The sequence below is a fragment of the Chenopodium quinoa genome, unplaced genomic scaffold (assembly GCF_001683475.1).
Source record: "Chenopodium quinoa cultivar QQ74 unplaced genomic scaffold, ASM168347v1, whole genome shotgun sequence".
NCBI classification, from domain to species: domain Eukaryota; kingdom Viridiplantae; phylum Streptophyta; class Magnoliopsida; order Caryophyllales; family Amaranthaceae; genus Chenopodium; species Chenopodium quinoa.
Genome location: NW_018742390.1, coordinates 2,206,410 through 2,278,498, shown reverse-complemented (window position 1 = coordinate 2,278,498; position 72,089 = coordinate 2,206,410). Strand labels below are relative to the sequence as shown.

The window sequence follows — 72,089 nt, the reverse complement described above, 5'->3', positions numbered from 1 at the left end:
TGAGCACATTCCACATCAAAAATCATTTTTACTTGTCAAAGTCATGTTTGTAATACAAAAAGGGAAAATACAAAACAAAAGAAAGAGGAAGAAAAAAAAAGGTTCACACATGAGGCATATAATCCAATTAAATCCCAATCGTCATACAAGTGATCGTTCGATAGCAACATCAACGATCCCAGGTTTCATAGAACCAAAAGCAAACATCCTCGAACCATTCAGCTTCTTCCTAAGCTAACCTAGACTAAACACTCAAAGAAAGAGCAAATAAAAGAGAGGAAAGGTCTCACCAAATGCCGCTTGAAATGGAAGACTAGATAATTCATACAATCTCACCAAGGGAGCTTGTGTTGCTCCTTAACTTCCTTCGTTTCCGCTTTCAAGCTTCAAGAAAGGTGAGCCAAAACAAAAGAAACTATGACAAAACAAGAAAAATAAAAAAAAGTTAGAAACCAAAGAAAAAGACTAAAGTTATAGATAAAAAGAAAAATAAATAAAAAGTTATCTACAAAGTTTGGATTAAGAGAATTTGGATTGTCGGGAATTTTGGATTTTTCCTTGGGAGCATCTTCGCCTACACAAAGCTCAAAAATCATCAAAAATCAGCAAAAATCATCATAAAAACATCATCAAAACATCACCATCATCACCATCACATCATCATCGTCATCATCATCGTCACATCACCATCACAACATCATCAACTAAAACAAGGCCACAATCCTCAATAGTCCTCCTCATGTACAAGCCACTACCCTACCACACTACCCTCCTATGTAAATTTATTCAACTAACCCAAAAGGAACATCCTCCCCCACACTAGTCTTTTGCACGTCCCGAGAAAAAGTTAAAGGTTAGACGCTCCGGGGGGAAGGAAGGGAACCCTCATCATGGGGCCCTTTCTCCTTGCCCTCTAGGTCGAGGGGGGTTCTCAAAATTGAACCCGAGAGTGTCCATAAATGGGTGAAAGGGTTGGTTAAAATGCTCATAGGGCCACCCCTGGTCACCCCAACCACCATCAAAAGGGTTTGGGGTGGATGTACGAGCCGAATCATAAGCTGGATCACACCCACCCGTGCGATAAGGATCATAAGGTGGGGTGCCAATGCATTAAGAAGGGTCGATGGGACCTTCCCAATAGGGGTAGACATTGGGGGTAGGGTTGTTGGAGTCATAGGGGTCCCAATGAGGAACCGAACCCTCTTGAGGAGGGTGGTAGGGGTAGTTAACATAGGGCGCTTGGATGCCCGCTTGTACAAGGTTATCATAATTCATCCTCTTGTATTACCCCCATTGTTAAATGGATGCTTGGTTATCCCGACGGATATCCTCGAGGGTAGTACGGAGGGCATTCATATCAAAAGGAGGAAAGGAGGAAGAGGAAGATGCCTCACCTCCCTCGCTAAGAGGGGAACGGTTTGCTCCTGGCGGTGGACTGGTGGAGGATGAGGAACTGCACCCCGGGCTCTTGTTCTTCTTAATTCATCGGGGATGTGCTGCCGGGGGATCTTCCATTTGAGAGGAGAGGAGTGGTCCACCGTAGTGAGGGATGGGTCCAGAAGGACACACCATTCAACCTCTTTGTCCACTAAGAGGATAAATTTGTGCTTGCTTGTGGAGTAGTTGATGAAGCGGTTGTGACAGAGAGCACTAAGGGAGAGAGAATAGGGAGGAAACTCGTCGGTGACTTCCTCTCGGATTTGGTGCACAAAGGGGAGCATTTCTAATTGCTCCTTGTAAGCTCCATCTTTCAAGGAAAGGGCAATGATAGTGATCATGCCCCCCATAAAAATGTCATCACCAAGACGGTTGTCCCGAGTATCCAAAAGCCTTTGGATGAAGGTGGAAGAGAATTAGAACTTGAGGTCCTGAGGGTTGTCGGCCAAAAATAGACAAGCTACCTCATCTCTTGGCTATGTGGATGATGTTGTTGACCTTAGATGTGTTAGTTTGAAAACTATCCCTTGTGGATATGCTCCTCCACCATTCTTGCTTGTTGTAGGGGATGCGATGAGTGGAAGTCATCTCGCAAGGATGATCTAGCCCGGTCGCATGCCAATGGAAAATGTCGTTTAGATCACTCTTGGTGAGGGAGTGATCCTCATTGAACATGCGAAAATGTATCACAAGTTGAGGTTCCTCATCGTTAAACTCCGGCTCTATGACTTCCTTGCGGAGAGAGGCAATGAATTCCAAAGTCACTCGCTCATAGGTGTGAGCGTGAAGGTAGATGAATTCACCCCATCCAAAATTTTGTGCTAACCGGACTACCTCATCCAATATACCGAGCTTTTGCAACGTTGTAGGAAAAAAGAACCTTGTTGAACGGATGTGACGATTGATGAGGGCTTTGTAGATGTCCCAAAAGTGCTCATTTGGAGCAATTATGCTATGATCATTTATGCCGGGAGGAGGCGGGAAACTCGTTGAAGAAGATTCACTCACTCTCTTCCTCTTTGACTTGCTCTTGCCGAAAACCATGATTCTACAAAATTACCAAGAGTTATTATTAGGAAAATTTGACAAGAGATGTCATAAGAAGCTAGCCACGGTAAAAGTGTATGCCTGAAAGTAGTTGCCTTGAGTTATGAAATAGATATAGAGGACGACAACAATACAATTCAAGGCATAAATGGACACATTTAAACCAAGGCATGGGCAAGAAACCCTATGACATTCATATATAAGTCCTAACAAAGTCTAGGTGAATTTTGGCATGATGTCTCCTAATTACGTGTTAATCATTCACCAAACCATCAAAATCAAACCAAAAACAACAAGAAACATTCTCCAACAACAACCAATTCATGAATTCCTCAATCATCAAATAGTAGCATGAACACCCTAGCATGAAATCAACATTTTTAAGCAAAGACATTGAGATCAAATAAAACCAAGGTATACATGTATAATCATGATAACAACATGTTCTACTATCAATTACCAATCAATTGCAACATGTAAATCCAAAGAACCACAAGAATTAAGCAAGTTATTACTAACAATTTCAAGAACACCACAATTCATATTTAAACATGCAAAACATGGTATAACTATGAGAAATTGAATAAATGAACTTGAAAAAGTTAAGAAAACCATACCACAATTGATTGTAAGTAAGTAGAAACCCAAAAACACCAAAACTCTCAAACCCCAGAAATTGGGGGAAATGAAAAGATGGGATTTTTGTGAGGAATTTTTGATGGAGATTGTAGAAATGGAGTAGAGGATGGAAAATAAGTGAGAAAAAGAGAAGATTGGAGTGATTTTGATGGAGGTTTGAGGTTGTAGGAGGGGATTGCAATGGAGGCTAGAGTGAGAAGGAGGAGAATAGAGAGATAGAGGGTCGAATGAAATGAATTCGAAAAGAAGAGAAGCCCCCTTTTTTTTTGAAAATTCGACAAAGGTTCGGCCGAACCATGGGTAAGTTCAGTCGAACTCTTGAAATGGTTCGGCCGAACTTGCTCAAGGTTCGGTCGAACCTTCTCTCTAACTTGAAATTCACAAAAATGGCAGAAAGTTTTCAAGTTTTAATTCTAGAGCAGGTGCGACCGAACACATCAATGTTTGGGCGAACTATGGTTCGGTCGAACCTACTCTAGATTATTAATTTTTGCAATTATGGCAAAAAGTTTTCAACTTGAGGTTCCGGAGGAGGTGCGACCGAACTCAAGAAGGTTCGGGAAAACCTTTCAAAAGGTTCGACCGCACCTTCAGGGAGTTCGATCGAACCACCTGGATTTTAAAAAAAAATGCCCATTTTGCAACACAATATGCACAAACACCCCTCTTCAAAATACACTAAACACCATACCATCGTGCTAAGGCATAGCATACCAAAAATTCCAACACAATCAAAAATCAAAAGTCCAACAATCCAACATTGTAGATAGGAAAATAACAAAGCATCAAGAAAGGAGGAAAGAGAAAAGGGTTAGAGACTCGGGTTGCCTCCCGAGAAGCGCTTCTTTATGGGGAGGTCACTAGCTTGACCATGAGAAAAATTCTTCAAGTGGGAGGCTTGGGATCCAAAGGATCAAGCATTATACATTCGATGATACCAACTTCTTCCTTGCAAAAGTAATGCTTTAAACGATGACATTAACCATAAACTTGTTACCATCCGCATCTAACTCAAAGGAGCCATAAGGAGTAGTCTTTGATATCACAAAAGGACCCGACCACTTTGATTTGAGTTTACCCGGAAACAAACGAAGCCTTGAGTTGAAAAGAAAAACCTTGTCTCCAACCTTAAAGTTCTTGTTTCGAATATGTTGGTCTTGCCACTTTTTGGTCTTCTCCTTATATAACCTTGAGCTCTCATAAGCATCATCTCTAAGCTCTTCAAGTTCATTGAGCTTAAGCAATCTCTTCTCACCGGCCAACGATAAATCCATATTGAGCTCTTTGATGGCCCACCAAGCCTTGTATTCTAACTCAACCGGCAAGTGACAAGCCTTTCCATAGACCAACCAATAGGGAGTCGTGCTGGTTGGAGTCTTGTACGCCGTCCTAAGAGCCCATAGTGTGTCATCAAGTTTGAGAGACCAATCTTTCCTTGATTTGTTCACCATCCTTTCAAGATGATTTTTGATTTCACAATTCGAGACCTCCACTTGTCCTAGAGTTTGAGGGTGGTAAGGTAATCTAACCTTGTGATGAACCCTACCTCTTGAGAAGAGCTTCAAATTTCTTTTTGGCGAAATGGGAGCCTCCATCACTAATTAGCACCCTTGGAACTCCAAACCTAGGAAAAATGATCTTCTTTAGAAGCTTAAGCACAACCTTGTGGTCATTGGTAGGTGAGGGTATGGCTTCAATCCATTTTGTCACATAATCGACCGATACCAAGATATATAGATTCACACAAGAAGAAACGAAAGGCCCCATAAAATCCACCCCCCAAACATCGAAGGGTTCAACTTCAAAAACACTTTGTTGGGGCATTTCGTCCCTCTTGGTAATGCCTCCGCTCCTTTGACATCTATCACATTGCACAACGAATTGGTGGGCGTCTATATGCATTGTCGGCCACCACAATAAAGATTGAGAGATTTTTTCCACTGTTTTGTCAACACCACCATGCCCTCCACATGGTAGTGAGTGGAAATGCTCAAGAACTCCTTGAATTTCATGATCTGGAACACACTTCCAATAAAGGCCATCTCCACATTGCTTGAATAGGTATGGGTCATTCCAAAAGTACCTTCTCACTTCCTTGAAAAACTTCTTCTTTTGTTGAGAAGAGTACTCCGAGGGAACGACTCCACACGCAAGATAGTTGGTTATATCCGCGTACATCCTCCTTGTTCTCAAAAGGTAGCCTAGATAAATGATCCGCTACATAGTTCTTCGCTCCCTTTTTGTCCCTTATTTCCATGTGAAAGTCTTGGACAGAGAGAACCCAACGGATCAAGCGAGGCTTTGCTTCTTTCTTGGTCATGAGATACTGCACCGCGATGCGATCCGTGTACACAATAACTTTTGAGCATATAAGATAGGACCAAAACTTATCGAATGCAAACACTACCGCTAACATCTCTTTCTCCGTTGTTGTGTAATTCTTTTGAGCCTCATCTAGAGTCCTACTTGCATAGTAGATGACACATGATTTTCATTGTTTCTTTTGACCAAGAACGACACCTACTGTAAAGTCACTAGCATCGCACATTAGCTCAAAAGGCAAGCTCCAATTCGGAGCTTGCACAACGGGAGAAGAAATGAGTGCTTCCTTGAGCTTACGAAACGCCTCAAGGTAAGCCTCATTGAAGCTAAAAACAACCTCTTTTTTGAATAATTCGGTCAAAGGTTTGGAGATTGAAGAAAAATCTTTGATAAACCTCCGGTAAAAACTGGCATGCCCAAGAAAAGCCCGTACCCCCGTGATGGAAGTAGGAGGGGGCAAATTTTCAATTACTGAAACCTTACCGGACCAACCTCAATGCCATTTTTTTAAACTTATGGCCGAGGACAATGCCCTCCTCGACCATAAAATGGCACTTTTCCCAATTTAAAACCAAACTCGTCTCTTGACATCTTTTCAAAACTTTTTCAAGGTTAAAAAGACAAGTGTCAAAAGACGAGCCACCAACACTAAAAATCATCCATGAAACTTCAATTTCTTTTTCAAGCATCTCAGAGAAAACAGAATTCATGCATCTTTGAAATGTAGAGGGAGCATTGCATAATCCGAATGACATTCTTCGGTATGAAAATTTCCCATATGGACATGTGAAATTAGTTTTCTCTTGATCACTTGGATGGATAGGGATTTGGAAAAATCCGGAATACCCATCCAAGAAACAAAAGAAAGCATGGTTAGAAATCCTTTCAATCATTTGGTCCATGAAAGGGAGAAGAAAATGATCTTTCTTGGCGTTTTTGTTCAATCTCCTATAATCAATGAGCATTCTCCACCTGGTCACCGTCCGGGTGGAGATTTCCTCTCCCTTTTCATCCTTGATTATGGTCATTCCACCCTTATTTGGAACTACATGAATCGGGCTAACCCATTTTCTATCGGAGATAGCATAGATGATGCCCGCCTCACGTAGTTTCAAAATTTCTTTCTTCACAACCTCTTGAAGGTTGGGGTTCAACCTTCTTTGAGGTTCAATGGAGGTGGAATGATCATCTTCAAGATGAATGTGATGCATGCATAAAGAAAGGGCTAATACCTTTGATATCATCAATGCTATACCCTATCACATCCCTATATTTTCTTAAAACATCAAGAAGTTTTTCCAAATTAAGACCATCTAGCGTAGCATTGACAATAATAGGGTATTTTCCCTCCTTATCAAGAAAAGCATATTTCAAAGAAGGGGGAAAGGGCTTGAGTTCTACCTTGGGAGGAGGCTTAGAACTCTCCTCCAATTTCTCCTCCTTGGACTTAAGCTCAATCTCAACTTGTTGTTCAACTTCCTCCTTTGAGGATTCCTCCATTGACATGACAAATTCTTTAGCCTCTTGAGAGTGGAACTCTTCTTTGCATGTAAGGACTTCTATTATTGGATCTTGAGGCCTCATCACGACCCTCCCCAAGCGATCTAGCTCTTCATTCACAACATCAACTCTATAGCATTTTTCAACCATGGGGGTCTTGAGCAACTTAGAAAATTCAAAGACAATCTTTCCATCGTCCACTTAACATGTGATGGTGTTGTTCTTGCAATTGATGACCGCCCCCAAAGTTTTAAGAGCTTCACGTCCCAAAATCAAAGGAGTATTAACATATTCCTCCATATCCATCACTACAAAGTCACAAGTCACGTAGATGTGTCCCACTTGAATTAGAACATCCTCAAGCTCTCCACAAGGTAATTTCACCGATCGATCGGCCAATTGAATTATCTTCCTTGTAGGGATCATCTCTATATTGAGTTTTTGAACAATGGATAGAGGGATTAAACTAACACTTGCTCCAAGATCGGCTAAGGCGCCCCTAGCTTCCATGTTCCCAATTTTCACCGGCAAAGTGAAACTTCCCGGGTCTTTTTCCTTCTTTGGAATCTTATGTTGGACAAGAGCACTCACTTGATGTGGAAGGGTGATAAGCTCATCATTGAGCTTCCTCTTATTAGTGAGAATATCTTTTAGGAACTTAGAGTAAGATGGCATTTGTGTCACAACTTCAAGAAAAGGGAGGTTGATATGCAAATTCTTCATGACACTAAGAAATTTTGTGAACTTGTCATTCAACTTGGTCTTCGCAAGAGGACCGGGAAAAGGAACCGGTCCATCAAGATTCTTAGCCTCACTAGGAATTGAAGTTGTCTTCTCATTGTCAAGCTTCTTGTTCTACGAACCTCCTTCTATCTCATCACCCTTTTCTTTCTTACCTCCCTTGTTTTCATTCACACTCTCCTCTCCTCCCTTCTTTTCCTCACTATCCCCTTCATTTGGCCCTTCATAGGAAGTTTCCGACCTCAATGTGATCACCTTGCATGTATCGGGTTTTGGATTGTGAGATGGGTTAGGTTGTGGTTGTCCGGGTAGAGTGGATAGTGAATTGAAAGGATTTCTCTCGGCCAATTGAGCTAGTTGTGAATCAACCATCTTATTGTGAGCTCTTATCTCTTACATTTGTTGCCCAAAATATTGCATTTGCGCTTGCATGGCTTGGAGGGGTTGAGTTTGAGTTATTTTCGCTTGAGGTGCTTGTTCTTGTTGATTTCTTTGAGGTGCTTGGGTTTGATTGTTGTATTGGTTGTTCCTTGGATAGCTTCCTCTTGGGTTTTGGGGTTGAGATGGAGGTGGATTTTGATATTGAGGATTGGAGTTATAGGAAGGTTGAGCTTTTTGGTTCCATCGTTGAGGTTGAGGTACAAACCCGGGTGGTGGTTGTCTCCAAGCTACTCCACCGCCGCTTCCTCTAAATCCCTCTTGCCTTGTGTTTTATGCCGCTACATGCTCGGGGCTTAAACCTCCACAATAGGATGTATCATGGTTCGTTCCTCCACAATTTTGACAAGAGAAAGAGTTAACTTGAGAAGAGCTTTCTCCACCACTTGAACTTGCATTCACACTCGTGTTCAACTTGGAAAACCCTTTTGTTAGTTGATTAATTTGATGTTGTAATTGATCAACTTTCTCCAACTCGTAAATACCACCTCTCTTTGGAGCGTTTCTTCTTCGGCCCCCCCAAGAGTAATTCTTTGCTACCTCTTCTATTGTTGCTTCAACTTGATTTTGAGGGATCTTGAATAATTGACCACTCGCCCCCGCATCCAAATTGGCTCTTGACATGGGCTCCAATCCGTTGTAGAAAAACCGCATGAGCAACCCTTGATTGTACTCATGGTGGGGACATGCTTGTACCAACTCCTTAAATCTCTCCCATGCTTCACTAAGACTTTCATCGGAATCTTGCTCAAATGATGCAATTTTCCTTCTCATTTCGGCGGTCTTCTCCTCGGAGATAAAGCGCTTCAAGAACGCCTTTACCACCTCCCTCCATGTTGTGAGAGTGTTAGGCTTTACTTGCTTTAGCCATTTCTTTGCTCGTCCGTTGAGAGATTGCCGGAAAAGGTGCATACGAATGTAGTCTTGACTCACTTCATTGGTTTGCATCATTGCGCACAATTCAAGGAATTGGTCCAAATGTTCAATAGGGTCCTCACTTGCACTTTCAGAAAATTGCTCCGATTGGACCATCCGAGTATATTATGGATGGATTGCACAATTCAAGGATTGAGAAAATTGTCTCAAGGTTCGGTTGATTTCGTGGTCAATTTGATGTGAGGGTGCTCCTTGAGACCTCCTAAGCATTCACCAAAGCTAAGAAAACAATTAGCAATGACAAAGATAATAAAAAAAAACAAAAAGAAAATAAAGCAAAATGACTCTAACAAAAGCAATAATAGACGCTAAACAAGCAGCTTCCCCGACAACGGCGCCAAAATTTGATCGCGGGTTAGATAGGTCGTTAAGCTACTACCCTAACCAAATTAATCATATATAATACCTAAACCTACACTAAACTAGTTAGTGGCAAGTAAAGGGTCGAACCACTAGGGAAGCATGCTAATTCGACATCAAATATCACTAATGCAACAGTGAAAAGGAGATTGTTTTTGTTGGTTTTGTTGAGTAAGAACACTAAAACTACAAATAAGCAAGAAAATGATGATTTAAAATCAATAGAAAATGACGCTAGGGATACGGGAGTATCCAATATGATTAGAAAGAGGAGAATAATGGTGATTATCACGAAACATATGCCAAAGAACACAAGATTCTACCTAAACAATTCATTCTCATGCAATAGTCTAGGAAAATCAATGAAAGAGGCCTACACTAATAAGTATCATTCTCATGCATCCTATTAGTTACAATCAAATCAAGAGAATAAAGAAGCAAAATCCATAAAAACTCCACTTTCATAACTCATTCTCATGCAATCATTAAAATAGAGATTACCCTAAGCTAGTTCAAATCACTTTCATGCATTTAAACTAGAAAACATCAAATAGAGTGAAACAATAATCCCAAGCTAATAAAAATCATGTCTTTCATCAATATATGGCATAAGTTCAATCCAACCATCATCATTCATCCAATATCAAATCATATCTTCCACCCCCTTCCCCTAGCTAAAAGTTTAGCCTAGAGAAGGGAGATTAAACATAATATCAAAACTAGAAATAAACTCAAGAAACTCAAAACAAAACATGATTAAAAGCAATGAAATCAATAACAACTAGATAAGCTAATAAGATTGACAAGAATAAGTAACAATAAATAATACTAAAGGAAAGGAGAAGAGATTACTAAAGAAAGGATTAATGAAAGATGAAAACTTGAATTCTTGCTTGATTGATGGAAGATTAAAACTTGAGCAAAGTTGAATACTATAAAGGACGCATGAATAACAATCTATCTTCTCTCCCTCAATTAGGCTAATGTTCTATGGAATTAGTACTAAGTTAATCTAAATTACATCAAAACGTTCTAAAAATGGGACAATTATAGTCCGTACAAAGCTAGCTGAAATAGAGGAGTGATCCGACCGAACACTGGGTAGGTTCGGCCGGACTACAGGGTAGGTTCGGCCGAACCATGGGTAGGTTCGGCCGAACCATGGGTAGGTTCGGTCGAACCTCCCTGATCCTGGTCTATTCGAACTTCTGAGGTTCGACCACTCCTGCAAAATTGCCAAATTGCTTCTTGACCCCGCTTTGACGTTCGGCCGAACCACTAAGCAGGTTCGGCCACACCCTTAGGAGGTTCGGCCGAACCTCTTCTGAATCTTGCTTCCTTCAGCTTCCCTTAAGCTTAGCTTCCTCCTCTTGAAAACCCTGATGGTTGCTACAAAGCACAAGTATGGAAATTAAAGTAAAGAGTAGGAAAAAGGGAAAAATCTAGGAAAGAAGATGCATAAAGGGAAAGGGAACTAAGTGCAAAGAAAAGGATGCAAACAAGCCGCAAATGTGGGAAAATGACCATCAAAATGAACCTTAATTGTGGCATAAATTCTACTCATCAGAGCGGCATTGGCAAAATTTATTTTGACAATTTTTTTGAATTATCGGCTTACCTAATTGGATTAATTAAGTTGGATGCGGAATTTAGTGAGAGCTTCAAATGTTAATTACGCTTATTTACATAACTGGTTAAAACAACTTTGACTAGTTTTAATTAAGCGTGTTAATTGGATTAACCACCTAGATTAGTTAGTAGTTCACGCGTGTTTATGCAATGTTACTTGTTTATTGTTGTAAAATGCATGGGCCATTCACAAATATTGAATGGATGAATGGAATGTATATTCTCTCACAGGTTTTATGAAATGGCAACTAGTGGGGCCTGATTAGGATAGAAAATAGGGACTGCGATCCGTGATGTATTTTTGTAAATCTAAATACGGTTTGCGTACCGTTGAGTAATTTTGTACCTTAATATTTAGATTATTCCTAATCGTAGATACTAGTAGTTGCATTTAATTATGGTCAAGTCTTGAAGATGGAGGTTCTTGGAAGACGTAGCCATGAATGTTGCAATGAAGACCTTTTGAAGATTTGAAGATCTCAAGAGGTCATGCTAGTTGCCAAATGCATCTCTATTTATGTTTTTCGATATATATATATATATATATATATATATATATATATATATATATATATATATATATATATATATATATATATATATATATATATATATATATGTTTATGTATATGAATTATATGTTAGATGAATGTTTAGGACTTCGAAAGTTGTTATGATTAATTAAGTTCACTTAAATCAACCAACATAGAAACCTTAGGTCCCTAAATATTGAGTAAAACTTGCCATTCCAAAACGACACATACCAACTGAACGAGGGTAGTGGTGGGCTACGCCAAAGCGAGGCATCACTACCTCTCCTAGGAGCGTAAGACATACCGGGTATGCAAGTTGGTTTTGGTTCTACTCAAAGATATGAGTTATGGAGTCCTAACATGTCGTGGCAAAGTGAATAAATTGTTGAGAGAGCATTAGATGCGACGATTTATTCAACCAAGAGTGGCTTGGAGCCATTAGCAAAGCGTTGCTTACCTTAGGAGACTGATGTTAAGATAAGCCAAAGCATGCTTAACCACTCTTTGTTTCTTTGGATCTTAGAATCAACTTATTCTAACCAAATGGGGACAATTTTAATGTGTGGATAAGACGTTTAATAAGATTGAAGATTTGCATGAATACCTTTTAATTTTAAAACTTATTATGTTATTTACTTGATAAATGGTTATACTTTGCACTTATATTTGTAGAATTCCAAATCAAACTGTATTGCTTTCCATGATTGGTAAAGGAAATATTTGAGAATGGTTCTTAAAGAAAAGTAAAGCATTTCTAAAATACAATTCTCATAAATGACTTTTATAACAAAGTCTGAAAGGACGGTTGGACATCATGTATTCAAAATACTAGGTAGTTTTGATAAAACATGAATTATTGAGTTACAAACTCAAATTTTCAATATTGACAACCAACATATCTTTTCGCTTAATACATAGATGAGTAGGACTCATTGATATAGTAATTCAAGCGTGAATTAAAGGAAAAGATGGAACTTTGTTTTACGGCGCATTAGATGCTTAATTATGCCTCACAAAGTATAAAATTCAAAAACTCTTAAAGAAATGGTTCTTAAAAGATTATGAGATAAAGTATGATAAGAAATATAGGAAACGAGGAAAAAAGAAAAGGAATGAGATTCCATTTTACTAAAGAATTCATGTTATTGAAGTCAACTTAGCAACTCATTATCTTCACAAGTATCGGATATTGCTTGAGTGTTCCACTTTGAAAGTGACCTCAAACTATTGAAGATAAGATAAGTTATCAACTTACAAGCTAAGAAAGAAGCAAGTGGTGCTACATCAGTTGTAAGGACGTATGCTTTGTTTAAAGACCTTTAAGCTAAGGCTGGAACAAATAAATGCTTATTGTGTTCCATTATCAGCAATTGATCCATTTACACACGGAAAGACTCACATTCAAAGCAATGAGCAATAGTTACAAATTTATTTGAATGGCATGGTTGTCTAAACCATGAGTCAAGAATGCTTGATTATAAACAAACATTATCTTAACATGATAAACTAGCAAAAGCTTAAATTCATGGGCATGATTTTTGTTCTGAACATCTTTAGCAATGTCACATCGACAAGAACGTACTCAAGGCTCTTTTAGATAGGCTCTTGATAGTTGATCGATTCAGAATCGTTCTAAGACAAGCAAGTCTTACTTGTTGAAACTGACAAAGTAAAGAGCTATTGTTCTTGGTATAGATAATTGACTCCGAAATCTAAAGAGGATTCATTTACTTCAACGTCTCACAAAGAATTTGAAAGAATATGGCTATATTCATCAAATGTGAACAAACTTGGCCTTGAATAGTTCAAGAGTTCAGTGAAGTACATAATCGACTTGGCAAGATATCAAAACGTCTAGATTAGATTAAGCGATGTTTGCTTGAGCCAAGCGTAACCATTACAAAGTTATGAAAATTGAAATTTTCATAAATAACTCCACAAAGAACATAGTGCAACTTCACGGAGACCTCGATGCCATTTAAAAATGTCTCGAACAATGATGGATCACATCCCTTCCTATAATGTTCTTAAGATTTTCACGAAGGAATAATGTTACACTAAACAAATGTCGAAGCTAAGAAAGGACGCCATATTCAGTTATGGATAGAATTATATTCTAAATGTTTTTTCAAGTATATGTCTAAAAATCTTAGCCACAGTGAGAGTTCACTGGCTCAGTGAGAGCTAAGTGACTCAGTGAGAGCTCACCGGCTTAGCAAGAGCTATGTGGATGAGTGGGAGCTTAATGGCTCATTAGAGGCTAAGATAGATCAAGTAGGAGCTAACTGTTTGTTTTACAATGAACTTTTACCCAGAGACAATATACGTGTCTCTTTGTAAGCATTCAAGTGAGACCACGAGCATTACCTCCACAACCTAATTGAGAACATAGTGTTTGTTTCTCTAACTGGTATCTTTATGGAAAGTAACACATTTCCAAAACGACAAGTGGGAGGAAAATGAACTCAATGACCATCGAGCTTAGCAACAAACTAGAACTGAGAATCTCATAAGACCTTAAAATGACTTCGTGAGAATGCTTGATCAAGAATACTCAAAAGGACTTTACAAGTGCCTTAAAAGAGAATTCATTACTCACAAAACATCAGAAATGTTGGAGTAAGATCAACATAATAAAAGTGCTTTGGAAGCGCCTTGAAACTTAGTGGTTGATGCAATGCTCCGTATAGGTATAGAATTCACCAAAGGCTTGGCTTGAATCCTATAAATTTTCTATTAAGTTAGATATAAACCTAAGACTTACAAGCATACTATTTACTATTATATAGTAAAGGAATAATGTCTTGTAAGATAGCTACGACAAATCCAAATTCCGAATAATGGTTAGAGGCATAAAAATCCTAGATAGACTCCATGTTTGATAATCATGTTTGAAACTTGATTAATTTGCATAAAGGGTGAAAGACCCATCAATTGCAAATAAGTTTTCAAGGAGAAAACTAAAAAATGTGGAAATGTATATGCATACATAGCTAGATTGGATGAAAAGGATACAATTAAATTCACGAAGTTGATTTTAATAAAAACTCATTCACCAATCAGAATGCTAAAGTCTTTTCGTGATTGTTTTAGCAAAATTGCTCATATAAAATATGGCAAAATAGATACCAAAACCGCCTTCCTAAAATAGGATTTTGGAAGTGACTATGAAAATATTCTAAGGGTTTTTAAAATATAAATAATGCTAGATTTGAAAGCAAGCTAAAGGAATTCGTTTTGGGATTTAAGGAAGCATTGCATATAGGAATTGGAACGTTTTTTCTCATGAAGTTAATATGAGGATTGACTTATGGAGAAACATAGAAATTCTTATGAATAAGAAGTTTAGTGGGAGCAAAAGTAAATTATATAAAGGTCTAATAAGAAGTCTACGAACTCTGTTGTTAAATGACTATCAAATGCTAAATGCTTAGATTTGAATGTATTTTTTACAATGGACCAAACAAAAGACGATACTTAGTACGTATTGGGTATTAAGTTCTATTGTATAGACTTGATAAGATGTTTGAACATGTAAAGGAGTTTACCGTGTTAAACATTAATTGAAGGACTTTGAAAGACTTTCGACCCATATGTATAAAACTAAGTAAATGTTTAAACTAAGTATAAGCTAGGCTAAATACTAAGTAAAACATGAAAGACTCTAATAGAGACTTTCAACCATATCACATAGCAAACAATTTAGCAAAGACTCAGTGAAACTGAATGCGCTAAAATGACAAATTGATGGAATACGATTGAGAATTACTCTGCAATTTAATCCATCATGTACGTTGTGATATGGAATCGTCGTAGGACTTACTTGCTTAGAGAATATGAAGTATGTATGAAGCACCAATCAACCTGAATCTATGTATTAGATCGTTAGATTATGGCCAAGAACATCCAAAGTACGTGGATAAGTAACAGGATGAGTTCTTGACTTGTGGAAACAAATACAATTTGAGAATTGATGTTGCAAGCACAAGCCTTAACAAGGATTAGATCCTTAACAAGGAAGCCGTTTATAAGCACGAGCTAACAATAAGTCGTGGCTTGAGAATGGTAACATGGACGTGGATCCATGTGTAATATGCAGGAATTTAAGGCAAATTTCCATGATCACAAGTGATTAAGGTATCCCAAATCATTGTCAGCCGTTTGGAATGAAACCCAAGCAAAGCATCATCAAGAAGTCTACTAAAATATATGTTGAGAATATTGTTGCCTTAATGGCAAAAATAAAGAAGATGTTCTATGGAAAGTTCGTTGATGAACGTTAATGATTGTAGGCTGTCAAGTTGAAGGTCTCAATCATGAATATGAGTGGGAGCCATCACTTGGACAATAAATCCTAAATCACATATAATCCACGACACTCTCAAATTTTATCATGTTATTATGAAAGTGATCAGTAATGAAGATGTTAATATTAGCAAAGTAGTTATAACTAAACTTATGCAGTAAGTGAACGATAACATTCACAATTGCATGAAAGAAATCAAGCATATTAGATATGGGTGTGATTTCTATAGATGTTTTATAAAGAGTGATACGCTTAAAACATTCGGAAAAATCATTTATCATAAGATGAATCGTTCAGGTTTTAGAGTAATTTAAAATTTCATGCAATTTTATCACTCCGTTTGCTATTTAATTGTGGTTTAGGATTAAATAATGAGTCCATTCGATTCTTGGAATATTCAAAATAGGGTATCAAGACCAGTCTTGGTAAGGAAACACCTATTAAGTGAACGTTGAATATTATAATCGAAAATTATCCCTAATCGAGGTCATTTAAACGATGGACGATTAATGACCAATAGAGATTAGTGTGTAGTATGATTTATAGCACTGTTTCTTGTGGTTTGAGGACATGATTTTCATAAATCATTTGCACTGGTATTGGTTTAGAACCATACTGGATCGACCTATGAGAATAGTTTAAGAGATTAAAAATCGTAATAAGTATACTTCTCATTATGGCTATCGAAACCTATTTCCTTGACCATGAGTATTGTGAGTTCTCTTGTTTGAGTACTAGTCCGCTTTGATGTTGTCCGTCTTCCGTAATAGGGAATTATAATGGCAACACTCGGGCGGCTAGGTCCTCTCAGTGAGAGGAGCTACATTACAAGACTAGGAATGTCCCCCTATTAAAATAGGGAAGATGTCTTTGTTGTATACAAGGCCTCTCGTAGAGCGAGACTATAAAAATGCATGGCCGTGCTCGGATGGATTTTAGAAATCATTTGTTTATTGACAGTTGGACTCGAAATCGAGAAACAATTGTAGACGTAATAAGGATGACGAAATAATCTTACCTTATAGTTCATGAAGAGACATAAGAAAGGGGTTATACTACTAGGAAAATTTGTCAAAAATAAAACCACCTTTGGGCGGTCTTCCCATAATAGCACCACCTTTTGATTATTCCAGAATAACACCAACTTTCATATGTATTTGCCAAAAATGAAACAAAACCTGTTGGTACCCTGTTGTATTGGTTTCCTATGACACGTGTCACAATGTCATTGGTCAATTATTTTTATTTTTATTTTATTTTTATTTTTTTTAAAAAAACCTAAGTAATTAAAATAAAGTTAAAATTAAAATTAAAAAAACCCTCACCCTCGCCAGCGCCCCTCCCCCCGCCCTCACCGTCGATCGACCTCCCTAGCCTTCCCCCTCCCCTGAACGACACCCTTCCACGGCTCCACCCATTCCCCCACCCTTAAACAACCCACCACAGAAACCCTAGTCTATGAAAATTAGGGAGAGGAAGCCGAAATTGAAAAGGGAAGGAGGGAGGGGGTCAAAATCGGAAAAGGGAAAAGGGGAAAGGGTCGGCCGGAAAGGGGTAGGGAAGGGGAGAGGGTGGTGCAAAGGGGTCGAGTAGGGGAGGTGGGTGCCGAAAAGGGGTAGGAAAGGGGAGGGGTGACGGAAAGGGGAGGGGGTGCTGGAAAGGGGGTCGGAAACTAGGACGGGGGTCGGGGATAGGGTTGTTTTAGGTGGATGGTCTTGGTGGGGGTGGTGGATGCCGGCGAATGGTGGTGGACGCCGGTGATAGTCGTGGGAAAGGGGGTTAATTTTTTTATTTTTTAAAGTTTTTTCAAAGTCAAAAATAAAAATAAATAAATTGACCAATCATACTAGGACACGTGTCCCAGGGTAACCTGTAAAATAGGTGACCGGTTTTTGGTTTCATTTTTGGCAGATGTGTGTCAAAGGTGGTATTATTGTGGAATAATCAAAAGCTGGTGTTATTTAGGGAAGACCGGTGAACGATGGTGTTGTTATTTTTAGCAAATTTTCCTACACTAAATGCTCACTTAACCGGAAGGACAAGTCGGAGATTGAAAGGAATGATGTCCTTTGAACATGTGCATTATTCTGATAGCGGGTTCAGAATTATTAGAAAGCTAATATATTCAGTAAGGTCAAGTGATCGGAATGCCTGGGTGGAGGCCGCTTCCAATCAGTAATATTAATGTATCATTAATATTACATCTTAATCTTGACTGAACCCTTCGGGTCACACCCAAGCAAATATACGAACCGACTCGACGAATTAATTCGGAAGAAATTAAGTCGTCGCCCGAGTGGAAAATATTTAGACGTCGGAAATTTGAGCTCAGAGCGTCAAAACCGAGCGTCAAAAATTTAGTCAAAAATAGTAAAAGACGAGATGAAAAAATTAATAATAAATCAACAATGACTAATATACCCCTTGCATCGGAATCCCGAGTGCTAGGGGATTAGGCAAGCTAGCAGCTCGCACCATGTATGAGGCTTGCTAGCAAGCCTCGGCCAGCAGCCCGCAAGCATTGCGTGGCTTGCTAGAGCGCGCTACTGCTAGCAGCCCGCACATGTGTGTGGCTTGCTAGCAGCGCCAATCAGCAGCAGCAGCCCACACATATGAGCGTGGGCGTGCTGGGCCGAGAAGGCTGCAGCTAGCAGCCTGCATGTGCGGGCTAGGCTGGGCCGAGTGCTAGGGCCGAGTTTTTGAGGAAGCATGTGAAGGGAGTGTGTTTGTGCGAGGACAAGTGGCACAAGGAGAGGAAGGAGTAGGGAGCAAGTATGGTCCCCTCTTCTCCAAGTGGTCCTCACTTCTCTTTACATACAACAAAGACACTTGTTGATTTATTACTTGCTTGCCTATTTAATTTATTTTAGCTTTAATTAAATTGTGTAATTTCATGATCCCACATTGATGGGATTGAAATTCTCACTCCCACTTTTCTCTATAAATACCCAAGTTGGGTTTTGGAGAAAAGTGCTTGAATGGGAGTTAGAAATAGCATTGCATATTGCAAAAACTCTTAAACTCAATTAACACTTGGGTTTTGGTCTGACCTTGATAACTCCAAGGTAGTGGACCTAAAAAGTCGGTGTTTGTCCTTTTTGGGTGGATACCGTTGGAGGCTTGGTATTTTCGGAGCTAAAGCTTTCAAGTAAGAGCCTATTTGGTCGGGCGAAGCACGCGTTAAAGGTAAATTCCAATTTTATCCTTTTATGTTTTATTTGTTATGCTTTATGTGTTTATTAATTGCGAGTTGTTCTTTGGGGCGAGGTTGTTTCCGCGGTAAGTTGGACTTACCAAACCCCAACAGGCAGACGCCTGCCTAGAACTTGGAATGTAGATAACTTAGCCGGGCTTGTAGCTATTCCTTGCGCAGCAGCACAGTAGACTTAGCCGGAGTCTTCTCTGGGTCCACCATTTTCAGCGCTTCTTCTACAAGGAGCAAACAAACAGTTAAACAATGCAATTAAAAGAATTAAAGTATATAAGTAGAGACGACAATTTTCAGGATGTGTAGTGGGTCTACCCTTGGTGAACATCGTGCTAAGTCCGCAGGTGGATAGGAATATCTCATCCTTGAATAAATCCGGATGGGGGATCCAGTTCTTTGGCACGAATATGTGAGTCCTATCCCCTAAGGGCTCATTCGTGGTCTCAAAAAATCCTGGCTCCATTTTTTGCTCGTAATCTTTGGAAGAGATGAGGGGGGAGGGTACACTTCCTGCCTAGAATAGTCGTTTCTCTATTATACCGGCGTAGGGTCCGATTATGACTTAGCCTTGGAGAGGAGATCAGATTAAATTTCTCCTTCCAGCTAGTCCATTTGGACACTTTATCCAAAGACATTAAATATTGGGGAATGTGGTAAGAGTATAACACTCCCCATGGCCTCCTAGGTCTTAGCTTATGTGATGCATGTGAGCAACGGCGGAAAAGCTGGGCTCCGAATCCTGAAACTCGCAGGCGGCGATGTAGCTTAGAATATTGACCCACGAGTTTGGGGTGAGATGTCAGACACCTACGTCGTACCCCTTAAGAATTTTTCTAATCCCTCTATAGAGAGGGAAACGGAGGCCGGCTGTAATTACCACCTCGTAGCAGACGAAGTAATTATCTGCATTTTCAATCCCATCGTCCCAAGTCATTACAACATCCTCAGGTAGGACCTCTATTATCCACCCCTTTCCAAAGGGGTTCTTCTCCTTGAAAGACTCAAAGCCGCTTTGTAACAGGGCAATGTCACCCGGCAGCATCCTAGTCTTTTTAGGGTCAGGGAAAGTTGAAGCTTTAGCCGGCTGTTGGTAATCACTTGCAAAATTGTCTTGATCGGAGCTAGAAGCCTCTGCTCCAGATCTTTCGACAGCTTCTTCACCGCCTGATTCCTCTCCTGAACCCTGAGAGGAGGTGGCCTCTTCACCACCTACCTCCCTTAAACTTGAACTACTTAGGGAAGAGGGAGCTCCATCATCGAAACCACTTTGCCCCTCCGACTCCTCCTATTCCCCATCCGGAACAACATCATCTGCTGGCACTTCCCTAGCGCACCGGCTTCTTGGCTTAATAACCATTTTTTTTACTCTTGCCATTGTGTCCTGCACAAACACAGAGAGGGAGGAGCACAGCAGTTATGACAGTCCTAAAAAGGCACCCCCTATTCTAGATTCAGCCGTACCGAGAGTTCGGCTTGAATGTTCTAGGCAGTGCCGAGTGTGTGGATTGAGAGTCCATTTTTATGTTTAAAGAATATGTATACAGATAGAACAAGAATGTATACTGATGAAAAAGAAGAAAAAAGCTAAAAGAGGGTACACGCGGTTACCTTACTTTGGCTCTGAACTTTCTGAAAACTGCAACAGACAGTGACCGGGTGTTATTACTAAGAATAGGCAAATCTTGAAAGATCAAATGTAGGCGGGATTAGAGTATCTCTCACTAAAATCTCATTTTCTCTCTCTAGAAAACTTCTCAAAGATTGTAAATGAGGGGAGAGAAGGGGGGTAAAACCCTATTTATAGAGGGGTAAAACGGGGGCATCCCCGTCACACCCTAGAAGGTTAATAGTCGTTTTTACAGACGCGTGTTACAGGCATCACTTGGCCCGCCACGTCACCCTTGTGAGGGGCAAATGTTTAGGGTAAAATTAACTTAGACATGTGGACCAATCAGAGAGGTCCACGTGTCAAGTCTGGACATGTCATCTAAGTCCACCCACCAGCTGACCTGTGGTAGCCTCAGATAAAGCAGAAGAATTGCGGCCCTTAAGGCCTAATTCCTGAAAAATACCGTAATTGCGGCGCAGCCCACAAAACCTAGCTCAGAGTGACTTAGGGAGGGGCACTTTTCTAGAGTGACCCTATAAAGAGGGAGATATTTCCCCATTTTGGGGACACATTCAACCATTTATTACATCTATTTTCTCTCTCATCAGAAAACACCTGATCTCGAAATCCGAGAAGATCCCGCCTAAATTTATGAACTTTTCCTTTCATTCAAGTTCTAACTTGATCTTCGAAGGCGGAGCTCCTACCACCAGGAGTCTTTGTTGTTTTTGCAGATACAACTCCAGCCGGACCAGTTTTGAAGCCGTAACTCTCCCGAGAGAAAAAAACACCCAAAACATCAAGGATCACGATTATGGAGATAATTAGTTTATTTTATAGAGCCGTCAATGTTTGGTGCTAGACATGACAATTGATATTTGGGCTAGTTAAATAGTCCAAAGCCATATAGAATGGATCCTATGAGGTTACACACAAGAGTATTGGGTAAAACAAGTTAAAGGCCCATTATTAGGCCTCATGAGTTTATGACATGCCACATTGATTGTTGGGCTAGGATTGTTTGATAAGCTTAGAATGTTTTGGGCTTAACATGGATTTATTTAGAGATGTGATCTATAAATATAATCCATTCCTAGGGTTGTATGACATAACAATTAACTATTAATTGTGAACCAAGCAACAAACTCCCAAAATCCTAATTCTCTCTATCTCTCCTTTGAGGAAGGTTGGTTTGCCCAGGTCTCGACCCTCTCTCTCTCCTCCTAATCTGTACTGTCGCCCCTCTTGGGTGGCGCGTGTGGTGGTTTTTTAGGTTGTTCATGGTGTGCTTGTGACTCACACCTCCGTTGAAGGTTGATTGAAGTGTTTGATCACAACTAACTAGCATTAGTGGAGGTTTGATCCGTGCTCGCGGACTTAGTAGAGGAAGAACACGTGAGGTTCTTAACCTCCTTATTATTCTTGCTTGATCCTAAGTGGAATCACGCTACAAATGTATTAATTCTAATTCTTTATGTGTTATGTGTTATATGAATATGATTCATGTTTTCTGCAATTCGTACTTATAAACTCCTACATTTAAATCACTTTGCATTCATTTTGAATTAAGATTATTGAATGAGGATGTGGATGATAAAGGTTGTTAAATGATGATGTGGCATTATACTGGTTTAATATATAGACGTGACATATACACAAATTTATAAATGCCTTTTAATATATAGTACAGATTACTAATAAAAACAAAAATAAATTTCCATTGTGCATTAGATTAAAAACAAATTCCTTAGGTGCTTTGAACGGAGGGTTGAGAGATATTTAGAAGTGTCTCGCACGGCAAGAAGGTCATTTTTTGCAGGATTTAAATTTTGTTGTCATAGATTCAAAGGTACAAGATATAATTTCACAGGTATTTAAAAAAAAGGTTCAAATATCTCATTAGACTAATACCATTAGAGCTTTAGTTGTATCAAATACACTCTTAGTGCTACAAAATACAAATTTATTGGTACTTACAAAAAGCCTCAGTGGTACAAAATGTACTTTTAATAGTTAAGGTCTCAATTCTTTTTTTGTCTTTTTTGCACATGAAATCATGTCTGACGAAAAGGTAGGTCCCAACCCATCCTTTTGCACTCTTTCTATCTCTTTCTTCTTTGTACATCAATCAATCAATAACTATATACTAAAAGACACACCAGCAATGACACATGTCATTTTCTGGCGTTTCCTTAGTAAATTTTAAAAAACAAAATAAAAAGTAAAAAAATTTACAGAATTTGCTAGAGAATATATGCAAATTATTTTCTTCTAAATTTTAGGAAAAACTTAGTGCCTATTCTGACTTACTGAACTGAACTTTTGGAGCTGAACTGACCTGAATATTTTATGAGAGAAGGAAATTAAGAACTGAACTGAAAATAAGATGAAGAGAACTGACCCTTAGATATCTAATCATATCTTTATATAAATTCCTATACAAGTAATTACTTTTTAATGTGTAGTGATTATTTATAATAAAAAAACATGAATATACGTATGTTTCAACCTAACATAATTGGTGAATAGAAAATCATTAACTGAGTAGCAAAAAAATAAAAATAAGTATGCCATCAAGGGTTGAAATAGAAGAAAGTTTGAATAAAAAATATAAAATGTATTCATAAAATTAAAGATGAAAAAAAAAATTCAGTTACTAGCTTAGCTTGATTTAGGATAAAATAAAAAATATATTTTGGCCCGAGTTATTTTTTATTTTTAAAATATATTTTTAATTGATACTCTGCATCAAAAAGTGAAAAACCGTGTATGGCACGTGATCTAACCTAATTTTGTACATTATTTTATGCGTGAGACATCAAATTTTGTCTCACAACCCTACATTTATACTTCATGCAAATTCCTCAAATACCGTCCACGTTGGTTTGGTTTTGGGCATTAATTTTTTGTTTGGTTCGACTTAAAACCGCTAATGGCAATAGCAGTCATAGTTTTCAAAGCACGAATAAAAAGATACTGCATCTACATATTCCTTAGCTAATTCACATAATTCTTAGTTAAAGGCATGAAAGAGAACACCAAAATTTACATGTACAAGTTCAAAGAGACCCCGTTTTAGTAGCAACATGTCTATTTGCTTTTATTTTTAAAAAATACAAGATCACTAATATTGTTAGCAGTTTTAAGGTGAATCAAAGATGAATGCTACATGGATGGTACTTTGGGAATTTTTTATAATATTGGTGCATAATGGGAATATATTAAATTTAGTCATAATTTCTTACTCCCTCTTAAAGTTAAACATTCCTCATACAAGTATCAATAATATATTTAATCATTAATAAGTAAAAATGATAATCATTGAATAATAATAAACTATACATCACGATTCCAACAATATCCATACAACTGTTTATTTTATCATAAGTAAAGTCAAGTGAATATTACTACAAAAAGTGCTCATGAAGAACTTTATTTTCAAAAAGGAAAAAGTTCATTTTAACAAGGAATTTTTTACCTTTACCAATTACCAAACCACTTATTAGTTTTTACCGCCTAAACATTAAAAATTTTAATTAACCCCTAAACAAATTTCTAAAAATTGAATTTTACCACCAACTAACGGATTCCGTACATGAATTCATCAGTGGGGGCCCACCTTTTTGACATTTCCTCTTTATTTTTCCCGATCTTCCACACCAACCATCTAGCCAACAAAATCAACTCTGCCCCCTGGTTGGTCTGACACGCCAATAACTAGTCCACACAAGAGTCCACCACTCAGCAACAGCAAGCCGACAAACAACTGTGGGTATGGGGTTTCAACGGTGCCAATTGAGTTTAGGGTTTTAGGTGTGTTTTTCACGGGTGGTAAAAAATGGAAGGGTATTCTTAAAAGGGTGGTGGACTCTTGAAACTTTAATTTTTAACATAAATTCTGAAAAAATATAAATTAATATTAGAAAAAAAATTAAATTTTATTAATAAAATATTTAAAAATATGGGGAATTACAAATAAAATCGTGATATAAAATAAAAGGATTATAAGATATTTTGTTGATCATTAGTAATTTTGCTGTATAATTCATAAATATATATAAACTCCTACCCTCTTGTAACACCCTAGAAATTCCTTTCTTTTAAATACCCATTCCACTCTTTTAAAAACACGATTTAGGAATAATTAAGACATTACCGCCAACGTGAAAACGACTAAGGCAATTATCAAAGATACACAGCGGAAGACTCAAAATTTAAAACCGATTAAGCAAGTCAACTCAAAAGTCAACCAAACGAAAATAAAGTTTAAAACCAAACAAAAAAAGTCCAATAAAATCAAACTACAACTTGGAACCATTAAAGGCCCTTATTCAAAAACCGTTCCAAAACCAAACCTTTGTGTTAGTCCACATAAAATAAGTCATAAATAAATAAAGCATAAAACACCTTGTAACCTAATGAAAACTAGTAAGATTCACTCTTCTCTCATGCCTCATCATGATCATGCTTCAATACCTGAAAAGTTTATCTCTACTTGTTTCCACTACTCTCCATTAAAAATGGGTCATCATAGGGCCAAGATAAAGACATGGCCAAATACACAAACACACACAATCACCAAAGCTGAGTACATAAGCGTAAATTAGCCACACTAACATGCTTTCACCTATCAACACACACTTACCTCATTGCACCTGTTCACAAGCACACAACAAATCAACAAGACACAATGACTAGACACTAATTAATTCATTTTGCGTTGATTACGCATCGAACGGGTTTCCACCTCCTAACCTCCCCCAAATAAATTTGAGGTTAACTGACACTGGAGCTAACCGTGCCAGCGACAAAACCACTCAAAGGTGCCGGAATTCCTGCGCATAATGATAAATAAAAAAGGAATATACAGCGTCCTATACTCCATTAGAAGTTATGGTTAAATATAAAACCCCATAACTCCCCCCATTGTTCATACTCAAGGTATATACGTTCCAAGAGTTTTGGTGTGTAATCTCTTTCACTTTACGTTATTTACATATTATTAGACTTGGTGATGACTCTCAAAGCATAATAAGTCAACCAACAATAATTATTTAATCAAACAAACATACCAATTTAATTCTTGAATAATTAGTGACCACATATTATTTAATGTTGAACCCTTTTTAATTCTACCTCAGTGTCAAAGACACCTTAAACGCATAATGCGCCAAAAATCCTATCCCTCGGTGTTAAAAATACCTTAAGTGCACAAAGGCACCAACATACAATTTATTCCTTGTGTACATAGACACTTATATAGCTCCTTCCTCATGCTTAAAGCATCAATAAAAATTATTTGAACCATAATAAAATTCATTTTCAATATTTCAAACATAATTAAACATGTAGGTTATTTAATTATGCCTTCTAACATGCCATAAATAAAAATGTGGTTCAAACACAACATGCCCAAAATATAATCTTCCAATCTATAACCATCACAAATAATTCATTCTTCCAAATTTAATCACAAACATCATAAATCCACAATTCCATACATAAACCTTAGCATGATACTACTTGTAAATAATTGAAATCAAACCTAGCATGATTCTACGTCACCAAAATATGCTAAGTACGCGTACATACCTCAAATAAGCCCTTAAAGTAGCCGATTACACTACAACAATTCCTGAACTAAGTCTCCTACATAAAGGGACAATAATACTATATTAATTACCCTTGTATACACAATTTTGAGCAACTAAAACTCACTTTAAATAACTTATAATAATCTGAAAATTATTTTAAAACCCCTAATTAAACTCCTTTTTAATAGATAATCACACCCTTTTATTAAAAATCACAATTATACTACTTTAAATGAAATTCCAACATTTTAAACTAATCAAAAATCCTTTAAAAATTCATCAAAATACATCTTTATACTTAAATTATCCATAGAAACATTAAATTATCTCTTACCCCTTTTAAACTCAAAGATAAAATTTAAAGCATAAAAAAACTTCGTTAAAAATCAAAAACTGCTCGAAAATCGTATTTAGAGGCTGAATTTGGCCACGAGAGGATAGCGCTCACTAGTGAGTCTTTCTTTAAACGTTCTTTCCACTCGAAAAACACTACCTTTTTTTATCAAAATCCAAGGAGTTTAGAACCTGATCGGGATTAAAACGAGATTAATATTAACGAACGGAAATCTAATTATTAAAACATGAATTTGCGTGTTCAAAATAAATCTGGAATTAAGTTAAACTAATAAGTAGTTATAATCACCAAAATTTCAAAACATCATTACTATAAAAGCCCTAAATCAATTATTCATTAAAACCCTAAAATCGTGACTTTCAATAATTAAAAACCCTAGGTTATAAAATTGGCAAAATCTGAAAATTATAAAGTTTAATCATCAACATACAATTTGATACTAATTAAATTAATTTCAAACAATAAAATCAAAACCCATAAATCAAAAATTATTATTACACAAATTAATAAAACAAAGGAGAGAGAAAATAAGACTAATCTTTTTGTGTGGGAAATTTTTGGGGATTCATGGGGTATTTTAGAGTAGAGAGTGTATGGTTAAATTTGGGCTTATAAAAATGTGGGCTTCAGTTATGGGATAGGGCTTAAGTTATAGGTTTTGAAATGGGTTATTCCAATAAGAGTATGTAGGAATAATTTACATTCCCCAATAATTAATAAATGTTTGGCCCAAAACATATTTTACTTTTATAAAACTTTATATTTAAAATACTTTAACCCTTTAGAATATTTAATTAAAATACTTGAACCCTTGACAATACATTTTATTAATACTTAAATACTTTATAAAAATACATAAAAATACGGGGTATTACACCTCTAATTTTCTAATTTTTATTAATTTAGATATAGAAACTCCAAAAGGAGGGCGATTTCCACGGTCAAGTTACTGGTTGGGGTTGTTTATACGGGCAAATCAAAGCTGTTTCTGTATGAGCAGCAAGCGGGTGTGCAGTGATCGTAGGCGACTTGGGATTGAGGGTTTGGAGGTAGTTGATCGTCGTTGTCGTCGCATCTGCCGTCACCGCGGGAATCGCCATTCAGCTCCTTGTACAGTAAGTGAAGTGTTGAAGTTTAATTTTTAAGTAATATATTTCAAAAGTCATTTATTCGTAGATGTATGTTGTTACTCCAACTACGTATGACGTTAAATTATTTATTTTGTGAATTATGGAGAACTATGATGAGAAATTTAGTTGAATTTCAAAATTATTTTATGTTGTTATAATGGTTTATGTAGCTGGGAAATATTGTTTGGCTACTTTTAAAATTGGATGAATTCAATTTTATTTGATTAACAACTCCCAATCGCCATAAGTGCAAAATTTGTTTAACCACATGAATAATTTATATATCGGGGAAATGCTGACAATATTACTTGTAATTGTAATTGTTAGATAAGTAATTGTTAATTTCATTGGTTGAATAAGATTAGTAATGGATAATTTTTTTGTGTTAGATATTGTCACGGTGATTATGAAAAAGTGAAATAGTTATTGGTGTATATGGGTGTATTACGACATATGTTTTGATAATTGATCTTGGAATGTTTATAATGGTTTTTTTTTTTGTATTATATTGATGCTAGAGTATATAAAGTTCTTCGTTGTATTGTGTGTTGTTGCTAGAGTATGTGTTGATGCTAGAGTATATAAATTGCTAGAGTATGTGTTGATGCTAGAGTATATAAAATTCTACCGAATAAAGATGTATGTAGAAATACCAAATTCCTTTTTGTGTCTCATAGTATGTGTTGATGCTAGAGTATATAAAATTCTACCGAATAAAGATGTGTGTAGAAATACCAAATTCCTGTTTGTGTCTTGCAGGGGTTGTTTCAAGGCAAGATTGAGAATTGTGGAAATAGGAGTTGTTGGTGTCGAAGGGGACAGTAGCATGTTTGAAAATGGCACCGGCGTGAACCCTTTTTCCCCATTTGGAGAAGAGAATTGGGATATGTATTAAGTCCCGTTACAGGTCTCGGTGAATTAGACCCATTGATGGAGGGGTTTATAACCCCTGTTACGAACATTGGTGGGCCGCACTGTACTTCACCAATGAGAGCATTTGAGACGGTACAAACGAATGTAGTGAGCAATGACATTGGTGTAGTAACTTTTATGGAGGCTCCTAGTTTGGGAATGGTGTTTAGGACTTGGCAAGAAGTTGAAGAATATTACAAAGAGTATGCTCAATAGAAAGGGTTTGGGGTAAGCAGGGTTGCAGGAGCGTATTTAAAGACTGGTGTTAGAGATAGGATTGCCATGACATGGAGGTGTGAGTGTGGGTAGGCCTGACATTAGTGTTGTAAGGGAAGAAAAAAAAGGGCAAAAGCAATGGATGTTGGTGGGCCAGTAGGGACGGTTGGGGGACTCATATGTGAAGATGAATTGAGTAAGAGGAAGAGAAAGTCAAAGAAATGTGAATGTAAGGCAATGATATATGCAGGTCGTTCAAGCGCTGGTTATTGGGTGATAAGAAAAGTTGAATTGGAACATTCAAACCATGAGCCAAAACCCGAGGATGCTAATCTTGTGAAAGAGTACAGAATGAAGAATATGACCTCGAGTGTTAGGAAGAAGCTGTTGACCTTGTTTGATCAGGGCGTACCTATATCCTAAATCATGGGTTGTTTTGAGTCTGAAGCTAATGGGGATGAAATATTTCGAATGACTTTGAAAGACCTTCAACACGAAGTGTACAAGGCTAGGAGGATTCGGATGCTTGGAGGGGATTCGAATGCAATGATGGCATATTTCAACGAAATGCAGGCTGGAAACCAAAACTTCTACCGCGCTCAGCGTTTGGATGAGCATGGACGTCTCAAAGATGTTATATGGGTTGATGCTCGGAGTCGTGCTGCGTAGGAGGAGTTTGGTGATGTTCTTTGCTTCGATGCAACGTATCTTACAAATGAGTATGACCTTCCGTTTCTTAACTTTGCAGGCGTGAACCACCATGGACAGTCAATTTTGCTAGGATGTGCTTTGGTATCCCACGAGGATTGCGAAACTTTTACATGGATGTTCAAACAGTGGTTGTCTTGCATGAACAACCAAGATCCATTAGCGATCCTTACAGATCAGGCAGCTGCCATGCGCAAGCCGTTAGAAGAAACTATGCCTGGAACTCGACATCGGTGGTGTATCTGGCACATAATGAAGAAGATTCCGGAGAAACATTGGAAATGTCCACGGTATGGATATTAGTGATTAACTGATAGAAATTCGTGTGGTCCCTTTATTTGATGTTTTTGTGGATAGTATATATATGTTGTTATTAATCGCATATTGTGGTTTTTCAAATATTATGTTACAAGCGATGTGTTATTGTGTCATTTTAAAATAATGCTATTCTTGTGGTTGGATTATTGATAGATGCACAATTATGTTTATCAGGTACGATGAGTTGAAGAGTAAGCTAAAGACTGTTGTGTATGAGAGACTTACTGTGGAGAAATTTGAAAAGCGGTGGAAGGCTTTTGTGTGGCACTATAAGTTAGAGAGTAATGATTGGCTAACTACTTTGTTCACCGAACGAGAAATGTGGGTACCAGCATACATGAAAGAGTATTTTTGGGCTGGTATGAAAACAACACAACGTGTGGAGTGTATAAATAGCTTTTTTGACAGATTTGTGAACCGGCATACCAAGCTATGCGAATTTCCCGTGAAATATTCAATGGCTATGAAAAAAAAGGGTTCGCGATGAAACGGATGCAGATGCGAATTGCTCTAAGTACTTGCGGCGTCTTGCAATTGGTTTCAAGATTGAGAAGTTGTTTCGGAAGTTTTATACTGACAGGAAATTTCAAGAAGTTCAGACAGAAAGTATTCGGATGAACTATTGTTATTCTCAGGAGGAGTCAGCTGTTTCTGAAACTGTGACACAATAGGTCTTGGAGGATCGTGTGTGGATTATTTTGGAGAGTTCAAGTTAAGAGATTATTATTGATCGTAGGAGGTACTACCGTTATGAATTTAACTAGGACACAAAAGAGGTGTCATGCGAGTGTCATAGATTTGAGACACACGGCATAATGTGTAAACACATGATGAGAGTATTAGATCTAAACCTTGTGTTTGACATTCCAAGTAAGTACATTCTCAATCGGTGGAGGAAGGACTTAATGAGGAAACACACACTTATGAAGGTATCATACCATGATCCATTTCAGAATGTTGAGGTCAGAAGACAAAATAAGCTAATGGGAGCATTTGAATCCATATGTGATGTTTCTTCCATGATCGATGATGACACTGTTGATCTGGTTTTAAAGAGCTTGGTGGATGTTGGGACAAAAGTAGAAATGCGTCGTCGTATGAAGTTGGACCAGACTTTTGGCATGAACTTCCCTGGAGAGGGAAAGGGGTCCTTGCAATAAATTTCTGGGGCCGGTGCAACATCAGCCACTATTGTGCCCGAGACAGAGATTCACCACTTAGATTTAGAAACCACCCCACATTCAAAGATGGCTGATCCTATTCCAAAAAAAAGGGGGGGAGGTCGGCCCAAGGGTAGTCGCAGAAAAACCCTTCAAGAAATTGGGTATAAGAATCGCCCAAAGAAGAAGGCAAAACAGCCGGTGAGTATCAATATTATTAATGTTTCCAATTAGTTGAGAATTCTTCCACTTAGTGATTTGATGCGGCTCATATTCTATTTCAAGTGTGCACTGATGATTATAGCATGTTCGAGGATGAGTTGGTTGATGTTCCTATTCAAATGCATGTAAGTGTATACCTTATCAAAGCACTAAGGTCTTGATACGTTAAATAACTTAATCTTACGTGATTTTGTAGGTGAAACCAAGTAAAAAAAACAGTAAGACAAGTACTCCAAACGTGTCTCAACAATGCAGTGGTTTAGAGTACATTCCGGAAGACGAGGACTTCTTGAAAATAGTACGTCGTCCTCGTCCTTTGTTTCGAACAACTTCTAAGGAAGGTGAAGACATTACCTTAGTCTTTTGCAACCTGTGTGTCTTTTGCAACCTGTAACGAATTCATACTTTGGATACTCTAGGCTGATGGAAACTTATTATAACTCTTAACTTTGTTTGTTTTGCATTGGTCCTATTTGTTTGGTGTGTGTATTACCTCTAGTGTGTGACATTGGGCCATTATTTTTGCGTGTGTATTACTTGAATATGTGGCCCATTATTGTGGTAAGGTAATTGTATGTGAATTCAATATAATTACTTGGCCCTTTATTATGGGTTTGCACTTGGACTAATTATATTTGGTATATGTGTACAGTGCATAGCCATAATATTTAAGTAAGTAATCAATCTAAAAATTTTGGGTATTTAGTAAGTAAAAAAACTAACTAAATGATGTTACTTATAAAAATTCCCATGGAAACTTGGTACTATTATGCATTAGAAAACATAACCGAACACCTTTTTTACAATATAGTTGGGTTAGGCTATTTTTTGTACAAGTCAGCTAAACAAGTGAATTACATCACCCAAATTGTACCCAGTTAGAAATAAGTTCAAACAGACTGTACTTAACTACTTGTAGATCTATATATGATTACTACTACTAGATCTTAGATAACTTTAAGATTACTATACTAATACATCATTAAAACATGGTGAGTACACTAATACTTAAACTTCAAAATAAAACTTGTTCTAAGGCTTAGGAATACGTAAACTAGGGTGGAGCTTCATTTGCCAAAGGTGGGCTTCATTTGGCGAGGGTAGGCTTCAATTGGCAATGGTGGGTTTGAAACAGTTTAAGAGTCGCATAACCATCCTCAGAGCCTTTGGCATCTTCAGGAACCTGGTGACAGTTGCAGGGGGTTTTTGTTGCACAACGATCCAAACACGCCTTTGCCACCACCATGGAGTGCCTGGAGTGTGGGTGTAGTTGGAGTTGAACAGGTGGAACGGAATTTGGAACGGTGGTGTATCAAGCTCACACTCCACATCGTTCAAAACGTAACCATCCAAATCACCACCCATCTCCATGAACACCTTTGCCAACTCAAAGGCAAATATCTCATCGAACTCGTAAATGGTCGGTAGTGGACCAAAGGCAGCACCGAAACTTGCGTTTATAGTATCTTCATACCCATTCATATTGTGTTTGACTGTTTTTTTTTTCTGAAATACTTAGGATATCTAACACACAACCTACTCCTTTTATAGCACACCCAAATCCTTAGATGACTCAATTGGTTGGAAGTTGAAGTATTTAATGTTTGTTATTAATAAGATCAATTTTAAGTTCAAGGAACGCAGGTTTGCGCCTCCACTTTTATCTTGCACTTTACAATGTATAAGTCACAAGATTTTAAACTACCATGTAAAGCATAGTTATTGTCATTCCTTTGCATATTGGACATTATTAAAATTTTGCACATTGGACAACGTTACAGTACTCTACATTCCTTGCAATATACATTTAAAAGTTTTTTATGAGAACACCTATATTAATAATAACAAGGATAAGAAAATATATATTATATTAATGCTCACACATACAACATTCAACATATTAAACTCCTACTAATAATACCAAGTACAATCATAGTGACATAAGTTCATATTTCTACGCCTAAAATATATAACATAACAAGAGTTGGGGCTTGATTTAAGACCATTCAACTTGATCACACAGATAAGGAGCCCAAAAGGTTATCCCCCAAAACCATCCAGACAACCATACAGGTCCATAGTCTCTTAATTACTAATTACTAGTCAACACTAATCCCTTATGAGGCATTTTGTCATATTTTAGCTTGCAAAATAAGTGATGACCACCAAGTTAACCATACATACATACATAAAAAGTTTATAATTATTTAAATATGCATCATACTTAAACCCATGGACCCTATCAAATCAGAAGAAATCATATCCAAAACCCTCGGTGAGGGATTAAGAACAACTCGTACTGATTATTGATTCCAACCGCCGCAACAGTCTGTATAGAGCTATATGTCTTGTTTTCATACATGACCTGGATTTCGCGATTTGAGAGATTGTGTTGTATCCCCCAATCCTCATAAATTTCACCATTCTTTGGTCATGAGCTCCTGTCACCTTGACCTTCTTCGAAAAGGTCACAATATCCCTGAGATAAAACTGCTTCACTCTAGTATCTACGTTATGTTCCGAGTTCTGCAAAATTGTGATCAAACATAGTATTCAACCCTCAATATAAAAAAAATCATAATAATACCTCACTTATTCAGTTTTCATTCAACTAGCATCCTGCTCTATAGTAGTAATAACAAGGATTTCCAAAGGACTTACTATATTCACTTTAAAAAATATACATATTTGTGGTAATCTTTATGTTGACCTTTTTACATTGACCTCATACTGAATTTTTCAACAATCTGACATGGTTTTTTTCTCATAATCAATGTTTCCTTAGCTCATCGGTCAAAGGCTAACCCTTTGTTGATAATTTATGATCTCAACACAATTACATTATTTTTGAATTAATTACTGAGCCAAAAGTCAACACATAAAAATGTGGCACTAATGTGGCTCTGTTTTGCAATTTAAATATTAAAACAATTAAATTTACTACATCACAGAGTAAATGAAAGCATAATTAGGTAATTGCGGCTTAACAACCATTTTTTTAATGCTAAACTAGAACAAATTATTAGTGACTATCACCTTCTAAAATAGAAAATTAATTTGATATACTTGGTAGCTAATTACATGACTCCACACAACATAATCATACTGTTGACTACCTCAAATATAGTATTATATTAATAAATTTCCACTGATCCACCATTTCCATTATAATTTATAAGACTATTGAAAATTGATTTTAATAAAACATAGAATGGAATTGGATATAGTTGAAATTCGCAATGACTCTACAATAATGTAACAAGTGTTAGCACAGACATAATTAACTAACTACCTAGGCCACAAAAACACATATTGGTGTCTAAAGCTATTATAATTCAAAAATTACCACATCTAACATTAGTGAGTTATATAAGCTGCATAAATAATAATTAAATGTAATTAAACCAGACTAAGGGCAGAATATTACAATAGGCCGCACAAAAAGCACGGTGTCAGCCACTAGACTTCAGAGTCGAGGGGTGCTCATCCGCGGTATCACCACTGAATCCTTCTGCACCATGATCTCGAAGTATTTGCGATCAACCCTAGTTGCATAGTCATCATATATGTGTTCAAAGGTCTCATCCTTCCGAATGCTATAAAGTACTCCTGCGTCCCCATTTTCTAGGCTTCGAATCCTTACAACATACACGGGTGTGTTGTTCGAAATATCACCAGCAAACTTTCCCCTACACAAGCTCTCGGAGGAGCCGTTGGTAGGGTTTCAAAGCCATAGTAGGGCCTTGACACAGCTTGGGTTAATGGATATCGAGGGACTTGCACCTGGATTTGGTGTTGTGAGTGGATAACCACCGCATGGGACGAGCCCTCACCGTCGTTATCGCCATTTAGTTGAGCCTTGACTTTGCCAGACGAACTTCCACCATGATATGTAAGTCTTAGGGGTTGGGAAATTCTTCCAAAAGCACCCACAGGTTGAGTCGATCTGTTCTCAGGATGGTTGCTTGCCTTGCCTGAAACCCCCATGAAATCAAATCCACCTTCAGGAAGTAGCTGAATACATGGTGCCTCACGGTTGACTGGAACGACGGGAACAACCGCCATTGGTGCGTTTGGAACCACCTGGTCATTCGACCCTCCCTCTTCGCGGGGCGGTGTTGGAATACGCTCACGCCTGTAATGCCATGGAGCAATGTTGTTGAGCGACCTATGACGACGAATCTCGTTAGAGCGGGTGGAGTTGGTGGATCTTGGGTGTTTTACCGGAATAAAAGTTGAAAAAATTCCGACAACGTAGGCTTCGGTTGCTGATAAAGGGAGTCGTGGAGAAGACATATATTTTGTTTTAGGGTTTTCTTGCTGAAGTATAGATGATGAAAAAGCAAGCATAATGCAACGTCTTTATATAGTGAAGAAGAGGGGTAATTATGGTGTTGACAGGCAATTTTAATTTAATGGCTTCTCCAGCTAAAGTGGATTTTTGTATGGTGAATAATGCTCCACCCCACTAACTTACTCATCTTACTACTTCATCATAACACGAACAACTGGTATCTTTAAAGACCATTATTATATGTGTATACTTCTTTACATAAGAGTGAGGTAGTGGTTAATTGAAATGTATACAATTAAGCCAATGAAGCCAAATGCAAAACTTGTTTAAAAGGTAAAAAAGTCATATAAGGTGCATGCCTAATAATATTATAAAGTTGTAAATTGCATGTGCGAAAAGATATAAGTAGAGTTATACATATAAGTCGAGTAATACATGTAATTTAACAACCAAAACGTTACGACTTGGAAGAGTTTGGCTCAAGGAAACATAAATGAACTTTGTCTTAACAAACGGAGGTTGTGAATTCATCATAACCTTTATTTCCCGCCTTGTATGACATTATGGTTCCCTTGTTGATTAAAAACATGTGAAATAACATAATACAATAAAAATCAAACCGAGACACGATGCATAAGTCACAATGTATGGCTTGTTATATATGTACTGTCTTAGTTTCCCCTTTACATTTATACAAAATCCTACTAAAAAGGTACTCGACTACTACATATTTTTCATACAAGTGATCCTAAGATAAAGAATATTATGCAAGTTAAGTTGACCAAAAAAACTATGATTTTATGCACATAGACTTATTTCATTTTAATGAGTATTAGACTAAGTATTTACATTAGTTCCATGTAATATAGCCTAATTTTCCTATGAAAACGCCAGTTCTTAGTCATTGACTAAGAATGTTCTTATGCTGATTAGCTAACAAGGATTTAAACTCACCTTCTTTTAAAATGTATGTTAGTTTATACAGATGCATATCAACTGATTCATTATTGCTACATTGCTACTTTTATGATAAAACTTTATTCTCATCAAATTCTTTTGCACCAACAAAATAAGGAAGTATATACATGATGGTCCCAAATATAAGTGTAAGGTAGTAAAGGATTTTTGGAATGCCTAATAAAATATAATAAATCCAAAAAAAATATATTACTTAAGGGACTTATGGAGAGGACAAAATCTGCCATTAGCGGCTTGATAATGACACACTTCAGGTTCTCTTTAGAGGTGTGTCAGCACCCGGACAATAACTACAAACCCAACTACTTGTTTATCTGGAGTACACTTATATGAAATTGTATTATGACATCAGCAAGTTTAGGGGTGTTATGAAATGTGAGGATGACTGATTTAGATATAGAATTAGTCATGTCATTAAAATGTATTTATTTATAATCTTGTGTATTAACGTTCTTCAAACTTAACTCCCAGCCTTTTCGAGAAAGCATTTTAAAAAAACATGTGGTAATTAGAAAACCTTCACGCAGTAATTGTTAAATATACCCAATAATACAGATAAAAAGAGGCTAAATGTTAAATAAGGCCCATTTTAAAAAGCCACATTAATATCATTTTAGCTTAAAGCCAAGTAATGGGTATTCATATTTTTGGGTTTTTTTTTTTTTTTTTTTTTTTTTTTTTGTTTTGTTTTGAACGGAATTCATATTATGCTTAATTAAAGCTAACACATAACTTATTGGAAATTAACAACTCGGAAATCCGTGGTTAACAAAATAAGTGATTCAAAACCAAATAGGAATAATTTGTTATGAAAAGTAACATATAAAAATTCGTGGCAACTAACAATAACAAAGTATGTAACTATGTATAGTCATGACGGATTAGCTATAACTTTAAATTTTAAAATTTTAGGCGTGATTTCACACCATTTTAATTAATTAAATAAAATAATATACTTAACAACATGTACTAATCCTATGTGACGCTTATTTTCACGCTTTACTCGAAACGCGTCTTAGTAAAAGAACTAGGAGTACGGGGATAGTTTACATAACAGTAGTGATCTAACACTTTAGCGCGGGGATAAAATTCTACATAAGAAAAAAATCTAAATATATAAAGAAAGTAGCTAATTGGTATCTTGTATTAAGTACATACAGTAATTAATAAAGTTAATCACTTCTTTACCATTGTGTTGTAATATAACATTGCATTATGAAAATTAAAACTAAGGGCAGGGTGAAGTTGCTTCAAAGTAAATGTTGATGTAAAGACATGGTATTTGGGTTGAAAATGGTGGATTGAAGATTCCCAATGAAGGAGCATTTAATCACCACACCTTTCCCTGCAACATTAGTTGTTTCCCTTTTTTATCCCACATATAATGACATTACAAAGGGTGATAAAGGAACCAAGCTCATCTTTTGTAAGAAAAACATGAGGACTTTTAATTTGGAAATTTTACATGCATCTTGTATAACTTAGCATTTACATTGTGTTACTTAAATTAGAAGATTTTGTTATTAAATAAGAATTTAACTTAAATTGGAAGACATTCTAGCCATAAAACCTGGAACCAGTGTAGGATAAACAAAAAAAAAAAAAACTAATTTATATGTTGTTGGTAAAAAACTCCTTAATCTTGATTATTCGTGCCTTTCCGTTTGAGAATGAAGAGAGTATATGTAAAATTATAGAAAAATAGGTATACTCAACTTGTACTAATCTTATTTAATTGAAATTTAAATCAGACTTACATTTGATGTTGGGTGGTTCATTTGATGCTGGGTGGTTCATTTGATGTTAAATATAATTTTTTTTTTATTTTTAAACTACTTTTAAACTTTTAAATATGACTTCTTAATTTTTAACTAGGATTTTTGTTAAATGTGTAGTTTGTCAGCAAGATATGTAACACACATTATAGTAGAAGTTGAAAACCAAAAATAAATGATTTGGTAGTTGGGTATAATTAATTTAAGGCTATTTTTTTCAACGAAATCTACTTGCATCACAGATTACCTGACTCAATAAGGAATGTAGGACCGGGTTATCCCAAATGCAAGCTTGACATTTATTCTATTGAATGATAGGTCCTACACGTCCATTTGAACGCTGAATTTGTTATTTTCCTTCTATAAGGGGGTTGGTTCTAACATACTTCCTTAACAAGCTTTGTACCCACTTTCCAAATTAAGTGCTAAACAAATTCAACACATGGCAAAGTGCAGCTACAAATCTAACACAGCTGAACATTTCGTAGTATTATAGCACTTAACGACAATTGTTAAAATATGTAATTCCTTTTGACCATTCCTATTTTAGAATGGTGGTTAATATAATGGCATAAATCCAACTTCATTTGAAGAGAGTAAATAATTTGTTGTATAATGACTGAAAAATCAGTAATGTACCCTATGAGATTATCCATTGATAAAAATTGATAAGTATTGGAGATTTTGCGTTTGTTTATAAGTAATATGTTTTTTGGGAAATAGAGTCTAGTCCTAGATTGGCCTAAGGTTTGAGCCGAAACATTAACGACGATATCTGACTTAGTAAAAGGGTACGTTTTTAAAATGAAAGACAATATAAACTAAGACAATAGTTTACCAAGTATTAATATCGGATAGTAAAAATATACCATACACGATAAAAAAGTTTTATGCGTACTTAGAATATATTTAAAAAAGTGTCATAAGAATTACTCAATCATTTAGTCAATATATTAGGAGAATGGTTAACTTATGTGTGCTTGTCGACAGTTCAACGATCATTTGAATATTATATGTAAAGTCTTTTTTTTTAATTTTTGGATATAAATGAAAGAAAGGATACGGTTTGTTTAGGAATAAAGATAGCTAATTAGGTAATGTAAAACAGAAACAGGATTATATAAATATACATGTAATCTCAATTATTCGGCCTAAGGCGTTCCTGTGTATTTGAAGAACAAAAATATTCAACAATCCAAAAAAAAAATAATTAGATACAACTGTAATACTCCGTACATATTGCATCTTTTACCTAAGGCCCACCAAAAATAAACTTTGTTTGACTTTTGTATCAAAGAAGTAAGAAAAATTGGCTAATGTAGTGCAGTTGGGTGTCGGAGGAATGGGCCCAATAAAAAGTCCAACCATACGCAAGTCTATCCTTTTTTTTCCATGTCTTTCTTAATCCGTCGTTACATATTTGTAATAACATATTTAAATCCTCAATTTTCCTAAAATTAAATACATACAAAAGAGTTAATAAAAAATTAATTTAAAAAAAAGGGTTGTTTTAGTAAAGCCGATGAAATCAAATTAATACGTGCCTTTTTTGTGTGGAATACTACAAAACTTTTTGAAAGATATATTCTTTATTTATTTTTCAAGATCTTGTATTTCATTTTTGAAAAACAAAAGACTAACCATGTAGTAACAGCATCACAGCTCTTTTGTTGTTCATTCCACTAATTCCATTAACCAAATTAGCCTTCTAATGTATCACCTATGTTACTCCACTCTGTTGCAGGAAATTTTGATTATAATAATGGTGACATATGTAGTAACATATTAAAATCCTAAAATATCTAAAAAGTAAAATAATAAAAAATAGTTAATTAAAAAAGGGTTATTATAGTAAAGCCGTTGAAATGAAATTAATACGTGCCTTTTTTGTGTAGTATACTACAATACTTTTTGAATGAAGCGTGCCACACACTCACAACAGTGTAGGCTTAGTTGTATTAATAAACAACTACAAAGGTGGGCCTAACTTATGGTTCTTATATAAACTATGCACATCCTTCACTTAACCAATCACTTATAACGTGTGACAATGAGTGCCACATCCAGATCTTCACAAACACCTAGGTCGCCACCCAAAAAAATACTTTGCCACCATGGTATTCCAGCCAAAAGAGCTACTTTGCGGAGGGGATCAAATACGGGAAAGCAATTCTTTGGATACCCATATTGGCAGGTTACTATTTAAAATGTACAATGTATTGGTTCATGCATTTATCTTAAATGATGTTTAAGTATAGATGCTTAAAGAAACGATAATATATTTTATGTAACAGGATGACAACAAAACTTGTGGTTTCTTCGAATGGGACAATGACCATAACACGAGTCCTATCCCGGATGAAGGCCTAGAAACCTTTACCGTTTGAAGTCAAAGCTTGATGACATTATAACCAAATCAGATGCACTCCATACTAGTGTTTTGAACGTCCAAAAGGAGATACATGAGGATATCGTGGAGGTGCTGCGACAATTTGCAATTTTCTAAGTTCAAGAGAAGTGGAAAACCAAGTTAATTAAATTACTTTTTGTAACACAAGCTTTTGTAATTTGATTGCTACTAGGTCTGATGTATTGAGTAAAAATGGAAGTAGTGTTTACTAATAATTTGCTTTTTTAACTGCTAATGGAAGCTAACTAGAGTGGCTATTGTACCTTACCGTAATTAAAATTGCATTAATGGTTTTAAATTATACTAATGTTCAATGTTCTATTATCCTTGAAATTTGTAGTCTACTTGATTGATTTCCTTAGTAATGGTGAAGTACTTTCATCAACTATAAAATTCAGCAACAAGTTAGTCCTTAAGCTGATGACAATTAGACTATTCACTAATAATTTACTCATTAAAATGTAATACGCAACCAAAAGAAATGTAAACATTTCATTAATATAATAATTTGCACAACAGGTGCAGTTAGACTTCATAGACTTTGACTTAAAAAAATAATAAAAACCGAAATTGCAACACTTAAAACAACATTAATAAAATACACTTCAATTTGACACAACAACCCTTAATGATACAAGACAACAAACAAAGACACATAATCCTTCAAGTTGTTGCATCAGTCCCAAACGTGCTTCTCAAACTTCAAAGAGCTTCCGACGCGATTCAGGGTGACCCTACAAAAGTAAAAGAGGATTTAGAAACGGGAGTGTTTAGTAAAGAATTTAACATTAATAAAAGGTTTAATGCAAAAAATTAATTTATTAAAATTAAATGCATAAACTACCTTGAAAAACATATCCGCCTTGATGAAAGTGGAGTGTATCTTATGCTCCTCAAAATAGACACTATCACCTTGCCACAAGGTCACAATGCCACCACAAATACCCTTATTAGGCTGACTAAAGTGGAAAGTATTGTTGCCAGGTAACTTAGAAACAAGTTGTGTAGTAGTTGCTAAGTTGTGCCTTGTTTCTATTAAGACAACAATAGATGGATGGTGTTTTTCATAAATAAGACGGAAGTTCTCAAGTAGAGAAGGCCTAGAAATACCCCTTACGTTTCAACATACAACATGGGCATCAAAAGGAATAGGGACACATGGGGGATTGACTAAATATTTTTCACTAGAACCATTAAAATGGGTGTGGTGTACTTTGTGAAATCTTGGAATGAATTGGGCATCAGTATCAAAAGAAACCACCACATGAAGGATATGGGGATAGAGAGGTAGTTTAATCACTTGAAAGGCATCGGTATAGGTTCCCATGCAAAGTGTGAGTGGAACAAGGTCAAGTTTCCAAACTGGATCGGTTAGGTCAATACCAGGCTTCGGGTCAAGCAAGTGAAGGGCAGGGCGAATAGTAATTGGTTGCAAATTGTCAGGGGTAAGTTTTTCTAAGAACCATCTAAGAAAAATATGAAACTCACACTTAAAGGGGTAAATGTCATAGACATGTGGTAAATGAGCTGGTTTTGGATCTCCCTCCGAGTTCTTATCTTTCATAACTAGGGTACTTAGTTGACCGAGGGATGGGGCACCTGGATTCAAGATAAGAAACGCTAGTGTTTCAAAGGTAAGAGATGTGAGCGACCCATTGGATGGATCTTTAAAGAAATACTCGTATGATGTGAAATCCATTTCTGGTTTGAGACTAGAAGGAGGGGTGAAGAACATTAAGCCTTATCCACCTGACTGGGTTCGTGCTCGGCGCGGCATTTTCAACGCAATGGGAATGGGATTTGGAAGGAAGAAGAAGTGTAGTGTGGTGGCAATGAACTAAACAAATACCCCTTTACATAGTACTTGATACAAGTAATAATGTGAGTGATTGTGAGTACATGGGCATAGTAGTACCACTTATAGTGGCTAGCCATGCAAGTCATTTCTTTCTGGGACCCACATATTACTTATCATGTGACTTATGTACTGAATGAGGTTGTAACCATTTGATCGAGAGTGGAAGTAGGTCGTTGGGACTACTAACCCTAACCAAGTTAGAAATTTATAATACCTAAACTTACACTAAACTAGTTAGTTGCAAGTAAAGGGTCGAACCAAAAAGGACTAAGTGTATTAATTTGTGCCAACTAGACTACTAGGAAAGGTCGTGAGATAGAGAGAGGTTAAACTAAACACAACTAAGAACAAACAACTAAAACTAGTGAAAGTGGAATCCAATCACATCAAAGTATTAAACAACATCATACAAATAGATGAAAATGACCTCGATTAGGAACATCAACACATTTAACTCACTCTCGCACAATTAAGCATGTTAATTATCCTATACTACTAAACTAATTCACTCTCGTGCAACTAGCCTAGCAAAGGTACGGATGAATTTAGGGCTCTCAACCAACTCACTCTCGCACAATTGATTGAAAGCACAATTAAGAGCATATAATCGATTAGCTAGAAAGATTCTAATCCATAAAAGCATCACCCATACACAATAATCAAGAAACAATTTCATACTAATCACAATCAATCATTCAATTCATTAATATAACCTTCATCCAATTCCCTAGAGCAAGACCTAAGCTAACATAATGAAGAAAGACATGGAAAACAAGGTAAAATAAGAATAAAAACAAGATTAAACAAACAAACTAATTAATCTACTCAAATCAACAAACAAAAAGCAAAAACTAAGAATTAATCAAAGAAATAAAGATGAGAGAAAGTTATAAAATGCTCATTGAATAGATGAGAAGAAGTTCCACAAAGTTGCTTCTTCAACCTCTCAAAAACTCCATGGAAATCCAACCTTTCTCTCTCTACAACTACTCCTAAACTAGAGAGAGAAAATCCTAATCTAACCCTAAGAGAGAAAATAAAAGAGGCTAAACTAATCTAATCTATCTAAAATAAAATGTTGATTGAAAGTTAAGAGAGTATTAACCCCAAAAGGGGTATTTATAATACAAGGAAAATAAAAGACAAATAAAAAGAAAACTAACAAAACTAATTAAATGACAAAACAAAGAATCAAAAGTAAGGAAAGGAAAAATAAATTAAAAAGGGGAAAAACAAACAAATCCCAACAAAAACAATCAGACTCCCCCAATTGCCCTTTCTCGTGGTTTCTCTGATTCTCATCATCAATTCCATTGCACGCATCTTCACCCTTCACCGTCATTAATCAGCAAAATCTTCATCAAGCATAACTAAATCGCGGCCGTCCGATTTTCAATAAGAGTCACGCGCGAAGCTCGTGAAATGGTTTGGTCGAACCATGGGTTGGTGCGGCCGAACTACGGGGTTAGTTCGGTCGAACCATGGGTGTGTTCGACCACACCTCTTCAAATTACAAAACCTCAAAAGTTTCTGACTCGTACTTCGACCGAACTCCAATTCGGTTTGCTCGAACCCAAATGAACTTGAATTGCTCTGAATTTGGGTGATACTTGTGCGAATTGATGTGGTTGATTTGGGTATGCGGTGGCTGGGAATTGCAGGGAAGAGGTGCAGTTAATTGTCGTGGTTTTGATGGACTGTTGTGTGTGGTACGGTGGTGTTACGATGCGCGAAGGAGCAGGAGATTGTGATGGTTGTTGCGGTGGTGATTGGTGGTTAACTGTTGTTGTTTTTTGGGGAATTGGGAGCAATTTGGCTGGTGTGTGTGGTGAATTCGAGGGCTAATGGTGGTTGTTGGCGGTTTGTGAGCTGCGGGTTGCGTGAGGGAGCAGTGCGTGAGGTGGTGAATGGAGGGGGAGAGGGGTTGCTGCTTGGTGTCGTGGTGAGTTGTTGCGGCAGGTTGTTAGTGGTGGTTCAGTGCGGTAGATTGGAGGTGAGTTGGAGTTGTTGCGGGCGTTGTTGTGGCTGTGATAGGTGGGTGCGTTTGATTGTGATTTTGGTGGCTGGTTGAAGGTGCGGTTTATGGGAGCAGGGGAGCTACTCTGGTGGTTGTTTGGTGTGTGGAAGTGGCTATTGACTTTTGACATGAATTCGGAAACTGAACTCACTTGACATAAAACCCGAACACCTACACACAAAACCGAAGAAAGGGATTGAGAAAAATAAAATAGAACTAAGTAACCCGAACACACCTACAACCAAAAATCGACACGAGGATAGAACAAAATATAATAAAATAAAACGAAGTAAAAATAAAATAAAATTAGTAAAACAAAATAAATGATTAAATTAAAACAAATAAGAAAATGTGAGAAACTAGGAACTTATTATATAAGAAGAACTAAAAACTTAAAATATAAACATAGAAAATAATAGAAATTAAATAAATTAAGAAAATAAGCTAAAAACTATTAAAAACTACTAAAATACATAAAATAAAGATAAAAGATGAGAATAAGCAAATAATAGAAATAAAGAACAAAATGAGCTAAATTATTTGAAAATAAGCCGAAAAATGACTCAATAAACACCCTAGAAGTGACATAAAAGTCACTTATCAAACTCCCCCAAGCTAACATTTTGCTCGTCCTCGAGCAAATTAACATGAAACACGAGAGAAGGAGAGTGAATTATTCAAGCAAAGCTTAGACACTAACTAAAGGGGAATAAGAATGTACACTAACTCAATTTCGTAGGAATCATGGTCAATTTTAGCAACTAAAGACAAGCCCTTTAAACCCCTAGATCGCCCTAGAGGACGAGTGTGCTCTCGTGAGGGTGTCCTAAGAGTTTAACCCACAACTCTAAACAAAAACCAAGGCAAGGCAATAAAAATAAAAGAAAAAGAAACATAAAAAAGAGATAGAAAACACAAAGTTCATATTTGGACAAGAGATAGGAACAAGCACCAATGAATGCAAACCTTTCTAAATAGACAAATGTATGCACGTTCCAAGATGTCAATGGTTGATTGAAACATAACATATGCTAAGAATAGAGAACTAATGGGGACACAATCCACCCTAGCCCCAACCAATCGGGCCGCGTTCTCTCCACTAGGTTCAAATCAACCCTTAAGCTAGCTTCTCATGATTCCACGAAGGAACCGGAAAAAGATAAAGAAATGAAAAACTTTGAGAAGGTAATCCCGACATCTCAACTATGCATACTCTCTCCATAGGTTTGAAGTCAATCTCCCTCCACCGTTCTTTGACCTGACCCCACTAAAGCCTAAGGGTCTTTTATTGGGTTGTAACGTAAGGCTAAGGGTTAAGGCGGAGTAAAAATTTGAAAATTTTGGTGATATTTCCTAAGTGAAGCAAAAGAGTAGCCTACTCTCAAAAACAAACTTAAGAAGTCACAAAATATCAAACAAAAATACCAATAATGCCATCTCCCCCAAGCTTATTCAACACTAACACAATATATACCAAAACTGAATTAACGCTCCCTCCCAAGTTTGAACGAAGCATTGTCCTTAATGCTTAAACTAGGGAAGAAAACGAAACTAAACTAAAATATTTTTGTGTTTTTTTTTTGATGTCCTTGCCTTTTTTTTTTTTTTTTTAACTATGGACGGCTTTTTCTTGAAACTTCATTTGATTTTCTTGAATTGCATCTTTCTTCTCAAATTTTTTTGCATTTTCTTTTCAAGCTCAACTTTCAATATCAAACTTAAACCAATTCACAAAATGTCTTATTCAATTTCAACACTCTCAAAACTCAAACCTCACATGCCAATGCTTCACTAACTAAAAGGGTTGGTAAACATAGGCCATTGGGTTTGTAATGTGGTTAAGACAAGAAAGGGAAAATTAGGCTCAAATTGGTTATCAAGTAGGTTAATGCAAAGTAGAAAATCAAATTTGTAACAAAACAAAAATAAGATAAAGAAAAATGATAAAATGTGCCCTTTTCCTCCCCTAGAGTGGCTCGGTCACGATCTTGGGAGCTAGAGGTCAAAACAAGGATTAAGACATGCATAGTCAAGGATCCTAAATAGCCGCTCAACAAGGTGATGAAGGCTAGAACAAAGAAGCACACAAGGGATTATAACCAAAAAAATACCAACCAAAGGTTTCAAATCCACTATAGTGGGCAACTCCATCTTACCACATTCCCGTGAACTAAGGCTTCATGGACCCCTAAAAGTTCTTAACCCGACTACCTTAGCATATAGTATCCTAGAGTCAACCAATGACACTCTCAAACCGTGCATACATTTACCACTTAGGAAGAAAAACATTCAAGGATTCAAGTCCTAATTCAAAATGTCTAAAATAAGAACAAACAAAACACATTTTGCCAAAATTACCTTGAAAGTAAACAAAAATCTTTTTAGATTTTTCAAAATAAATGAAAAGACATGGAAATGCATATACTCAAGTGCATGGAATAATGATGAGTGACATTTTTGTCGCTCTTAGGACAGTCTTTTCTAGTAGTTTTAGTAATAATTCGGTCCATTTTAGTATGTTTTTGCTATGATCCGCCTAGTTCGAGTATTCTACCTTTGTGGCGTGTAATGTGTACTCATATGGTTTAGGTAGTCTATGCTCCCCCCCCCCTTTCGTTGTATTACGCCTTGCTTTCCTGTTCCATGATTGCAGGTGTATGCCGTTGATTCGGAGATGGAAGGAACAACGGCAAAACGGGAAGAAATCCAGACCAGGCAAATGGCGCGGGCGCGCCACCAGAGGACCGGGCGCACCACCTTTAGGCGCGGGCGCGCATCCCTTGAGCGCGGGCGTGTTGATGAGCTGGACCAACCATTAAATACCCACTTTGGAGCGAGCGCGCATTTCTAGGAGCGGCCGTGCCATCATTGTTAGGCGCGGGCGCGCCTGTCTGTGCTGATTCAAATCCCGGTTTCAGCCCAAATTAACAAAAGGGGAGGCAAAACGGCTAACTAGGGACAACATTCTATCATAGAGATATTTTTTGAGCATAGAAACCTTAGAGGAGAGCTTTTAAGGAATTTTTCTAGGTTTTTTGTTTTAGTCACTTTTGTATTGAACAATCTTGATAGTTTTTAGTGTAATTTTCATTGCCTATCAACATTAGTTTTACTCTTAGTTTTTGAAGAAGTAATTTTGCAACATTGATGTATGGTCAAGCTTGGAGATTGAATGATGTATGGCTCTTTATTTTGATTTCAATGAAGGTTTTGGTACATTTCTCTATTTTCTCTTGTTTTTATGATTAAAGTTTCTACCTTTGTTAGTTTAGCTGATAAAAACTTTGTCTTTCTTACTATTCCATTGGTTATAATGTTGCTTAGTATGATTGTAGTTGTAGTTATAACTAGTGAGTAGTTTCTTGTTGCTAGGGGTTTGGTGAAGATATGCTTTGAGTTTGATGTATGCTAGGCTAGGTTAATTTGGAATATTTGTGATTAAATCTTCCTTGTGCTTATACTTATTAGCCACTCCATGTTTATGGCCATATGCATGTTGTGGTTGAATGACGTGAACTAAATCGTGACGATAGTGCGACTTAGGAATAGTCATTAGGTGATTGATTATTGCATGACCTTAGCTTGTATGCCTTACGATGATAGTGTGAGTGTATGCTAGCTAGGAAATCTCTTAATCCCGATAGGTGATTAGAGAGTATTCTTGATATTGCCTTGTATGAGTTGCTTGGGTTACATGTAAACCTATTTTCCGATGCCTAATTCCGTTGAATTCATAGCATGTTTGATCCTTCCCCCTAGTGCTTTTTTTAATTGTTATTCTATCCCCTTTAGTCATTACTTTACCCACCATACTTCTTGATCGAATTAGATTAACATTAGGAGATAAATAGCGGTGCTTAATCGTTTCCCTGTGTTCGACCCTTAACTTGCCTCTATGCTCTTTTAGTTGCATGTTTAGGACTACAAATATCATTTGATAGAGGTGTCTTAGTAACGACCTAAAACACCGCCTGTCAAATTGGCGCCGTTGCCGGGGATCGAACCCGGGTCACCCGCGTGACAGGCGGGAATATTTATGCCACTATTTAGATCCTCTAATCGCGGTATTTTTCTACGTTTGTCCCTTGTTTGTACCCCTTTTGCTCCGTTTATCTCTTTATTATGTTTTTGTGCTTTTCCTCGTGTTTTGTAGGCTTTTGGAGTTGATTTTAATAGAATGAAGAGCTTGGAGAATTGGAGTTCATTTGAAGAGCTACAAAGGAAGTTAAGGAGCAAGCAAGCAAGGTCATGCGGACAGCGTGGGTCGCGCTTTCAGAATGGCGCGGGCGCGCCAAACCCAGCGCGGGCGTGCCTTACATTGGGGTCGAAAATATTGAAGGAGGCAGAATGTAGGCAGGATTTGGGCGCGGCTTAGGCGCGGGCGCGCCTAAGATAGGCCGGGAGCGCAAGGGCCTGAACTCCAAAACTGACCTTTGTTAACTCCTTTAGCCATAACTTTTGATCTACACATTGAATTGAGGTGATTCAAATTGAGTTGGAAACTAGACTTGAAGAGCTTTCCAACGATAGGTCGCACGCCAAAAGAAGCCTCCTAGAACAGAAGTTATGGATATTTGAATTTGAATGTTGCTGCCAGGCCGAAACCCAGATTGGCGCGGGCGCGCCATTCTACTGCGGTTCTATTTTTAGCCCGATTCTCTCCTATTTTTGGGGAAGTTTTGATGGTGGGTTTATTTGGGGGTTTTCTCTCTCCTCTTTGAGGGGTTAAACCCTAACATCTCTCCATCAATCTTCACATAAATTAGGCTTAGATTTAGTTTTAATCTTTGTTTTTATACTTTGTAATGTAGATTAAGAGTAATTTAGGGTATTTTAGAGAGAGAAAGTGAAGAGCTTCAATGGTGGATTGAAGAAGATGAAGATGCAAAGTGACATTGTTTTGGATTCCTTTTCAATACTTCAATGAGCATTCTAAACTCTATCTCATTTATTGTTCTTTCTTAATTTCTTGCTTGATTAGAGTAGTTGTTTAGTTTAATTGCTTCTCTTTGTTCTTCTTGCTGGGTTTTGTGTTAATTGTTCATGATTAGTGAGTAATTCCCTTTACTAAGGGATTGGTGATAGCATGTGGTGAATCTTGAATGTATTAGGCTAGACAAATGTTGGTTATATGTGATTAAATATACCTTATAACCATGTTTTACTAACTACTCCATGTGAATGGCCAATCATGTGTTGTAATTGGGTGGATTGAACTAAGTTATGACGATAGTGTAACTTAGGGATATCCATTAGGTGATCGATTCTATGCAAAAACCTTAACTTTCACAGCTTATGACGATAGTATGAGCATGTGTTAAGTTGGGAAAGGCTTTGACCCCGATAGGTGGTTAGATGGTATTGTTGGTATTGCCTTATATGAGATATTTGGTTTGCATGTAAACTCATTTCCATTGCCTAACTTTATTGAAGATCATTTTCATGTTTGACCCTCTCCCTTGGTGTTAGTTTAACTTATTATTAATCTCATTTTGTTTATTGTTCTATCCATCCTATCTCTTTGACCTAGCTTAATTGGTGGTGGTGTTGATAGTGTTTATGTCGTCTCCGTGGTTCGACCCTCTACTTTTCACTAAACTTGTTTAGTGTAGGTGTAGGTTTATAAATATTGTTTGGTTGAGGGTAGTTAGTCCAACGACCTAATTATCCTTCACCAAATAAATGAATCAACATCCCACCAAACATGATAGAATACCCTCCCCCCAAGCTTGAGTGAGACAATATACTCAAATATAAACAAAATAATCCATGGGAGGGGAAAAGAAAGAAATCAATCCAACAAACCAACACAAGTCCAACGAGTCACCAACCATTAGAGAAAGAGCTAGGAAAGATATTACCGGATATTGGTGGGTGTAATTACCCGCAAATGAACCAATTTAACCTTTCAAAGCCAATTTCCTCTTGAATTGAATCTCGATTTCCATATGCTAGCAAAAATAGGCATTAAAATTCCTTAATTCTTGATCCAAACCAATGCATAAGTGTATATCAAGTTATGTACCTAGCAAGGGGCACACAAACATTTCCATGAGAGAAAATCTAATCTAAAAAGAAAATAAAATGAAAGCAAAAAAAACCTCGGGTTACTTCCCGAGAAAGGCTTGTTTAACGTCCAAGTGAGACCACTCTAGTAAATAATATTGCAACGAACGCAAGAGCTTAACAAATGCACTACTACATATTTCATATGATAACAAGTAGGCAAATGACGGGAGGAGCACGTGCAACAAGATTATTGCACGTAAGTGAGGAGGAAGATGCCAAAAGAAGGAAGAAAAATCAAGAAAATAAGAAGAGAAAGAAGAAGAAAAATAAGGAAAAGAATAAAAAGGCAAAACCTCCTCAAAATCTTTTTGGGTGGCTCAATCACCCATTTCCTCAATAATAGGAGGATGAAAAGAAAAAGTCTCATCAAACAAGAGAAGGTCCTCAATAGGCTCTTTGACAAAAGAAGGGAGGAACATGGGATAGTAGGAGAAGTGGTAAAATTTCCTTGAGAAAGGGACATGAGGAAGGGGAGGAGAAACAATGGTCTCACAAAGCCTCACATCATCAACTAGGGCATGAAAATCAATCATAGAATCCTCAAAAGAACACTCATGACTCAAATGTCCCTCAAACAAAAACTTTTCAATAGAAATAACCTCATCTTCTTCTCTATCACAACGATGAACAACAACTCCCTCAAGATCCTCAAAGCCTAGAGTCTCTAAACCATGCATGAAAGGATAAAGGTTTCTCTCAAACTCATCCCTTTCCCATGAAGCATTGCCAATGAAGTCTCTCAAAAGGCTATAATGTTTTGTTACACCTTCAATGAACATACTAGCTGATTAGGGGATTTTGCTCCCACCAATCGGAATGTGCCACGTGGGCCAATCAGGTCCTGCCACGGCGACTGAGTTACACCAACGAACACTCATAGTCACTCCCTCAAACTTGGTATGGAACTTAAAAGGTTTGAGTAGACCGCCTGTTTTTAACAAACAGCGGCACTCAAACCCCTATTCCTACTAGGTAACCTCTTGAGTTAATAGCCAACAAACATTGGCGAATCAAGGGGTCTAGCCGGCCTCCGCCGCCTGGTACCTCTACTACTCAAGCAAGAGTGACGGCGACTGAGTAACACCAACGTTAACTCATAGTCACTCTCTCAAACTTAGTATGGAGCCTAAAAGGTATGAGTCGTCCGCCTGTTTTTAGCAAACAGGGGCTCTCAACCACTACTCCTGCTAGGTTAACAACTTATGAGTTAAAAGCCAACAAACATTGGCGAATAAAGGGGAACAACCGGTACCCACCGCTTGATACCTCTACTACTCAGTTCCTTGGCAACTAAGTAACAATCCTGTTCACTTGGTCAGACCACTTTCCTACTTGGTTAAATACCGATTGGATAAATGGCCGACTGATCGTCTATCCTGGAAACAGACAACCAGTCGTCCAGGGGCATAGGCGGCGTGACTAACTATCCGTACCTGTCTGCAACTATCGGCCATGTAAAACAGTCGGTCTAGTGAACAATTGGATATTAGAATATTCAATACTTAGACAAATTTGAAGCAAAACAAAAATTCATTAAAAAGAAGCCGGTCATTAAAGACCGGCAAAATATTCAAAGCCCCGGCCCCCTGGCCGGGTAAATACAAAACAAACGGCACGCAGGCCGTGGAAAGAATACATAAAGCTTAAGAAGGGGGCAGATCTTCAATATTAGCAGCTGCCGCCTGGTCAGCACTCTTCTTGCTGGACTCGGCTTCAGCTGCATCCTTTTTTGATGCATTACCCCCAAGCGGCACAAGCGCCACTACCGGCTCCTCCTCCTCCAACGCTTCCTCCAACGCCTCTTCCTCAGCAGCCGCCAGGATCTCTTGATTATATGTATCAGAACACTGGCGGTACGTTTTTTCCCAAGAGGCAAAGTCGGCATTGGGGAAGAGGCGGCCCCAAGTCATGCGCTGGATTTGAGCGGAGTCTTCCATCATCTACCGGACCAGCTCTTTCTTCTCTTGCTCGGCCTTTTTCGAGAGCTCCTGAGTAAGACTCTTCTCCTGGGTCACTAGGCGTTCCTTTACGTTGGCCAAGGATTTCTCCAAGGCTTCGTATGAGTACATTTTTAGGCGAAGAGGTTTCAGCTCGGCCTTGAGATTGGTGATGGTCGCCTCCAGCTCGCCATTCCTCTTCTGGGCCGCCTCTAACTGAGCCCGAACAGCGGCGGTAGCCTGCGCCTGATAATAAAGAATATCAATGGTCAGAACTTCATTTTGGGCAATTTGAAACATTGCCTTATCACAGTCAGAGGCGGCCATAGCTTTTGCAGCCTTTACCTCTTTGTTCTTCCGGTCAAGCGGCTTGCGAAGGCCGTTCTCGGAGCAGGGCCTAAGTACAAAGGAACAGGCGTCAGTTTCCAAACAAAAAGAAAACAGGCGTCCTGGAATTCAAATACTCAAAAATATGCTAAGTATACCTCAGCAAGGACCCCTGCAATCCCGTCTAGGTCAAGGGTGCCGACACCCCTGACCGCCTCCCTTTCAGCTGGAGGAACGGCTCTGATCATAGACTTGGCCACCTCTACCAAGTCAGGCTCCTGAGGGCCGGCTGCATCAAGCATAAACAAACGGATTAGACCTAGTAAAAAAGGGAGCAAGTTTAAAATTTACAAGGACAACGTCATACTTCTAGGCGGCCCAGTTGGAGTTTTAGAAGAAGTGGCCGGCTGTTTCTCAGCCGCCACATGTTTCCTGGCAGATCCAGGAGAGCTCGCAACAGCCGTCCTCCGGGCCTTGGGGTCCGGCTGTTGGGAAGAAGAAGCCCTTGGAGCACCCGTCTAAAAAAAAAAAAAGAAAAAAAAAAAAAAAAAGTCAGTATTTGCATAAACACAACTCCAAAAAGAGGGTGAAAGGTTTGGAGCTCACCAAGGGTGCCCCCCTCTTGGGGGAGTCGGTTGAAGCTTGTTGCATGATGGAGGCCCGCAACATGGCCGCCGCAGTCTTGGAGGCGGTGATTTTGCTCATGGCGTCATCTGCAAAAACAAACAGCAAAGTTAAATAAAAGTCATAACAAGAAATGTATGGAACAACAGAGTATTCGACAGGCCGAATACCTCTTGAGCAACGACTGCTGAGGCCACAGGAGGCCAAAAAGTATTCTTCGTAGAGCCATTTGAAGCTCGGGACGCAGTGCAGGGGTACTTGCTCTCGTACCATTGAAGTAGAGTCGACCCTCGACTCTACTATAAAGAGTCCTTTATCAAGGATCTCTTTCTTAGCCTTGGGGGGAACAGACGGCATGCTACGGCCGCCTGCAAGAAGGGGCGGGTTCCTGTTCCACCTATTGAAGCGCTTGTTCAGCTCAGTGTTTGAACTCTCAATGATGAGGAAGGTGCTCCGCCAGTCCTTCCACTTGTTTGCTTTACCTCTCGTCATGAGGTAGCCCCTGTGGCTTGTCAATTGATACCAGCCGGTACCGTCTGCCTTAGGGGTCCGGCTGAGATAGTTCATATGGGCGAAAGCCTCGAAGCTCGGCTCCACCCCGTGCAGTTCGCACCCGGCCACATAGCCGAGTACGTTGACCAGGAGTTTGGGGCTAACTGCCATAACCCCAACTCATACCCATCCAAGATCCGCTGAACAGCCGGGTGTAATGGGAAGCGCAGCCCAGCCTTAATGGCCGCCTCGTAGCAGCCAAAGCAGGCGCTATCATAACTGGTACCAGCCGGCCAGACGACTGTGTCTTCTGGATCCGGCACGAACACTAAAAAGTCGGGGCCCATGGTGTGGTTTGCAATAAAGCTCTCCACTTTCTCTTGCATGGCTGTGATCCGGCCCCAAGGTACCGTGCAATAGTAGGGGGTATTTTGCTCTCGGTAAGAGGCGGATGGCTCCGCCCAATTGTCCCCCTTCTCAACTACGTGAGAAAGCCTCGCCTCTTGCAGGCGGCTGTTTTTCTCTTCTGTTTCCAAAGAAGCATGGCCAGAAGAGCTTGACTCGGAATCGTCCTCTGACGAGTCCGAAGAGGACGACTCCTCCCCTCTCCCGGAGGGGCCCGCCTCCTCTCTTTGAAAAGGAGCTGAATTGTTAACTGTTAAATGGGAAGGGGTCACTATGACTCCTCCCTCAGAATTGCCGGCTTTCAGGCCGCCTTGTTTCACTTCCACATCTGGCGCCTAATCAGATGTTTCACTAATCGGCACCCTGTGGGAGGAGCCGTCTGAATTTGAGATCCTAGCAGTCTTTTTCGTTCTGGCCATTCTGCTCTGCATAGACACAGATACAGTCGGACTTTGTATAAAGGGCAAAGATGGGTCCGGAAAAGGGCAGGCGGCACTCCTAGTCCTAGATTCAGCCGTCCCCGGTGACCGGCTGATCACTAACCTAGGTCGTGTCGTGTGCTTCCGTGGTGCCATTTCAAAAAATAAAAAGAAAATTAAGAGTAAGAGAACCGACAGTTACCTGAACGAGTGACGGTTGGTGAAGTTCTGAAAATCCTTTGCAGTTGGCTTGTCAGAACAGGCGGTAGGAAGAAAAGGTCCAAAATGTCAGAGCAAGTTCAGGGGTCCGAATGTTCTCAAAAAGTTCTCAAGTGTGAAAATGACTCAAGACAACTCTCCCTTATATAGGCGAAGTGAGAAGACGAAGGGTCACTTTCAGAATTCAAAATTTGGGCGGGAAAATCTCTCGGCCTTTCATCGCCTGTTACAGTGCGGCACCTGTCACAGGTAACACGTGACAAGTCACGTGCCACCTGTGAGGGGCAAATGATTAGGGGATTTTGCTCCCACCAATCGGAATGCGCCACGTGGGCCAATCAGGTCCTGCCAAGTGTCCCCCAGATGGAACTGTCAGGGCATGCCACGTGGCACGCGCTTATTCGTCCACTATGATCCTGTTATGTCATGACACGTGGCATACTCCATGCCTAATGGAGAAACCGGCCACCCAGGCCCAACTTCCGAGGGAAGCCCAATTAGCCCTAGGTTAACCTAAACCTAGGATTGGCACGTTTCCCAAGGTTATAAATACCTCCCTTAATCCTCATTAAGGGGGATTACGGAAAAAACACATTGATTACACACAGAGTTACAGGCTGATTACGCTAAAAACTCACACTAAACACTCTCACCTAGAGAGACCCACTCACTTTAATTTCCGCATTAATTACTCCTTAATCAAGTACTAACTTGACCGTTGGAGGCGGAGCTCCCACCACCAGGAGTCTCCGTTATTTTGCAGGTACAGGCGTCCGGTTCCAGTCTCGGAATTGTAACTCTCCCGCAGGACATCAGAAAACCCCGAAACACTAGCCATAACCTCAAATGAGTCCAAAGACTCACGGATAGAAGGGTCACAAACATGGAATTCTCAAAATCGATATTTTCTTCATTCACAACTCTTCCACCATCACTCAAGGGACTCTTAATCTCTCTTGATTTCTCAAACTCACCATCATCATCCTCATGAACTCCCTCATTCAAACATGAAGATGGCTCACTCACATCCTCACCAAGGGAAGCTCTCAAAGGGGGTGAAAAAGGGGAAGGATGTCATTCAAGCTCAAATGGGGAAGGATAAGAATCAAAATCCTCAAAAATCCTCTCATCAAAAGAAAATCTCCCCTCGCCTTCACACCCTTGCCCTACATCATCCTCAACAACACTCTCACACTCCAAGTGAGGTGCCTCACGTCCATCTAAATCAAACATAGCACTCATTACTTGGGCAAGCCTCACTTCTCTCAAATTTTGTTCCTCTTGAAGCTGTTGGAGTTGTTGGGTGAGATATTGCATTTGAGAGAGAATTTGGGCATCAATGTTATTGGGTTGAGGTTTATGAACAAAATCAAATTACATATCATCAAAATTAGCACAAACCTCATCACAATGAGCATATGAGGGTAAGGGGTCAACTTGCATACTTGGATCATCACAAGGCACATAAAAAGTATCAAGAGAATTCATGCAAAAATTAAAAGAATCTTGACATTGAGAATCAAAACAAGAAACATGAGATTCTCTATCATAATAATCCCTAGCAAGCCATGTGAAGAAATTCCAAGCATCATGCATAGACAAATGACAAAATCTACCATTATTCATGTCCTTAACCATTCCCCTATTATACTCATTCATGCCCCAATAAGCTATACCACAAGCATCACTAAGAGAACACCCATGGTAACTAAGGAAACCATCTAGTCTTTCAAAGTAAGCATAGAAGGGTTCACCATCAAATTGAGGAAAAGATAAGAATGCCATTTTATACAAAGAACAAAGAAAATAAAACAAAAATCAAATAATATACAAGAACCTAGCTAATCTAATCAACACAAACTAATGAACGCCTTAGTCCCCGGCAACGGGGCCAAAATTTGATCGAGGGTGGAATTAGGTCGTTGGGACTACTAACCCTAACCAAATTAGAAATTTATAATACCTAAAATTACACTAAACTAGTTAGTGGCAAGTAAAGGGTCGAACCAAAAAGGACTAAGTGTATTAATTTGTGCCAACTAGACTACTAGGAAAGGTCGTGAGATAGAGAGAGGTTAAACTAAACACGACTAAGAACAAACAACTAAAACTATGGAAAGTGGAATCCAATCACATCAATGTATGAAACAACATCATACAAATAGATGAAAATGACCTCGATTAGGAACATCAAAACATTCAACTCACTCTCGCACAATTAAGCATGTTAATTATCCTATACTACTAAACTAATTCACTCTCGTGCAACCAGCCTAGCAAAAGTACGGAAGAATTTAGGGCTCTCAACCAACTCACTCTCGCACAATTGATTGAAAGCATAATTAAGAGCATATAATCGATTAGCTAGAAAGATTCTAATCCATAAAAGCATCACCCATACACAATAATCAAGAAACAATTTCATACTAATCACAATCAATCATTCAATTCATTAATATAACCTTCATCCAATTCCTTAGAGCAAGACCTAAGCTAACATAATGAAGAAAGACATGGAAAACAAGGTAAAATAAGAATAAAAACAAGATTAAACAAACAAACTAATTAATCTACTCAAATCAACAAACAAAAAGCAAAAACTAAGAATTAAGCAAAGAAATAAAGATGAGAGAAAGTTATAAAATGCTCGTTGAATAGATGAGAAGTAGTTCCACAAAGTTGCTTCTTCAACCTCTCAAAAACTCCATGGAAATCCAAGCTTTCTCTCTCTAAAACTACTCCTAAACTAGAGAGAAAAACTCCTAATCTAACCCTAAGAGTGAAAATAAAAGAGGCTGAACTAATCTAATCTATCTAAAATAAAATGTTGATTGAAAGTTAAGAGAGTATTAACCCCAAAAGGGGTATTTAGAATACAAGGAAAATAAAAGAAAAATAAAAAGAAAACTAACTAAACTAATTAAATGACAAAACTAAGAATAAAAAGGAAGGAAAGGAAAAAGAAATTAAAAAGGGGAAAAACAAACAAATCCCACCAAAAACAATCAGACCCCCCCCCCAATTCCCGTTTCTCGTGGTTGCACTGATTCTCATCATCAATTCCATCGCACGCATCTTCACCCTTCATCGACATCAATCAGCAAAATTTTCATCAAGCATAACTAAATCGCGGCTGTCCGATTTTCAATAAGAGTCACGCACGAAGCTCGTGAAATAGTTCGGTCGAACCATGGGTTGGTGTGGTCGAACTACAGGGTTGGTTCGGTCGAACCATGGGTGTGTTCGACCACACCTCCTCAAATTACAAAACCTCAAAATCTTTTGACTCGTACTTCGACCGAACTCCTATTCGGTTTGCTCGAACCTAAATGAACTTGAATTGCTCTGAATTTGGGTGATGCTTGTGCCAATTGATGGGGTTAATTTGGGTTTATGTCACCATGACCATGTCTTAAGTTCAAGCATGAGTCATCCTTTCCTTTATATGAGTTGGGAGTCCACTTTATTCCGAAATTCTTCTATATATTCCCATCTATATTTTTTCACTCTCTACATACTTTGTCCATACCTATCATTCTCCCCTTTCTTACATGATCTCTTTCCATCTATTGTATGTTGAATAGAGCTTGAGTCAAAAATGAAAAACTTACCCCTAACTTCCCTTTTCCACAGCACTTGATTGAGGAGAGAAGAGTGTTTAACCAAGACAACATTTTTTGTATCACTCTTTGTTGGAGGAAAAAGGGTCGTAATAATGGCTAGTGAAAAAGAAGTTTTCATAAGTAATACCGAGGAAAACTCGTCTAGTTTGGGAGAGCAAGTTCATGAACTACACAATATTGTTGTCATGCTCATGGGTGCAATAGAAGAAATAGGAAACCGGATAATGATTATTGAACAAGGTTCTCATTATCAAAACTGAAAGGACAAAAAAGAGGATCACTATTTTTCCTTTTCCTCTCGTGAAAAATTTAATGAAAAATTCAATGCTCCTAAGCCGCGAGCAAAGCGGACCATTGATGAGTACAGACCAATAGGAATGACTTATAGCGAAGCTTTCAACTACCTCTAAGGCCAAGGTCTCATTCACCCTATTGGTCCAATTCCAGATCCAGTACCCGAGAGATGATCTTCCAATTGGGACCCAAAATCCTATTGTCAATATCATAGAGGCCATGGTCACACCACTGAAGAATATATCGCCCTCAAGGATCGTGTTGAAGACCTAATTGATTCAAATCTCCTTCATGTTCCTCCGAGCAACAAGAAGGTCAAGATTAGTAGAAATAACAACAGTGGCTGGAAAGGAAAGAGGAACGACCATCCTTCCTCTTCCGTAAACACCTACTCTTGTAATAATGATCTTCCTTTGACCTTAATGAAGACTTAGCCATGGATAATCAAGGACCTAGAACGCAACTAAACAAGAATTTTGCTCTCATTGGGATTAGCTATTATATTGCTTTCGATCGACTCCATTCTAAGGGACTCATTACTCCCATTAAACCTATTCAAGATCCCCCACCTGAGAAGAGACTACCTATTAGGGACCCAAACGTACATTGCAAGTACCATCATGCTAGGGGTCATACTATTGAGAGCTATTGGAAGCTAAAAGAGGTCATCCAATATCTAATTGATAATAAAAAGCTTCCCACACCTCTAAATGGCAAGAATACTAGGCGATGATTAAATAAAGACACGAGGCGAGCTTCAACGACATGATTTTGTGACCTCTTTTTCAATTTCTGTTATTCATCCTTTCCACAATAAGTCTAGCATAGGCACCTTTTATTTTCCTTAGATCTTATTTTGTAGGTTTTTTCTTTTAATTAAAATGAGCATTTCTTTTCTTGAATATGATTATCGCATTGCATTGTATTAAAAAAAAATCCATGTCAAACTAAGCACATGTATACCAATTTTTTGAGGCACCCCTTGTAGCCACATCATATCACCTTTCACCCTTCAAATATGCAATCCTTTCTTGATAAACCACTTTGAGCCTCGTTTAACGATAGACCTTTCTTTCTTCGACCTACATCTACCTAACCTTGAGATGGGATGATGTGCAATTTATGCAATTTTCAAAGAATAAAAGCTTGAGTAATTTAAAAAAATTAAAATAAGCAAAAATGATAAAAGTGTACAAAAGGGAATGTGTTCCAATGTCTTTGATATGAATATATATTTGATAAGAACACGTCTCAGATTGCGTCTCTTATCGAGTTCTAGGTACCGTGTCTGTGAAACATGAACACCAAGTGAGTGATAGACCGCATGATCGGGATTACCCACACTGATCCAAATAAAAAATGATAAAGTGAAAAAAAAAGATCAAAAAACATAAAAGAAAGTGTTCAAAAGTGAGGAAACCTCAAGCATACAAATACAAAGATTCAAAAGCAGGGTTGCACACCTTGGGGGCTTATCTAGGGTCTTGAGCCTTTATCCCCTTCTTCTTCAACCTTTAGCCTAACCACGTTACAACCCTTTAAATATCTCTTTGAGGTATACACATACTTGTGCGAGGTTCGCTAGAGCAACGTTCGGCCTGATTTCTAATGGATACGTAGGAAACCTCACATTGAGGGGAGGTCGTAATAGAAAATGCATTCATATTTACATTCATAATTGATCATATCAAGAGATCTCTAATGCTCATCCCTTTCCATTTAGAGCTAGACATGGGGGATTGATCCCTACATCATTAACTTACCTAGTTAGTTGACTCCTCTTAAAATAATAATTTTCCTAACCGTGAGCCTTTGCAGCCTAACCTTAGTATCAATTTCACACACATCACATATACATGCCAAAACAGTACTTCCCTTAGGAATCTTTTGTCACGAAATCTTAGCATAAAGTGGAAGCATACCTTGTCATCATTGCATCACGAAGTATGAAGTTCTTAGCCTCCGTGCCTAAGTTACCTATATACTTTCATCCAAAAATTAACAATGGAGATAGCCTAGGATTTTAGAATATTCACACCCTAAGATACGACATTGATCCAGACATTGGTTAAAGCTCATTCAACATGCACCTTGAAAAACATCACTTCTTCCTTTTTGTGTCTTTCTTTTTCGGGAGAAAATCGATACCCTCCACAGAAATGATAGAATATTTTGTTTTTTTTGCGTTTTCGAGTCACACATTGAGTCATGAGTCAACACTTTGCACACACGAGGTGAGTCATCATTTAGTCAAGTACATACCTTGAGTCGTGTCAAGCTATGCATGTCAAAACGCTTTGAGTTAAGTCATGACAAGTCACATGTGTTAAAGGCACATTAAGTATTATGCAATGATTCAAGCAACACTAAGCCTTAGGTTAACCCTAAAAAAGCATGAGCAAAGTCCTATAGTCCAAAATATAAATGCAGGTACGTGCAACCTTTACAACATATTTGAAGCAAAAGGACGCAAATGGCTTAACAATTAAACTAGATCCGGCCTAACCGCAATTAGATTGACGATCATCCTGATTGATTGAGCACTTCCAGATTTTGATCAAGCACCTCGTTTAAAATGGATTTTCGACAAAGTTTCAAGGCATGGGAAGCTATCACTTCCAAAGGATAAGCGAGAAAGAACATTCCCGGATTTTTCTAAAAGAAAACCGCTGATATAAACGCATGAAATTCTTCCAAGATAAGAGCATTTTAAGAAAAACTTATGTGGATTGGTAAATTAGAGATGAAGAGCTTTAATTTGCAAAAGATTTGAGCAGATTTGGAAATGACTAAGTTAAAGGTTTAGAGCGAGACCGAGCAACAAACATCATCAGCAGCGGAAATGGAGAAGAAATGAGTTTTTAGTTCAAATACCTGACTATGTTGCCAAAGACAAGATTGTTGTCTGGCGCTGGTCTTTGTCGACTGGTGACAGAGCTAAATCCTGACAATTGTGTGTTCCGACGTGCGCTGGTGCGGCTACACGATGTGTAGCCCTCATAAAAGACTTTGCGGACCTTATGTAGCAATTTTGGGTTCCTTGGTACGCTAGTTAGCCCCTATAAGCAATTTGATATGATTATTAATCCGCTCGATTACAATTACAGTAGGTGATCGACCTGATAAAAGATCGTTTCACTTAGCTTAAAGCGCCTAAACAGTGGCTCATCGCAAGCACTGATGTAATAGTTCACAAGCAGTAAAATGCGCTGACGTACTGTCACCGCGGTAATTCAAGCAAATATCACAACAACAATGTTCAAGCGAGCTTTGAGGATCAACAAGTGTTGGTCTTTGGTAATTTTCTTCGGAATATTATCACAGTAATTGAAGATGACTTTAAGCGGAGTTATCTTTGACAACATTCCCTAGGATATGGAAGGTTGTCACAAACAACAGAAGATGGCTTCAAGCGAAGTTATCTTCGACGACGTTCCCTAGGATGTGGAAGGTTGTTAAAAAATAGGAGATAACTTCAAGCGAAGTTATCTTAGATCGTGCTCCCTAGGATGTGGAAGATGGTAATAAAACAGCGGAAATTGGAGGCAGGTGCAAGCGTGGTAGCCTTCAGGCGGTATCCCATAGCTTTAGGAAGATCGACAAACAAAAATCGGTTACTATAGAGACGTGTGCTCGACGGTGCAAGATACACGTTTCTTAACTCTTCTATATGTTTAACTAACAATAGTTTGAAGGTATCGATGTTACAAGAATGATTTGGGATCGCATAATAAACTGAGTCATTCTCCGTCCCTATTGCTACTTTGATTTTGTTTTTGAAATTTGCGTTTCTCCAAACTCAGTCAAAGTGGGGGCTTTTGTAGACACCCAAATGTGTCTCCCCAAAACCAAACCCAGTAATAAATACCTTTCATGCCAAATGTGTCATCAGAAGTTATGGATTAAATAAAATTAGGCCTAATGATTTTAAATGTGGCCCAATGATGTAGAGGAGGGCCTATTAATTATTATTCCTAAAGTAATTAGGATTGAATTTAATCTTCTAGGAAAATCTAGAAGGTTCTTTTTAATTCCAATAAGATTGGGATTGGTTATTATATTTTTAAAACGTGTTTTATTTTGAATAAAATATATTATTTATCACAAATCTGATTTTAAATCTGCTTAGACGCGAAATTACCTGTTAACCCGTTTAAAAGATGATTCCACGTACGAAAGCGCGCTGTACTTGTGAGTCAGCGCGAGACGACAAAGTCGTCGCCTGGCGCTGATAACTGCCGCCTGATGCTGCAGCCGTTGCCTGGCGACGAGCTTGTCGTCTAGCGCTGATTCCTATCGTTGGCGACAGGAGGTATTTTATTCCGAATATGATTTTTCTTTGATACCGTGCTATTTATCTTATAAATAGGGGTTGTATTTCCCTGTTTTTAAGGATTCACAACGATCTTCTCTTTCTATTCTCTCTCTAAAATTTAGAAGCTTTCCTTCTCTCTCTATTCTTTTTCTAAACCTTCTCTTTTACAAAATTCCACATACATTAGCTCTAGGCACACCTAGCCAAGTTCAAGGTTGCCTTCGCCTTAGACGTGAAAGGTTGATAATTTTTTAGGGTTTGGTCCCAAACCTTATTACAATTCTTTGATTATATTTACTGTTTTTATATTTTTCCTCACTACTACAAAAACCTTGTTTTCTCGACGCTATCATCTCGACGCCTGGGAGACCGTCAACGTGAATTTGGACTTTGCATGTTTTATGGACGCTTTTAAGCATCTTTAAAAACTATCGACTACTTTCCGCGTCGAGAGCTTAATAATAGTCACGTGCCCTGTTCGTGATAGTATCTTGGAGCCCGCGTGTTCAAATTTTAGGGTTATCTTCAGCATTATCTTCATTCCCAACCGCCTCTTTATGCATTTTCTCTCCCTACTTCTCTTTCTCTCTCATTGCTCAAATTTTTCTTCTTCAAGATCTACTTCTGATTACTTATTTCGGTGCAATAACTTATCTTTCCTCTAACAATTTGATCAAATTTCCAGAATAAGCTGGTGTTTATCTTATATTGAAAATTTTCCAGATCTCGTTGTTCATGTAAGTAATTTTTAACGAGTTTTAATTACTTTATGATACAATTGCAAACTTGAATCTAATATTGAATTATATGGATTATTTTAACGTGCTACATAGTAGATCTTTGCAATTTACCGTTCCAATTGATGTTAAAATCATTGTTTTTTTGTCTTTAATTTTAAACTAATTATGGTTGGGGTATTTTAAAATTGTTAATGATGCTAATTTTAACATGATTCTGGGTAAGTCTTACATTATTAGTGTTTCAATTGATTTTGTTACTCCATTACAAATAAATTGGTTGGACCAAAGCTACGTTACCATACCCTCAAAAAGAAGAAAAGTAAGGGGTTTTTGGCAACCAAATATCACATGAAAATGGAGGGTGGAATATCTTGGTCTCTAAGAATAATAAGGCATAAATTGTTGAATAGAGGCGAAGATTGTTGAATGTATGTCTCTTTGTTACTTGCAGGTTATAAAATTGATAAGAAACTTTGATTTCTATTTTATTGTTTTTATGTGATTTATTATTGGTGATTTCTCAAATAAGCTGAGATGATTTCATTTTCTAGGTAAGAAGATGTTTTAATAGATGTAAGTGGGATTTTTTTTTTTTTTTTTTTTTGTCTTAATTGCAGAATTACATCAGATTTATTAGTACGTGTTAGATTCTAAGATGGCCAGCTTCATAATTATGGTTATATTGATTTGCATAAATTTGTTCAATTATTGCTTTTGTTATAACTATGCTACTTGTTTGGTGTGCTTGCTTGTCCCATATGTTTCTTCTCCCTAAGTTTTGGGTTGCGTTTTGCTTTTGCTTAGATATAAAATTGTATTTTTATGCCTTTTATCTTCTCCAAATTTTGGAATTTTACTTCTTATAATGAATTTGACTTTTTTTTCTCAAGAAGGATGATTCGAAATTAGGTAATTAGTAATATAGAATTTTAATTTATTAATTTATGAGATGTGATTGATTCAAGAATGCTTATTGGAGCTTTTAGCAGGAACCATTTTACATTCTTGCTCAGTATATGTTTTGTCTCAAATTGCGGATGTTGGTTGGAAGTGCTGCAACACTTTCTCAGTGTATAACAAAATATGCCCTTATAGTTGGAAGCAGGGACATGGTAAGCCATTGAATTGGACTTAGCTTGAGATACTGTTAAATACTAGAGCCCTCTTTTCATTTTTGACAATTTTACCTACAAAGCCGTGCAATAATTAAGTGTCACAACTAAGTCAAGAATTTCCGGCATATTTAATTTCATGGGTGATCTTTTTTATTTATTTTCAAATATGTTTTAATCTTTACATATTCCATGATAAAAAAATATATTTTTTGATTCTGTTGGTATTGTAATAATATCAGTTGTACCTTGCAGGAAAAGGCAATTGTGTTTGCTTTATCACAAGTTTCATATGGGGGTTGTGTGTTTCTAGGTTATTGGGGCTACTTTGTCTTTTATCATAAATTGCAAGGTTCAAAGCTTTTTCCTTTCAGGTAAACTTACTACTCTATATATGCAACTATGCTATCTATGATATTACATCTAAGAGCTTCATTGTTGAGTTTGAAGACCCGCACTAGAGATTTATCCATGTAAGCAAATGTATGGTTGCTCATCTTGACCTAAGATTTAGCTTGCATGCAATTTGGTTAGTATCATGGGACATTTTTTTTTTTCACACCACAATTTGACTATATTAGCATGCAACTAGATCAATAATTTGCTGGGACTACTGGAGAATCTTAATGTTGAATCATTGTGTATATGCTTAACTGTAACTTTAGAAAATTCCAATGTTTTTGGGTGTCTACACGACAAAAGTTGTCTACAAGATCCTTTTTTCTTTCTGATCGTCCATTGAGAAACTCGTTGCCTTCATGTGTCAGGGTGAAAACTGGTTTTACCATCGCATATTTGCTTATAATTCATTGACATTTGTATCCCTCTTTTCTCAGAATAGCTGCTATGATGAACTATGACCAGCCACTATCCAAAATTTAACTAAGATATTTTGCATATAATTTGTAATAATATTATGCTATAATTATTAATATTTTGCATTTTGTCTCTTTAGTTTATATTTTGAAGTTGCTTTCTGTGTACTAATAAGTTTAGTGAGATATAGATATGAATTATGTGGATATCTATCTGAATGGAATATCCCATATATTATCATGGTAATGCAATCTCCACTTTGTTTCTTCTAAACACCAATATCATCAAAATTAGAACAATAAGTTGTATAAATATTGTTGTTGTTGCTGCAGGATGCTGACGACACTGTTATTAAATATTTTATTGGTTACACTAGATTAATAGTATACTAATAAAAAAAAATATTACGTGTGAAATATTTTCATTTTTTTTACAGGAGAATTTTTAATAAGAATTTGGACATGAAAAAGTGTCTCCAATAAAGAAAAAAAAGACAGAAAAAAGCGTCATCAAAATATTACAATCAGATGTATGAAACTCTGGACACAATAAAGCGTCGCCAATTTAATGATTCTAGACACATTAAAGCGTCGCTAAAGTTGAGAAAGTGCGCCAACTACTATGAATTGCGACGCTTCGTATAAATATTTGGACAAAATAAAGTGTCGAGATTTGCGACGATTTTTTGTGACATCTAATTTTCTCGACTCACTTTTTCTCGACGCTTTTTTCAAGCGTCGAGAAAAAAATTTTCCACGCTCGCCAAAACTTGATAGGACGTCGTCAACCTATCAAGAAATAAGACCTAACTCGATCCTACTCAACTAGTAGCAAGGGCAAGAAAGGGTCGAACCCATGAGAGGCGTTGAATCAACCACCAAATGTTATTGTTTAAACAAGCTAGATTAAGTCGGGGGTTTTAAGTTGGTATAACGTCACACTATTCTAATTCAAATCAACTAATTCTAAGAGGTGATTAACAATATTAAGAAGGCCTAGGGCATGGGTTACACCACTAAACTTCATCACGGACCACAAGTAGCATGCATAGAAATGGTGATTTAGGGGATAAATTAGGGGAAATTATCAAATGCACCCAACTACTCTCTCAAGCTAGAGGGATTACTTGACATCAAAACCATAACCTACTCTCGTGATTATGGGCAAGAAACAAGTGTTAAAACATCCTCACGATAACATGCAAATTCCCTTGACTAGAAATTCCTATTCTCATGGCAAATCAAGTCAATCAAGCATAAGGGAGCTTCCTCAAGTTCATCTCTCGATCCTTCGTTGAGGAAGCTAGATAAATAATTCAAGCAATGGCCAATTACAAGAATTAACAATGAAACCTCTTAAACTCAACTAATTAACACCCCACAATTAACAAATTAGTTCATGCAACAAGTGTTGGTGATTACATTGAGGGTTTACCCAAACCCTAGAAATTAGACTACTCACAATCCATGGAGGTTAAAGCAATTAAAGATTTCAAGGAATTCATGAACAAATTAAAACTAAGAATTAAGTAGAATCTAACAATTAAACATGCAAAGAACAACCAAACAATTAATAAAAAGCAAGAATTAAAGATAGAAGAGAGAAAGAAAGAGTAAGAAAAAATTACTAGAAGCTTCAATAATTGACTAACAATGGTGGAACTTGTCTTCTACAATGATTGGATTGAAAAACCTTCAAAACAAGAACTAAAATCTATGCTAATTTGAGGATTTTTGTGTTTCAAACTAAGAGGAGTATGAAAATCTGGAAAAATTGGGAACCCCCCACTAAAATGGTCCAAAGGGGCTATTTATATTACCCCCTAAAATAAGAGGACGGTGAAAACAAGAAACGAGTAAACTGTAGGTCTGCACGGACGTGCTGAAGTTGGCACGTCCGTGCAGACCAAGGCAGAAACTCAGTTTAAGACGACCTGCTGCAGCACGGGCGTGCACCTTTGGCACGTCCGTGCTGCATCATCTGCACGGACGTGCAATATTTGGCACGTCCGTGCAGGCCTTGGCAGAAAGATGGCTTCCTGCACGGACGTGCAACATCTTGCACGGCCGTGCAGGGTCTTCTGGGCCCTTTTCTTCGTGTTTTCTTCTACAATGCTCTTGTACTTGGATTCTTTCCATCATTTCCTTGCTTCTAACCTCGGTTTGGTAACCATGGGCTTCATTTGGTCGTCTTTGGACCTAAAATCTCAACAAAAAAAACTAACAACCCGTGAAGCATAGGATACACAAAAATTGCATAATAATAGGGTAAAAGTGAACCAAAACACAAATTTGTTCAGGTAAACTAGGTTCAAATACGCCCTAAAACCGCATAAAATAGCAAGTTATCAAATCCCCCCAAGCTAAGCTTTTGCTCGTCCTCGAGCAAACTAGTCATGACAAAACAAATAGAGGGAACTAACTTGTTATAGAAGGTTGAAGCAAAAGTTAAACCAAGAAAGGGTAGGCATACACAATAAACCGAACGATCACTTTTAGCAAAAGTGAGAAGCCGTTTAAACCTACAAGTCGCCTAGTAGGACGAGTCTATCTCTCGTGAGGGTTTCCAAAGAGAATCACCCACAACTCCCACAAACACAACACACGATTTTTTTTTTTTTTTTTTTTTTTTTTTTTTTTTTTTTTTTTATAGCCCAAGTCAACTCATCGGGATGTGATTCAAAAGCAAGACAAGTGAACAACTGTCAAGAATTACCAATCATACAAATGTACACATGAGTTGGGGGTAGAGAGGAGAACTAAACAAGGTTGCACTAGGATACTTCCTTTGGCCTTTTACTATTTCATTAGAACACACCTAGATATTCCAAAGTTGTAACAAGCCCTCTTTCGGTTATAAAATCTCAAAATGCTAGTCCACCTCCCAAAATGCACACCCAAGGCCCCTTAACTACACTCTAACTCGGGAATTTCATAAGAAACAACAATGCAAACAAGGTGTGGGAGGCATCCACGAGTTGACCTCTAAAGAAGAGAATTTTTTTTTTTTTTTTTTTTTTAGAAGTTTTGGGGTAGTTTTTGTTCTCCCCTTTTTTATGCTCTTCTTTTTTTTCAATTTTCAATGCCCTCGCCTCTTTTAACTGTGAGCGGCTCTTTCTTTATTGAGAACGTGTGGCTTATTACGCCACTTATTACACATGATACAAGTAGAACCAATTCCCTAATAGAGTTTCATTTCGGGGAGGAAAGGGGACACATCAAGGGCACAAGGGACCACAAATTTATTCAAACATATCCTACTTGAGCAAATTAGACAATATCTTATACTAGGCGTGCAATTGAGCATTCATTGGCTTTCATTTCATATACTCCAATGCAATCAAGATTAATAGACCTCTAAATGACCCCCAACTCGTGCACACACTCTTCTAAAAAAAACTTTTACTCATCACTCAAGAGTCAAGCAAGCAAAACATATAATCGTCATATGAGTTTCATCCTTGGGCACTTTTTCATCATTTTTTTTTTTCATTTTTTTTTCTCTCTTTTTTTCTCTCTCTCTTTTTTTTTTTTTTTTTTTTTTTTTTTTTTTTTTTTTTTTTTTTTAGGCATAAAATAACTATACATCTAAATAAGGGATAGGAGAAGTATTCACAATGCAAGGGATTTGGATTTCAAAGGAAGCAATTTGGATTCAAAGGGTTTGGATGTTAGGGAAATGGGAATAGGGGCATGCAAATCAACATATACGTACGAGAACACAGCATGAACCAATGGTAAATGAGAAAATACTCCCCCCCAAGCTATCATAAACATTGTCCCCAATGTTGAAACAATATAAGCACAAAGAGAAGGGGAAGGAGATACTAACTCATTGGTTCGGGCCCCCTTGGGAGCTCGAACCCCCGGGGTAGAGATGGTGATATACATTGCGGAAGTCGCCCAATTCCGTTCGAAGACCTTCAAAGCTTGACCTCATTCCGTCAAAAGAAGTCCTCAAGTCTTCATTTGACTTCCTCATGGTCTCAAACTCGGAAGTCATGCGGGCGAAGTTCGCATTCATATTAGCCATCTGCTGCTCGAAGGTGAGGAATGGGTTGCCTTCACCCATGCCCTGACCTTGGTACCCCTCTTGGTACCCTTGTTGGAACTCGTACTGCTGGTGAAATTCTGGTTGTTGCTGAAATTGTTGTTGTTGATGATGTTGTTGTTGCTCTTGCTGCTCTTGCCCTTGTTCCTCTCCCTCTTGACCGGGAGCCCAAGGGAAGTCCCTCTCAAAGATCCAGTTCGCCTGGTTGTAGATGGCGGTGGCCTCGGGGTCGGGTAAGTAGGCATAAGGGCGCCTACTCACCAACCACAAATAGGGGTGGTTCCCCTCTACATCCGTGAGCCGTTTCATGGCTCTCAGCGACTGCATATCCAACTGTGTTGGACCTGGAACAACCTGCTCTTCTGCAAAATCAAGGTTAAGAGCAGCAGCAATTATAGTAATCATACCACCTATGGTGATGTTGCCTGATCCTGTGGCAACATCTTCTAGGTGGTCCATAAACCAAGACCCCACATTTAAACTCGTACTACCCTCACTCAGATGCCATAGAAAGTAAAGCTCTCGAGTAGACACGACCCCTGAACTGTCTCCCCTAGCAAAAACTGTGTTCGCTATGGTACGCTGGGCGATCCTAAAGGCAGGGTGAATAATGGCTGTGGCCTTATCAGTTCTAGGGTTATACCCAAACAGCCCTGTGATTCTTCTCCAAAATTCACCCGCCATATAGTTACGGGGTTGCCTATCCTTAGGCCCCATAGTTCCAGAAACAGGCCACCCGAAAGCTTGGTTAACTCTCGCTACGGACATTCTATGTTGGGCATTCATGAGCTGGAAGGTCATGTAACGGGGGGATCTTGTGGTGTCACGGTGCACACAAAGGGAGGAGAGGAATTCTAGGGTCAGTCTCCTATAGGTTAAGGCATATAACTCTAGCCAAGAACCTAGGTCGGCTCCCTCGAATAACATTGTGATGTCAGCTCTTACCCCTAAGGCGTCCGCCACCTCACTATCATAGAATTTGGTGGGCTTGACCCGCCTCCTACTGATTTTAAGGAAATTGGCCGAAAAGGCCTGGTCAGCGAAAACTATTCCCATTGTGTCCACTTGCGGTGGATCAACGGGAGGAGGAGGCGATGGGTTCCTAAATCTAAGGGAAGAGGTGTTTCGGGATTGGTTTCTTCTTGGCATGGTTGTTTTTATTTTGTTTTATTTAGAATGACTAAACCCGCCACACAAAGAGATCAAGACACTAAACCAATTTACCAAGTAATTTTAAGGTCAAAAACCCAAGACTTAGCCACACCAAAGCACACCACAAAGAATAATCCACACAATCACAAAAACTCACAAAACCTAAACAATTAATCCTCACAATATTCAATTAAACCCATAATGCTTTACATAAAAGCACAAATACTCAACAACTATCAATTCAACCAAGATTGCAAGCAAAAATAAGCACAAAACAACAAGTTTCAAGTATGGAAATAGTAAGTGGAAGGAACGATTATACCGAGCTTAACGTGGGTGTAAAACCCGCAAATGAACCTTCCTAGCCTTCCTTTCCCTTGCTTGAACCTTTTCCTTCAACCAATTGTTAAAATTTCAATCCAAAAGAAAACCCCCAAATTGATTTTTTTCTTCTTAGGGTTTCGGTTAATGGGTGATTTTTGGGTTGAAGATTGGTGAAAGGAGTAGTATTTTGCGTTTTTGTTGAAAAGGAGTGTTGATTATGGTGGGAAATGTTGAATTTTGGGTGAGAATTTGAGTGTTTGAGGGTTGAGAGGAGGAGTAAGAGGGGTTAGAGAGAAGGAGGAGAACCGTTGGTTTGAGAGGAAGAACAAAAAATTGTGGCTTTTTTTCGAGCAGTTTCGGCCTCAAATACTTGGTATGCACGGACGTGCAGCATTGGCACGGACGTGCAGCTCAAGTCAGAACGTGCTTAACTTTCTGCCTGTAAAAGCACGGACGTGCCATTATCGGCACGGACGTGCTGCTTTTGGCACAGACGTGCTTAACTTGGCAGAATACTTC

General features: G+C 37.9%; 1 long non-coding RNA gene across 3 annotated transcripts; it reads left to right on the top strand.

Moving 5' to 3' along the window:
* Positions 1 to 27,570: 27,570 nt before the first annotated feature.
* On the top strand, positions 27,571 to 31,767 carry LOC110700027. 3 transcript variants are annotated; one of them, XR_002507083.1, is made up of 5 exons: positions 27,571 to 27,769; positions 28,544 to 29,910; positions 30,113 to 31,299; positions 31,384 to 31,445; positions 31,517 to 31,767. It is a non-coding gene; the product is annotated as an uncharacterized LOC110700027 (long non-coding RNA). The 3 variants fall into 3 exon arrangements; XR_002507076.1 differs by lacking the exon at positions 31,384 to 31,445; XR_002507079.1 differs by having other exon boundaries at positions 30,113 to 31,445.
* Positions 31,768 to 72,089: the final 40,322 nt, after the last annotated feature.